The following is a 65,836-nucleotide window of genomic DNA, read 5'->3' as shown; positions in this document are numbered from 1 at the left end:
CGGCTCAGTACAACGATTTTTTAAATATTTTCAAGCCCTGGTTGGTTGACCTATGGAGCAGAATCGCTGGTCACTGAGGGCCAGCTCAGGGCGTTCCTGCTGAGGCCATCTCCGAAGGTCACCAGGGGCTGGCCAGGTGCGGGGCCGACCGGCCTCCTCTTCCCGCACGCCACTCGGCCCCGCTCCCTGAACTTCTCTCCCCGGGAAACTGCCCCTTGGGTCGACGGCGTCACTCTCCACGTGCGGGCTGCAAACTCCACGCGGCGGGGCGCACGTCGGACCCCGAGGAAGCGGAACTCCCTCCTCGGCGCCAGGCAAACCCACGCCCCGCGGGACCCGCGCCCTCGGGCTCTGCAGGCGCGCGAGGCCCCACCCGCTCCCGCCTCGGCACCGCCCCGGAAGTGCGCTCCAAGGAGAGCCCGCCCCCTGCCCTTTGAACTTCGCCCTTTGCCCTTCCCGCCCTGGGCGCGTGCCAGCAGCTAAGGCCACGCCAGGCCGAGAGCGGCGGAGAAGAGGGGTCATCCTCGGGAGAGGACCGCTGGGACAGAGACAGCCGCCCCAAAGCAGCGGGCCCACGGACCGACAGGCCGCTTCCGGCTATGCAGGAAGCGGAAGAGAAGTCGAGTCCGGGAGTTGGGTTGAAGGACGGGCCACGTCCTCCAATCGACGATCAAAGAAACGCTGTTCCCCGCCCCCCCGGGAAGAGTGGAAACCTGTGGCTGGCCCCGCCCCTCAAGGGGCGTGGCCCAAGTCGAACTGCGCGGCGGGCGTGGTCAGTCCTGGGTCCGCCCCGGGGCGTGGCTATGGGCCGGGAAGCGGTCCCGCGGCGAGGCTGGGGGTGCACTACATCCCTTGGCGCCCGGAAGCGCTACGATGAGCGCTCCCCGCGCTGGCGCACGCCCGTGAACGGGTGCAGCAGCCCACTGTGGGGAAGTTTCCTCCTAGGGTCCTCCAGAAGTTACTCTCCGCGTGGCGGCTCTTACACTGCAGGCGCCGTGGTTCCGTCACGGACGCTAGATGGCGACTTCGGTCGCATTTTCACATTTGCAAATATATCATTGTTTCCTGGGATTAACTCAGCAAAGACTCACGAAGTGGAAGTTATTGCCCTCCGACCATGTCTCCCACGACAAGCACTGTCCGGTAACAACCTTGGATGGCCTTCCAAAGCCGTTCTGTGTCCATAAGCAAAACTGCATTTTTTTCCAGTAAGCATCCGTGAAGCATCTATGTCCCCAACTTCCCTGTGTTGAAGGGATACGGCACAAACTAATCACATAAATCCTCGCACCCCTTCTTAGGTTTCACTAGGGAGGAACAATATTAGAAAATGCCAAAAAAAAAAAAAAAAAAAAAAAAAAGAAAATGCCATTATGTAATAAATGTCCCGATATGGTGGCGTGGGCTATTGGGCCAAGAGACGGGAGGGAGAGCGGAGGGGTTTTGAGTGTCTGTCCTGCTGCTCCCTCCAGTCCTGCCAGCTGTCTGACTCCCAGGGCACCCAGGGAAGGCCCCGCCCCGCCCCCCAGCCTTTTTCAGGTCCAAGGCAGGAGCTCCCTGGTGCACAGGCTACCCAAGGGCTACTAAGGCGAGAAGCTAGGTGTGTGGAACTTGGAAGTGTGAGGTGGGATACACAATCAATTGCACTATTACCGTTTTTTAAATTAACTCTTGGAAAGTCACTGTAAAGGAAAGAAAGCAAAAGAAGAAAACACTTTTAAATGCACACAAGTACAGCCAGCCCTCCCAATGCAAGGACTCAACCAATCTCTGAGAATGTTGAAGAGTTTAGTCTGCGGAGTAGCGGTGCAGCTCAGTGGTGCATAGCATGTGCAAGGCCCTGGGTTCCATCTGCAGCAACACTCACGCACAAACAAAGAGAAATTTTTTTCTAGTCTGCATGGAACAGGTAAGACTGTTCCCTAAACAATTACAGTGTAACCACTATGTTCAATACAGGCATTAACATTGTGCTACCTGCTGTAAGTCATCTAGAGATCATTTTCAGCCTCTCTGAGGATGTGCCCAGGTTCTGTGCATTTTATATCAGGGACTTGAGCTTCTGGGGAGTTTACTCTCTCAGGGGGTCCTGTAACCAGTCCCCCATGGATAGGGAAGGATAATGATAAGCGTATCCAGAATATATAAATAATTATTTTGATAGAGGAAAACCACCACAAGAGGGCCCCTCTTTACTCCGACACATCCCGGTTTGCTATTGCTCCCCCACATTTCAGGGCAGAGGGTCACAGAATGCAATGTACTTGAGCCAAGGAGGGGTGATATGTATAATCTATAGGAAATGAGGATAAAGCTAACAGGGCAAAAAGATAGCACCCGGAAGCCAGGTGCGGGGTGCACTCGGGAGCTATTCCTCCAACTTCTGCGTCTGAAATTATATCCAAAAAGTCAGCCAAGCCGGCGGGGCGGGGGTGGGGTGGAGGACACCTGGCGGTCCAGCTACTAGCAGGCCCAGGCGGGAGGGTGCAAGTTCAAGGTCAGCCTGGGCATGAGCGAGGCCCGTCTCAAGCCAGGAGGGCTGGAGGCGCGGCTCGGTGGGAGGGCTCCTTGGGTTCAACCCCCAGAACCAGGGCGGGGGCTACCCCCCAAATAGTCTCCCTGTTTGGAGAGTGAGTCGGTGCCAGGCGATCGCGGGAGGTTGAGCTGTAGCCTCGCCCGCTCCCTTCCTGAAGTCCTGGGGGCTTGTGCCGGAAGGTGAGTCCTGTTGGGGACCTTAGGATGCTTCGCTCGTGGTTGACACGTTACGGTGGGGACGGGGCAGAGCAAAGGGCTCGCATCCAGTGCCAGGAACAGAATGGCCCCTCCCAGCCCTGGCGACTTCTTCCTCCTTCCTCTTCTTCGGGATGGAACCCAGGGGTGCTCTACCGCTGAGCCAGTCCCCAGCCCTTTTTATTCATCTTGAGACAGGGTCTCACTGCGTCGCTTAAGGCCTATGCTAAGTTGCCCAGGCTGGCCTCGAACTTAGAATCCTCCTGCCTCAGCCTCCTAGACTCTGGGATTGAGGTGTGTGCACTCTGCCTGGCCCCATGAACTGTTTTACGTATCTTTGTCCAAAGTCTTCAAAACCCCGTGCGCACCACACATTCCATCCTGCTCAGTTTGGACACTTAATTTTCAACTCAAATGCTTGCTCTGTATGTAGATTTCATAACATTTGCCTTTAAAAAATTCAATTTCTGAGTTCAAATTGTTCCCAACATATCTACACAGGTCCCTAAACATTTATGGTAACCAGCTCATGCCTGGTCACCAAGCACCGTCCTGGTTCTAGCCCTGAACGTCCTTCCAGAAAACCAGGATGGTGGGTCAGTCTAATTGAATGTCTGTTTTTAATTTAAATTTTAATTAACTAAATTAAACATCCATTTCTTTGGTCCTCCTAGCCACACTTCAATTGCCACGTGGACAGCAGAGTTCGGAAAGAACAATATTTGCTGAGTCAGATAATACAAATGACCATCGTTCATCTGAATAAATTCACAGACAACTGTATTAAGAAAGGAAGGGCAGGAGCAGGGGCTGTGGCTCAGCGGCCCTGGGTTCCATCCTCAGCACCAATGAAAATGAGTAAGTAAATAAAGGTATCGTGTCCAACTGCAACTTTACAAAAAAAGAGAGGGGGGGGTGGCGAGCCCTCCCCTGGTCTAAGAGCCAAATCCTGACACCTCTGCAGGGAATCCATAACGTCCACCCTTACGAAGCCAAAACCCAAGCCGACTGCAGTACTGAACAGTAGCCCCAGAACATCAGCATCGGGGTCACCTGTTCTCAGGCCGGCCACAGACCTGCACTAGAGGTCCACCCGCTCAGTCAGCAAACCCCAGGGGCCCCAGCACAGAAAGAGATGGAGGAGGAGAGAGATGGACAAAAAGAACACTTTGGGGATGACATAATTGTTCCAAAGTTGGATTCTGGAGATGGTATACAGCTGAATTCCTTTACTGAAATTCACTGCAGCAAAGGCTTAAAATGGGTGACCTCATCTGGCGTAAATTAATTCAGCGAAGCTGCAATAAGCATCCTGCCTGCAGAGGGAGCCAGAGACCACAGGTTGTGCTCAGAGTGCGGGTGGGGGTCAGCGGTGACCCTCCATTTCCCGCCTTCCAGAGGCAATGACCTGGAGGCCAGGGCGGCCTAATATGGTCCTTCCAAGCCTGGGAGCTCCTGGTGCAAAGCCAGCCCCCTTCATTTAGATGCTGGCCAACCCCGTTTGCCTTGGACAGCCTCGACCCAGCCCCTGGCCATGTGACCAGGTGCCTTGGCCTGACCATCAGAAGACCCTCCCCCTTTTCCATAACTCAAAGACAAACACAGACACAGATGGGTCCTCCCCTTCCCTGACCACCTCAGCACTGGTGGGCCAGCCCAATGCAGACAAGTGTCCAGAGGGAATGCAGGGACCTCAGGGCAAAACCACCTTCACCCCCCAGTTGAGGCATGCAGAGAAGTACGCACCAAACACGTGTGCAGAGTGGACAGCCATGCATCCCCCAATCCTCCAGACAGCCAGCGCCAACCAGGAAAGCAGTCCATGAGAAAACACCACGGGGTGTCCACTACGATTAGGAACACGGGAGAAAAAAAAACATTTACAAAAAAATGTTTGCCTGGCCAGTGGCACATGCCCATAATCCCAGTGACTCAAGAGTCTGAGGCAGGAGGATTGCAAGGTGGAGGCCAGCCTCAGCAATTTAGGGAGGTCTAAACAACTTAGTGAGACCCTGCCTCAAAATCAAAGGTAAAACCAGCTGTGGATGTGGCTTAGTGATTAAGCAACTTGGGTTCAATCACAAATACCAATAAATAAAATAAGAGAAGCCAGGCGTGGTGGCTAACCCTGCAACTCCAGCTACTCCGGAGGCTGAGGCAGGAGAATCGCGAGTTCCAGGTCCGCCTGGGCGAAATGCAAAATAAAAAGGGCTGGAGAGGTATTTCCGTGATGGTGATGGAGCCCTTGGCTCACACCCACAGGCCCTCATCCCATCTCCAGCACTGAAAAATAAATAAGCGAATAAATACATGGAGGGAGAAAAATGGAAGAAAAAAAGAAAGGAATTCAGCAGACAGTGACGAGGCAGAAGAGTCCTCGCTGAGAAGAGATTTTCCTTTTATTTTTTGGTGCTGGGAATTGGACCCAGGGTGCTACCCCTGAGCCACACCCCAGCCCTGTTTTATTCATATATATGTATGTAAATTTAGAGAGAGGCTCTTGCTAAGTTGCTGAGGCTGGCTTTGAACTTGCGATCCTCCTGCCTTGGCCTCCTGAGCTGCTGGGATCATAGGCGTGCGCCACGGCGCCCCACTGTTGAGAAGTGATTTTTTAAACTGAGGCCTGATGGTGGAAGGAATTTGAGGAAGGGGAGAAGAGAGACTCACAGGTGGACAAGGTTGGAGCAAAGCTGTCTCCGTAGTCCTGACCTCAGAAATTATGTGAGATGATAAATGTTGACTGGGTCAAGCTGCCAAGGTTCGGCCAGTTTGTTTTGCAGCCATCGCTGGCTGGTGCATTGGGGTTTCTCCTGAAGGGAGAGCCAGGTCTGAGAGCCAAAACCCACTTATAGAAGGAGCACAGCCTTCTCCACGCTTGGGTCACAGGGAGAGCCCATCCAATGCCACTATGTGGGCACTCCCAGGTGGGCACCTGGGTCTGGTATTACACGGTATGGGTTATGGTGACAGATGGCTGGGATTCAGGCCTCAGTGACTGTGGCTGAGTGTGCCCCCAAAGCTCACATGTTGGAAACTTGGTCCCCAGAGATGTGTTGGTGGTGTTGGAGATGGGGCCTTGGGGCGGTGGTCAGGGCCAGGGAGGTGGTCAGGGCCAGGCGAGGTGGTGGGGGCCAGGCGAGGTGGGAGGGGCCAGGCGAGATGGGAGGGGCCAGGAGAGGTGGGAGGGGCCAGGCGATGTGGGGGGGGCCAGGCCAGGTGGGAGGGGCCAGGCCAGGGTGGGTGGCGTGGGTGGCTCCTTAAGACTTAGCTGGCATCTGTCCTTCTCAGTCAGGAATTCCTGTGTTTCCTCCAGGACTGCTCACCGGGTGTCACACAGACCTGGCCAGCTAGCCAGCAGAGCAGGTCTCTGAGTAACCACGCTCTCTTTCTGGTCCTGAGGTTGAACCCGACGGGGCTTCACCACTGAGCCACCTCCCAGCTCTTTTATCTTTTATTTTTTGAGACAGGGTCTCACTGAGTTGCTGCCCCTCACCAGACCTTGGGGGAGGCTGGATGCCCCCTGAAGCCTGTGGAGGGACCCCGGGGGGCCTTCCTGGTGCCCCCCCCGCCCAGCTGGTATGGCAGCCGGGACACCAAGGCAGGTGTCCCTCAGCACCCCTGCAGGGCCTCTGTCCTGCTCCCTGTGGCCACTTGTGCACAGAGGACAGCAGGTGCCGGACCCCCACTCTTCCCACCAAGCCCTGCTCTGGGGCGGGGGAGAGGACTGACCCCCCTGCTGCACCAGGGTTCTGAAGGGGTCACTCCACAGCCCTCCACCCCTTGGCCTGGGGACCCTGTCCCTAGGGAGGTGGGGTCTGAGGCCTCCCAGGGAAGACCCAGGCATCTCTTCCCAGCCGGGCCTGGTGCTGATGTCCTCACCCTGGGCTGGGCCTCCGTGTTGGTGCCACTGGGGTGGACGCGGCCTCACTGGCGCTAGCCTGGCGCTGTGACCCTGAGCTCAGAGTCTATTTATTTATTTTAAGCAAAAATTCTGAAGCTTTTAGAATGTGAATGGCTCTTTCAAACTGTCCTACGGACCTTGAGCAAACCTTAGCTTGGAGCCGCCAGCAAGGGGACACTCTTGCCTCCCCTCTCCCATCTCCTCCCCAGGGCCAAGTGAGGCCACTCAGAGTGGCCGGAGGACAGACAAGAAGGTACCTGCTGTCATCCCAGCCCTGACAGGGTTTCAAATAGGACAGCAGAGTGGCCATTTAAAATGCTTCCGTCTCCCACAGGACACAGGAACTCCACTAAGAACCCCGGATCCATGTCCAGTGCTTTGATCCTTTGTGATGGAATGTTCTAGATTTTTTTTTAAATATTTCTTTAGTTGTAGATGGACACAACACCTTTATTTCTTTATGTGGTGCTGAGGGTCGAGCCCAGTGCCTCACACTTGCTAGGCCAGCGCTCTGCCCCTGAGCCCAGCCCGGCCCTGATGTTCTAGATCTTTGCTGTCAGGAGAGCCCCTGACACAGTGGCTGTTGGGCATTGGATTGCCGCTGGAGCACCTGGGATCCGGGATCTTACATCGTATTTATCCATGGAGGTGCTGGGGATGCAGCCCAGGGGCTGAGCCAGGCTCTAGCCCTGAGCCGCACCCCAGCCCTTGTAACTTTTGATTTTGAGACAGGGCCTCACTAAGACTGAGACTGTCCTCCGACTTGCCATCCTCATGCCTCAGCCTCCAGAGTCACTGAGATGACAGGCATGCACCACCGAGCCTGGCACATTTTAATTTTAATTCGCTTAAATTGAACCAGCCACTGCTTAGTGGACACCACAGGAAACAACACATAAACAGATGTGTCCAAGACAGGATGTCCAGAGCCAGGGACCCCAGGGAAGAGCAAGGCAGAGAGGGAGCCACGAGCAGGCTGGACCCTAAACAAAATGGGCCTGTTGTAGAACAGTGGGCGGAGCCTTCCGTGGCCACACCTCCTCCTCCCAAGCCGGGCAAAGCAAGTCATCCTGTGCTTACACCAGAGCCTGGGGGTGGGGGGCTGGGCCCCCAGCTCCACGCACAGACAGCAGAGCTGCCGACACAGCCTCTCACCCCAGAACTCTGCACAGAGCACTTCATGTTTGGAATTGGAGCCACAACACGACTCTTGGATCCTCCCACCACAGGATCCCATCCACAGTCAGACAGACACACACACACACACCCAGCCTCCCTCCTTTCTCTCTGAAGTCATGGCAGGCCTCTCTCTGGCCCCACGCAGTGCCCTCCTGGCCTCCCTACTTCTCTAGCAAGCTCCCCTGCTCAGGAGGTTCACACACTACCCACTCTGCTCTTGAACTTGGCTGTTGCGCACCAGCCTCAGGCCCTGGGCTGTTCCAGCCGTGCGTACGTGGGCACTGGATCCTTGCGCACGGGGAGGGCAGCAAGGAATCTCCTGGGGCTGGGGGAGGCTTGGTTCTCTCTGGGAAGGGGACGTGAAGGCCATTTATCACACGTTATTCAGTACTGACAGAACTTAACGGGCTTGATCTAAGGACTGGGGTAAAATGCTAAAGATCCTACCCTCCCGGTCCCCAACTGATGTCACTCTTGGACAAAGCTAAGAATATCAGACCAGTCACGCTGCAGTGTTGTCACCCAGCCCCTGTCCAAGCGCCACGCTCGGATCCTCACACCCTACGCCCCCCTAAAAGCCGGTGCTCCGGGACCCCTCACTGCCTGCAGCGCCCCGCTCGCCGCCCTTCCGGCCAGCGGGACCGCGAGGGTTAAGCCGAGCCGGCGGTTCGCTGAGTGACAGCCCGGTCCACGGCCCCGAGCGGAGCGGCCAATCGGCGACGGAGCGCGCAGCCCACGTGGGCAAGCGGCCTCGTGATTGGCCAGCGCCTCGGGGCGCCGCGGGCTGAGCCTGAGCCCACGTGCAGCTGCGGCTGCTCCCCGCGGAGGGGCGGGGCGGGGGCGCGGGGTCAAAAGGCGCGGCGCGGGAGGCGGCGCTTCCTGGGCCTGAACTTGGCTGACCCCCGCAGCTTCCGCTCTGCCCGCTGCCCTCCGCACCCCCCGGGAGGTGCGTGGGCAGCCGCTTCCGGAGGAGGCTGGGGTTCCCGCGCGGGGAGGGCTGGAGGGGCGCTGGGGGACGCCACTGCCGCTGAAGCGGTGGGAGCCTGGACGTCCCTGTCCCCAGCTGATGAAGTCCGCCAGATGCACCTGGCGGACTCCTACTCAGCCTTCAAAACCCTTTCCGGGACCTTCTCTTGCGCTTTAGAAAGTTGTTTCCAAGCCTTGGCTGGGTTCGGCCACCTCCCTGGGCTCCCCCATCCCTGACAGTCCGCCTTGTCTCCCGCACTGGGGGGAGGTCACCCTTAATCAGGGGAGCTGGAGGCACTGGAAGGCGCGGGGCAGGAGGCCAGGGGGAGAGCTGGGGGCCTCGCTCGGGTGGCTCTGACCTGTCCCGACTCTGCCTTCTGCCCTCAGGACCTGGCTTCTTCTCGCTACTTCTAGAATCTCTGGCTAAATTCCTGGGAGCCACAGCTTGAAGATGACCTCTCCGGGCCAGCCCGAGCCCAAGGGCACCCTCGGAGGAGCTGCGGTGAGAAGGGCTGGTGGCAGGGGCCCAGGCTCTGGTCCTTTTCCCTTTGGGATCCCCTGTGCTGGGGCTGGCTCGGGCCAGGCTTCGCAGCTGCAGGCAATGACCTCCCGCTCCCTACCCAGGGCAGGTGTGGAGGGGCTGCCGGCCCTGGAGGCTGCAGCCAGCTTTCAATCACAGGCGGTGAATCGGGAGCTGGCGAAGCCCCCAGCCGGCCACTTCCAGAGCCCGCTGGGCTGGGGGTGCGGTGGGGTTCAAGTCCTAGCACTGCAGAAGGGGAAAAGTCTGATTCGTAAATTAGGCGCAGTAAGAGGTTCATGGTGGCAGGGAACACCAAGATAGAACCACAGCTACACGGTGACAAAAACCACGGGAACGTGGTCTCTTACCCGTGGCACAGTATGGGGGTAGAGGTGGAATCTGTCCTTGCAAAATGAGGAGCCTTAGGTTTTAGGCCCGGCCCAGGGGACTTCAGGGGGCTGGAGCCCTGGCTGAGGGCGACCTTGGGTGTCTGGGAGGGGCTGCTGCTTTTATTCACCCCTCCTTGGATTTTTCCAGCCTGGCCCGGGAATTTCTGACCCTGAGAGCCCGCCCACCCTAAGTGGTGCCCAAACCCTGGGCCAGCTCAAGGACCAGCTCCCCAGGTGAGGGTCACTCGGAGGGAGTCGTCCACCGTCTGCCCCCCAACCCCTGCCCTGTGGCCCTGTTGAGTGGTCTAGTAGTCCTTGGCCTCAACGTCAGGGCCAGCCCGGGGCGTTAGTAACCACTGGCCTTCATTAGAAATGTGCATTTTTCTGACTTTTTTTTTTTTTTTGATACCAGGGCTTGAGCCCAGGGCTGCTCTGCCCCTGAGCCACCTCCCCAGCCCTTTTTTTATTTTGAGATAGGGTCTCACTAAGTTGAGGCTGGCCTTGTATTTATGACCCTCGGCCCAATTGCTGGGTTTTGGGCAGTACTGCGTGGACCTCTCGCGGGAGGCAGGGTGGGCCGTGGCCCGGCAGGCAGCAGAGTTCTGTGGACAGGGCCTCTCACTGCAGCTTGGGGTTGGGCCGAGGAGGGGTCTGGGTGTGTCCAGCAGTGCCCCTCCCCCCAGGCTGCAGCTTCGAGTGAGCACACAGCTGGAGAGCGTCTTCCACCTGGTGAGCAGAGCTGCCCCGGCCCACCTGCCTCCTCCTGGACCGGCCACACCCAGCTCAGCTGCCTGGCTTGGGGACACTGGGGGGGGCCCTTGCTCACTTGGGCCGTGCTGGACATGCGGGATACCTGGCTGTTAATGTCGGGCTCCAGCCCCAGTGGGTGGGTCAGGATGCAGAAAGTACCACAGAGCCCTCCCCTGCTCAGGGGTGCTGCTGCTAGAGCTTCCGGAATGTTCTGCATCCCCAGCCCCCGCCAGCCACTAAGCCCTTAAATGCAGCTGGTGCATCTGGGAGCAGAATCTTCCTTTCAGTTTGACTTAGCCTCTGTGGCCACACTGGACCAGTGGCTGTCCCCCGTGGACGAGGGGCCATAGAGGAGGTGACACACCGTGGGGCGGTCCAGCTGCCCAGGGAATCTGCAGAGGGTCCTTCTGAGGCCAGGTGGTCAGGAAGGGCTCCTGCAGGGGCCACGCCCTCCACCCAGCTGCTGTGGAGGCTGAGGCAGGAGGATGGCAAGTTCGAGACCAGCTTGGGCAATTTAGCAGACTCTGTCCCAGAAGAGCCAGGGATGGAGCTCAATAGTAGAGCCCCCCTGAATTCAACCCCACAAAAGACTGTCATTCTGGAGTGTAGAGGGAAGGGTGTCCTACAAAGGCCCTGGGGCTCCCACACCTGGCTGAGCAGGCAGAGAGAAGACGGTGGGCCCGAGGAGCAGGCCTGGGCTGTAGGGAGGAGGTGATCTTCAGGTCGTTGGGAATGAAATCCAGAATTCCTCCATTAGCCATCACTGTGGTAGATGGTGTGCCATTTAAGGGTAAGAACCAGAGAGGTAGAGCAGGTTGCCCGGGTCACACAGCATTCAAACCCAAGTCTCGCCTGCTCCCATGCGCCCTCTCCCAGTGTGGTTCCTGCTCTTTGCAGCTCACTGAAGTCCAGCAGGATCTTCAAGAACACCACAGGCAGGTGAGCGGGACTCGGGAATTCGGGTGTCACTGCCCCGCTTTGAAAGGGCAGGAGTGGGAGCAGGACAGGGTGGGCTGGGGTGGGCTGGACAGGGCCTGTGGACCTCGGCGAGGGCCTGAGCTTGGCCCTGGGGCGGTGGGAGCTGTGGAGGGCTGGGGGCAGGGGAGGTGCAGCCTGACTTGGGTCACATAGTCCCCTTGAGACTAGGGGGTTCCCACATCTGGAGACCCCCAGGTCCCACCCCACCTGAGCTGCTTCCAGGACATGGGCTGGCCGGTCCTTCGTGGCCTGCTCCCGGGTCCCCGTGCAGCCCTGGCCACCTGGGCAGGCCAGACCCCAGGTTGGGTCTCCCGTGTGTCTGGGGGCTGCCCGAGGCGCCTGCCCCCCACCCCGCCAGCTTGGGGTGCCTGGCCAGCCAGTGCAGGGCCTCCATCGGCCTGTCCGGCCACCTGGCCCCTTCCTCCTGGGTGCTGGCAGGTCTCTGCTGGTGCCAGAGGTGCCTGGCAGTGGACCAGGGCTGGGCACGTGGGGGGCACAGGAAGCCGCAGAAAGTGGTCATTCAACAGACGTCATCCATCCCCCGCTCCCAGATACTGATCAGGCACCAGGAGGGGCATCACTGCCGGTCAGGGGAGGCCGGGCGGGGCGCAGGGGCCGGGGCAGCAGCTGGGGGTGCAGGACGGGCCTGGGCTGCGCTCCAGGGTGACGGGGAGGCAGGCTGCCTGGGAAGGTGCTCCAGGCAGAGCGCAGCCCCGGAGCCTGGCAGGTGGGCACAGCACGTGGGAGTGGGGGGTGGGAGCCAAGGAGGGCTGTGGGGGAGGAAGGAGGCCGGCCCTGCTGGCGGGCACCCTCTGGCTGCTGCGGGAGGCCAGGCTGGGGCCAGGGGGCCAGGGCAGAAGCTGGGGTGGCCGGACATGGATGTCGAGGGGTTTAGTAGGATGTGGGTGCCTGGGGGAGGCCCTGCAGCAGCTGCCTGGCCTCCTGTGGAGTGGGGGCTGGGCTCGGGCAGCCCCCGGTCCTGCGAGCGCATTAACTAGCGGGTGAGCTGCAGAGGGCTCCCCAGGGCTCTGCGGAGGCCCAGCCAGGGAATCCATCTCCGCGGCCCGGGGCAGCTGCCAGGCGAGGGCCTGGTGCAGGGTCCCAGCCTCCCGCCGCCCGTCGCTTTCTCCTGACTGGGGATAGCCCCAGCCTCCTGACCTCAGCTCTCCTGTGGGCCACATGCGAGTGGCAGGGGGACCTGCACATGGGGCCAGAGGTGGCCCAGCCCCTGGGCACTGGCCTTCCTTCAGGACAGGCCATCCCAGGTCCACGGGGAGTGGGCCACACCATTCTCGGGCACTCGGGCCCCGGAAAAGTGGCCCAGGAAAAGTGGCCCAGGACTGTGCACACGGCCCAGGCGTGGGCCTCTCGCGGCCTCACTGCATGGCTGTGGGGTGCCTGTCACCTTGGAGTTGGGGACAAGGGGCCATGTGCTCGGGATGACGTCAGGCTCTTCTGTCCTGGGGGTCTCACCCCCAGGTCTGACCCCGCCTGGCCTTGAGGACAGCTGGGTCACAGATGTCCAAAGCCTGCTTGACTCCAGGCCCCGCTCCTGGTCCCCCAGCCTGCCTCTCGAGGGTCACGCTCCGGTCCCACGGGGGTGCTGGCTGCCGGGTGCAGGGTCCTGTCGTCCCTCCCGCAGGTGGAAGCCTTCCTCCAGGTGGTGGAGGCCAGCAGCCCCGCCCCGGACGGCCAGCCCGCGGAGGTGGGTCTCAGGTCCTCAGGAGGGAGGGACGGCTTGGGCTCAGGGGTGGCCCTGTCTCACACCCCCATACGTGTGGCCCCAGGTGGGCCGACTCTCCCCTGGGAAACGCCCTGGCCGGGGCCACCAGGAGGCCCTGGGCCCCAGCTCCCCCCAGCTCCCAGAGGGCGGGAGCCCACAGGAGTCGGACTTCGAAGACGTGGTCACCAGAAGGCAGTCCGACTGGCTGCGGCCGCCCCAGTCCAGCTGGGACGAGGGCGAGATGCCACCGTGCTGGGACCCGGAGCCCCCGTTCTGGCAGGACGTCCTCACCACGCAGCTTTGGCAGATCTTTGCCGATGTCCAGGAGAAGGCGGCTCAGCCCTGCCGCCGAGGTGAGTGTCCTGGGGGCGGCTGGCCGGTGTCCAGGGCCGGCAGAGCCCGCAGCCATCTCTCTGTCTTCCCCTTTCGTTGTCATAGTGACCGAGCAGGCTCGGGGCCTGGTGAGTAAACGCACGTGGTGGGGACAGCGGCCTGGCTCTGGTCCTGACGAGGCCGAGGCCGCGGGGCCCTGCAGGGTCAGTCCACTTCCTCTCCCACCCTGCCAGGGACCCCGGAGGGACCAGAGGGTGGTGTCGGAGCCACTGGGTGTCTGCAGCCGTGCACCTCTGGGATGGCCACCCCGGCCGTGGACGGGCCTCTGCGAGGGGCCTGGGCATCCCTGGGGCTCGGCTCAGCTCTCCCATGTCCCACGGGCAGGACAGCAAGGGCCTAGAGTCACCTGACACGGAAACGGCAGCCAGCACTGACCCCATGGGCAGCGGGCAGGAGGCGCTGGCTGGGGTGCAGGGCGCCTGCCCCTCCAGGTGCGCCAGGTGCGCCGTGCCCTCTCTCTGGCTGGCTCCCGCCCGGGCCAGGTCCCCTCTCAGCTCCCTGGAGGACTGCGGGGAAGAGGCTGCGCTGGCCGGGCTGGCCCAGGTGAGCACCAGGCCGGCTGCCCCTGCCCACCCAGGCTGTGGGAGGGCAGGGGACAGTGAGCTCTCGTCCCCCGCAGGAGCCTGCTGCAGGAGCCTATGCCCTTCTGAAGCTCATGTAAGTGCCGCGCTGCGGGAACAGGTGGGGCGCTAGTCCCTCCCGCCGTCCCCAGCGGAAGGGGGCCGGGGGGCCACGGGGCTGTGCTCTCTGCTCTGGGGGGGGGGGACGTGCGCGGCGTCTGCACAGGCGTCACTGCCTGTTCCCGGTGTGGCCGGGGAGTCCTGGGCAGGGCGGGCTGTTCGGCCTGGGTGTAGGTGACCCAGTCCTGGGCGGCCCGCAGGCAGGGGCACGCGACTTGGGGCCTGAGGATGAACAGGAGCCCCACGTCAGGCCGGGCGCTGCGGGCAGCAGTGGGCAGTTGGGACGATGGGACGCGCTCGCAGGGCTGTGGGCAGGGGGTCGGGACATAGAGCTGGGGAGTGAGACCCGGTTGCCACCTGGGGCGGAGCTGCCGTGGGCAGGCAGGTCACCCAAGGCTCCTCCCAAGATCCTGGGACCCCGCGGACTCTGGAGACTCCTGGAGGCGGCCGGACGCCCCGTCCCGGCAGTGCCGGCGCTTCGCGCTCCCACACACGCTGCAGAGGATGCGCCTGCTGCGCCACGGGGAGCCCGTGCTGGCCCTGGCGGTCAGCAGCTTCACGAGGCACGCGTTCACCTGCAGCAGGGGCGGCATCAAGGTGTGGAGCCTGGTCGGCCAGGTGGCCGAGGACAGGTTCCCCGACAGCCACCTGCCCGTGCACAAGCAGGTGAGGGCCGCCTGGGTGCGCTGGGTGCAGGACGGCTGCCTGCAGGGGCTGACGGCTCTGACTGTCCCCAGGCCCCGGACGCCTACCTGTGCACCTGCCTGCTGTCCTCCAACAGCAGGACGCTGCTCACCGGAGGCCACAACCTGGGCAGCGTCTGTGTGTGGGACCTGGCCGCGCCCTCCCTGCACGTGAAGGGGGAGCTGCCCTGTCGAGAGGCCGCCTGCCAGGCCCTGGCCGCCAGAGCGGATGAGAGCTTGGTCTTCGCAGGCTTCACGGATGGCTGTGTCAGGATCTGGGACCTGCGGGCCCCGCACGTGGTCAGGTGTGGCCCCAGGGTGGGAAGGGGCCTGCACCCGGCCTCCTGGCCTCCCAGCCTCCCACGGAGTGCCTCCGCCAAGCCCCCCATCTCCGCCAAGCCCCAGCCCCCCGTCCCAGCCCCGTCTCTTCCTCCTTGAGCTCAGATCTGAGCCAGCCCCACGGCCCTGTTTTTCCCTTTTCCCACTGGGACCAGGTGTGACAGTCCAGACTCAAAGGATCCTTTTTTGTGCTGGGGACTGAACCCAGAGGAGCTCTACCACTGAGCCACACCCCAAATTCTTATTTTTTGAGACATCATCTCTCTAAGTTACTTAGGGTCTCACCAAGTTGCTGAGGCTGGCCTCCTATAGCAATCCTCCTGCCTCAGCCTCCCTCCCGAGTTGCTAGGATCCCAGGTTGCGCCCAGCCCTGACTGCAGATAGTCCTAAAGGGTGAAATCAAACAGTGAGCTGACAGTCCTGTGTCACCGGGGTCGTTCCAAGAAACGCTTCCTCAGCAGCGTGGTGGTGGCTTGTGCCAGCCTGGGTGGACCAGGTGCTGCACCAGCCTGGGGCGCGGCCTCCGTGGAGCCTCTCACAGCGGCCCACAGGGCGGGCCCACCTGCCTGCGGCCTCTGGGCCAGCACTCACGGCGGCTCCGTGAGGGGTGCCCGCAGCCCGTCAGAACCAGGGTGCACAGACAGGGCAGGGACCACTGTGTCCTGTGTCCCTTCTTCAGCTGCAGTGTGAAGGGGCACTCGGGGGGTGGCACTGCCCGTCAGTGCCCAGAGCCTATTAGATGAGTGACTGAGAAAGGCTGGTAGCATTTCCTGGGACAGGAGCCCGAGTCCCGGCCCCGGCCCCGACCCCAGCCCGACCCTTCCCACCAGGGACGTTTTGGGCCAGCTGAACGGAGCCAAGAGCATCGTGGTCAAAGACAACGACATCTGGACGGGGGGTCTGGACGGCCAGCTGTGCAGGTGGGACCTGAGGATACTGCGGGACCCCACGGTGATCCTGTTCAAGTCCCAGGTATGTGGCTCCGTGTGGCTCCTGGCAGCGCAGCTGTCCTTGGCTTAGAATGTGGTGGACGCTGGCGGCGGGGGAGGGGGTGCCGTGGTTTAGTTGTGGATGGACCCAGCTCCTTTGTTTTACTCACTTATACGTGGTGCTGAGACTCGATCCCAGGGCAAGCGCCCTGCCACTCAGCTCCCGCCCCCGCCCCACCCCCGCCCGGGGAGGGTTCCTGTCCAAGTGATTCCAAGTGCCACGCCAGGACTCAGGTGGTCAGGAATGTTGTCCAGGTGGGGGACAATCACTCAGGAGGCTGAGGCAGGAGGACAGCACGTTCAAGGCCAGCCTGGGCAACTCAGTCTCAAAAAGGGCCAGGGGCGCAGCTCTGCGGAGTGCCCACCTCTCAGTGCCCAGGCTGGGCCCGATCCCCAGCACCGCGGGAGGAGGGTGTCCGGCACATGCCCAGCACATGCCCAGCACATGCCCAGCACTCGTGCTCCATGCTGGCCTGCCCTGCCTCGGAGCCCTGGAGCAGGGCACTGGGTCTGGGGACCCACCCGCAACCTGGGCAGCTGTGGGGGCTGGGGCCAGGCTGGACTGACAGGGCTGCCTCCTGCCACCCCCAGATCATGAGCCTGTCCCTCAGACCCCAGGAGGACTGGCTGCTGCTGGGCCTGGCCAACGGCCAGCACTGGCTACAGCACTGCACCCGCAGCCAGGTGCGCAGGGTGGGCGGCAACGACAGCGCCGTCCTCGGACTCAAGTTCTCCCCCTACGGTGAGCAGCCAGCGAGGCGGAGGCCGGCCCCGGCCTCCCCTGACACAGGCCCCCAGCCAGCCGTTCTGGCAGAGCCTCCCCGGGTCCCGCCTCCCCCCTCCCCCCCGGGTCCCGCCTCCCCCATTGCTGTCCCACCATGACCCAAGCCCCACACCCCTGCTTCCTCCCAGGCCAGTGGTGGGTGAGCGTGGGGATGGACAACCTGGTCAGTGTCCACAGCATGCCCACGGGGGCCCTGGTGTTCCAGGTACGCGGTGAGGGGGGGGGGTCCACTGGGCACCTGGGGGATCCAAGAGGGACGGAGATGACCTACCAGGCAGGGCCTGGGGCAGTGGGCCCAGCACTCAGCTGGCCGCCCCCCAGGTGCCCGAGCCCTCCTCTGTCCTGTGCTGTGACGTGTCTGCTGACAACCGGCTGGTCGTGGTGGGGTCTGGGACCCAGGCCTCGGTGTACCTCGTCACCTACTGAGGGCCTCGCCGTCCCCGGCGCGGGCTCCTGTTCCCATTTCTGTTCCCGTTTCTGTTCCCCGTGGTGGTGGTGGGGGTGGGGCCGGGCCTGGGGCTCGCAGACTCAGGTCCTCACTGCACAGAATAAAGCAGCTGGAAAGACGTTCACGTCCTGTCCCCGGGGAGCGAGGGCTCCCACCCTGTGCCCACAGCGTCACCGAGACCTGGGGGATGTGCGCAGCCCTGTCCAGGCACCGTGGGGGCAGGACTCTGGTCCCTCCTGCGCTGAGCCAGCCCGGCCTCCCAGCCCCAGGATGGTTTCCAGCTCCTCTGGCAGGTCCCAGGACATGTCCCAGGAGATGAGGCTCTCAAACAGGGCCATCTGCCCCAGGGGATACTAATGTCTCCCTGGGGAGTGTGCCTGCCCCGGCCCCAGGGACGGCTGGCCCTGGTGGCACTAGTGCACAAGGGTCCTCCCCGGGCTGGGAGGGGCCTGTCTGGGGTCTGCTCCCTCAGCCCGTGACGTCCCCGTGCCCCGCGAGGTCTCCAGCAGCCCCCAGAGTGCTCCAGTGCCATCTGCTCCGACCTGTCACCCCTGCTGTCACCTGATGGGCGCCCAGGATCCTGGGACTTTGGGAGGCATAGGCACCCCCAAGCAGTCCCTGTGTGGCTTGTGTCACTGGGGCTTGGCCCCGATGTGGCACTGTGGGGGGTGGAGCCCTGAGGAGGGGTGCCCACGGGGAAACAGGTCACCGGAGGCTGGGGTGGGGGTCGGAGTGGCTCCCTTTGGACCTCTGAATTGTTCTCTGGCTCGCCATCCCGCACGTAATGCCACCCTCAGGTGTGTGTCCGCCATGGCCGCCTGTGGTGAGGCGATACAGCCAAGAGGGCCTCAGAGCCAGCACGCTCCACCTGGACTCCCATCTCCAAAACGGCCAAAGAAACCTCCTTTCTTTATAAATGACCCAACCCCAGCCATTTTGTTGTTGTAAGAGAAATGAACTTGCTCTACATGGGCCTTTGTGGGACACTCAAGATCCAACGTGTGAAAAGCCTGGTCCCAAGCTGGCCACTGTCGAGAGGTGGTACAGCCTGGCTGGGGCACTGGCCAGCCCTGGAATCCCAGCAACTGGGGAGGCTGAGACAGAAGGATTGCAAGTTTGAGGCCCGCCTGGACAACTTAGCTAGGCACTGTCTCAAAATTAAAGGGCTAAGGGTATAGTGGGCGATGACCCAAGTTTCATCTTCAGCCCCAGGAAAAAAGGTGGGGCGTCACGGGCCTCTTAGGTCATTGGGTGCGTGCCCTTGAAGGGAACATTAGGACCCCAGGCTCCTCCTCTTTGCTTTGTGGTCATCACGAGCTGAGAGGCTTCAACATGTTCCCGCCACCATGATGTGCTGCCCCCACCAAAGGCCATGGGGCCAGCTGACCACAGACTGGAATGTGCAGAACATGAGCCAGAGTAAACCTTTCCTCTCTGAGTTGATGTCTCTGGTTCTTTGTCGTGGTAAGTCGGGGCTGGTGACACAGGACGGCTGCGCCGTGTTGCTGTGGGCAGGGCCTGGGGTGGTGACACGACCTCCGGCCACAGCTCTGAAGGCCCGGGCAGCTCCTCCCTCTACCTGCGGCGGTGCTGGGGTCCTGACATCCCCCGGGACAGGGACCGGGGAGCAGAACCACGACAGGAGCTCCTTCCTCAGCCTCCCAGCTCCAACCTCTCCGGTCCTCCTGCCACGGCCTCCGCCCACCTGCATGACAGAGCCCGGGGCCGGCAGTGGGCTCCCCGAAGCCCCAGGGAGGAAAGCAGACGAGGCCGAGGGATGAGAACCTTTATTTCCCTGGAGCCCACCCCCACGTCCCCAGCGGGGAAGAAGGTGGCCTGCAGCCAGCGGAGGGGCCCCCAGGTCCTCAGTAGACCACCTCGTACACGGTGGCCTTCTTGTCCCCCGAGCCGGTCACGATGTACTTGTTGTTCCTGGAGATGTCACAGCTCAGCACGGAGGACGACTCCTTGGACTGGAGACGGGAGAAGGGAGAGTGAGGTGGCCCCCGGGGCACCGAGGTCACCCAGGTCACCTGGGGCCAGCAGGCCGGGACATCCTGGCTGGGAAGGGGACAGCAGGCTTTCTAGAGAGGTGTGGCCCCCGGCCAAGGATGGCTGGCTCATCGGACGGGCCCCATGCAGCCACCCTGGTCTTCACCCCAATACCGCCACGGGGCTTTGCACGCGGCCTGAGGGAGCCTGGTGTCTGAGGGTGCCTCCAGCCTGGCGGTGCCGTGACTAGCCTGGGGCTCTGCCCTGATGCAGCCCAAGGGGAGAAGCTGCATGCTTTGGGGCTGAGCCCTGCTGGACAGGCATGTGCCCTTGGGAAGGGCAGGGCACAGCCTCTGTGCTCTTCTCAGGAGAAGAGAAACTGCAGCGCTGCCCTCTCCTGGGAAGCTCAGAGAGGGTGTGCAGGAGCATGCACACAGCTCAGCAGAGGACCCAGGCTCCCAGCACAGTGACCAAGTCCAAGGGTCAGCAAACTGCCAGGGCCCTGCGGGGAAATACTCTTTAGGCTTTGCCTAAAGTCCAAGTAAGTCTCCGGCAGAATCTCCTATCATTTTTTTATGATCCTTTAAAAATGTAAAAGTCACTCCCCAGCCACCGGGATGAGCATAAGAGACAAGGGTCGGGGTGGTGGGGACTCTGGGGCAGCCTCAGGGTGGACACAGGGAGGCCCGCACACACGCGGGAACATCTCCAAGGAGGGCTCCCACACCTCTGCCTGCGCATGGACATGAGGACACTGCAGGTCGCCCGACAGACAGACGGACATGCTGCAGGGTCACCCCCCAGGAGGTTCCTGGCGTCCAGAAGCCTCAGCTGGGGACCAGAGCCGTGGGGGTGGGGTGGGGACAGTGCCAGCTGGTGCCCGCCCCTGACCGCCGCTGGGCTGGAGTCAGGCTGAGGTCTGGGCACCGCTGAAACTCCAGGGCCGGGCGCCCCGCCCAGCGCCCCGCCCAGCGCCCCGCCCAGCGCCCCGCCCAGCGCCCCGCCCCGCGCCCCGCCCAGCGCCCCGCCATGCCTGGAAGATGCTGGCTCCGTAGGGCGTCCTCCAGGCGTTGAGCAGGTTGTCCTTCCCGGTGCTCACGAACCAGCGCCCTGCGGAGGAGGGCAGAGAGCTGAGCGGAGGCCCGAGAGGGCGGAGCCCCAGGGCTGGAGCAGGGCGTAGGCCTGAGCCCCTCGACTGGGATTGGCAGAGGTCGGGGTGCCGCGATTGAACCCCGGGGCTCCTCACCACCGACATCTCCAGCCACCCCCACTTTTTAAATATTGAGACCAGATCTCCCTAGATGGCCCGAGCTGGCGACCCTCCTGCCTGGCCTGGGGACGCCCTGTGGGGGGCGCACCGCAGGAGGCGAACTTGAGCGACAGCACGCAGCTCTCGTGCAGGTGCAGCTGGTACTTCTCGGGCTTGCGCACGTGCAGGACCTCCACGCCGCTGCTCTCCATGCCCACGGCCAGCCAGTCCTGGTTGGGGCAGTGGCCCAGGGAGAAGATCTGGGGGAGGAGGGAAGAGAGGGACCTCGGGCCTTAGAGGCCAGCGAGCCCCAGGTCCCTGTTAGCCCTGCGGAGAGGAGGAGAGGCAGGGGGCCCCCCGCAGACCAGGCGGGCCGAGGGGACAGAATCACCCAGACGGCGGAGCACATCCACAGTCTACACCCGGCTCACGACAGGTCTCGGGGCGCCCGGTGGGGGTGGCAGGGGAGGAAGCCAGCCCAGGAGCCTCCCCTTGAGCAGCTCCCCGTGAGCAGAGGCAAGGAGGCTCAAGGTCAGACCAAGCCTGGGAGCCAGGGCTCCTGAGAATCAGCGTGGCCTCTGCCCCCCGCCCCGAGGCGCGCTCCTTGTTTTGACCTGAAAGGACGAGTTCCCACTGCTCTGCACCGAGCCGGTCCTGGGCACCAGGAGCCACGGGGCCAGCTCCACCCCAGCCTCCTGCGGCCTTCCAGCAGGAGGGACCCGGGAATTACAAGAGAAGACCGAGGGTTTCAGATGCCCGCCTGGCCACACGGTGCCTGAAGACACATTCCTGACTCTTGGCTCATCCCGAGACACCTATGTCCTCCTGCTCCCCCTCTCTGCCACCCTTCTGCCTTGACTCCCACAGCACCCTGCACAGGGACCTCTCCAAGCCCAGCCTCTGTCCCACATCAGCCTCCACCTGTCCCCTCAGGTCAGTGGCTCCCAGGATGAGTCCTCAGTGGAGAGGGGAGCTGTCAGGAGCCCTCTGGGGAGTCCAGAGGTTGAAAGCTGGGAAGAGAAACCAGCTCTACAGAAAGAGATAAGAAGATGGGAATGGATGGACAAGAACACGTGGGAAGACGATCTGAGGATCTCAGTGGCCCCATAGCTTAATATGAATCAGGCCTTTTGTGTTACCCTGTGTTTGAGAATTAAAGGTGATGGCCTGTGGATTGGTCTGGAGGACAAGAAAGTAGGACTCAGATAATCCCAGCCTGAGCCTGGAATTGGGCCACCCACTGAGGACAGGAGGCAAGATTCCTGCAACTCCCACCCCTGCCCCAGACCTCAGCCAGCCCACCTGGGAGCTGAAGTCGTGCTGCTGCAGCTGTCGCCCCTCCCGCAAGTCCCAGCAGCGCACCGTGTTGTCCAGGCCGCCAGTCCACAGCCGAGTGCCGTAGTCAGAGATGTCGATGCAGCTGGCACCATCGGTGTGGCCCTGGAACTGCCTGGAGGGAGCATGGCCCAGGTGTCTGTCCGGGAGCCTGGGTGTCTCCAGCCCACCCACCTGGTGCACAGGGAGGGAAGGCACCCACCTGACCATGGTCTGGTTCTGCAGATCCCACACCACGATGTTGCCGTCGCTGCAGCAGGAGAAGCAGACCTTGGCGTCGGGGCTGACCGCCAGGGCGTAGCAGGCAGGGGCGGAGGAGGTCAGCTCGGCCTTGATGCGGGGGGTGGGCGCCGCCAGGTCCCAAATGGACAAAGTGCTGGCTTCGCCACCCACGATTAGACTCCGGCCGTCAGGCAGCAGCTTGCAGGAACGAATGTAGTTGTCCCGGTTCTGGGGCCAGCAAGGAGGGGAGCGAGAGCTGGTCACCAGCCCGGGCCACACCCCCGGACTCCCTAGCCTCGGGTCAGCCCCGCCCATTGGCCCGCAAGCCCGCCCCTCGGCGCTGCAAGTCCCTCCCTGGTTGGCTTTGAGGTTGCCTCAGGCCCCGCCCCCCGGCTCAGGCCCCGCCCCCGGCCGGGGCCGCCCTCACCAGGCAGTCGAGCTGGGCCACCGGCGTCTTGGCGCCCGGCTGGCCCACGTCCCACACCTTCACGCAGCCCTTGCCGCCCGTGTACACGTGCTGCGTGGAGCCGCTGATGGTGACTGCGCACACCACCTCGCCGTGCGCCAGCGTGTGCAGCTGCCGCGCGTGCCGCGGGATGCCCGTGCCCACCAGGGCGTCCGAGGGGAAGGGCACGGGCTGCATCTGCCCGTCCGCAGACACGTGGAAGGAGTAGGCCCTGCGTGGGAGGTGGCCGTGACCACCAGGGACAGGCCCTGTGCTCCTCACTGCCCAGGGAGTCACCTTCTGCCTGGTACCCGCTGATGCATTAGAGAAAGGGGAGGACAGGGTCCTCGTGATGGGGGGATGGCCAGGACAGAAAGGACCTGGCCCGGCCTGCACAGCAAGCCCGCGTGGCTAAACCGGGATCCATGGAGAGGACCGAGCTACCTGGGGCCAGTTAGGCTCAGATGAACCCAACTTGGTCCCTCGGGGGTGCCCCACCACTGAGCTACCACCCCAGCCCTTGTATCTTTTGAGACAGGGTCTTGCTAGTTGGCTGAGTCTGGCCTCTCACTCGCCATCCTCCTGCCTCGGCCTCCGCACTGGCTGGGATGACAGGCGTGGCGTGATTTCAGGGACTCAGAAACCACGTGACCACCCCGTGCCAGGCGCTCCCTTTGCCCCAGCCTTGACAACCACAGATGTCCCCTGGTGTGGCCAAGGGTCCCCTGGGGCAGAACCCCCCTGTAGACCATCACTACTGGGCTGAGCACCTTCCTCCAGGAGCCCTGCTGGGAACTGGTCATCTTCAAGAGACCCCCACAAGGGCACAGGGGACCCCACCCCGGGGACCCCGCCCCGGTACTCACGGCTTTCCCCCAGGGATGCTGGGCAGGGAGGAAGAGATGGACGACCCTCGGAGATGGGGGTGGGACTCAAATGCCATCTGTCAGAGGCCAGAGAAGGTCCCCCAGGGCCAGCGTCTCTGCCCCGGTCTGCCCTCTGCCATGCCCTGTTTATCCACGGACCCTGCATCTGGCTTCAGCCCCGACCCAAGGGCAGAAGTGCCTGCTCCTCCAGAGGCGGGGACCTCAGGTGTTTACTTGAGGGGCCCCCAGTCTATCCAGGTACCCTAAAGCCAGGGCTGGAGGGTCCTCAAGTCACCCACCCGCTGCGCAGAGCTGCTGTGGCGCAGGGGTCCGCAGACCCTGCAGGGCCACCGAGGCCTGTTCTTGGGAACCCTGCGGGGCCAGGGCAGCCTCTGAGCGAGTTTGACCCCAGCTGCTGCTCCCCACAGCCTCGGCTCTGAGCTGGGTTGGGCCTGCGGCTCCTCAGACCCTCAGGTCACCCACACCTGCCCAGCCCGGGCCCAGCCCTCTGCCGTGCCTGCCTCTCCTTGAGTAGCTGTGCTGGCCCCGGCCCGGGCCCTGTGCTGCCCACAGACTCACCATGGGGGAGCGTCCGTACACCACGGAGCTGCTGACCTGGGGGGACAGGTGGAGGCTGACGTAGGAGCTGGGCATGGAGAGGTCCCCGTTGAGGGTGCTGTGGGAGCCCAGGCTGAAGGACGTGGTGAAGGGGCTGGACAGGGCCAGGGGGCTCCTCAGGGCTGGGCGAGAAGGACAGGTCTTCAACACCCGCCCGTCCCTCCCCTCCGGCCCTTGGGGTGTCAGGCCCCGGATGCCCGCTGGCCACACCCGGGGACAGCTGCCAACCCCGGCTGCGGCTCTCTGGGTGGCGGGCCCGTGCCTGTCCTTGTGCTGGTGGACGCCTGCTCGTCCTCCGAAACCCAGATGCAGGGCCCAGCCACCCCCACCCTCAGTCCTTGTCCCTCCTGTCCTGAGCCCCTCCTCCTACCCTGGCCCTGGCCATTCAGGGCTGGGATCTGGGTTCCGGGTCATCTCCCGCGGCACCCGGAGGCCCTGAGGGCGGGACCCAGGAGCCCCAGAAGCAGCCTGGCACTGCCACTCCTCACATCACTGGTAACAAACCGGCTCAGAGAGGTTGGTCGCTTGTCCAAGGTCACAGAGCTGGTAACTGCCACCCGGGCCTGGACCCCAGCCTGACTCAAACACTCGTCTTTTGTGCACTAGGCTGGGCCCAGGGCCACTCGGCTCGCTGGGCCTGGGTTTCCCACGTGCCCAGCTGAGGGGGAAGGTGGGACCCAGGCCCCCGACTCTCCCGTCCCTGGAAACCCCCAGCAGGAGGCCCCGCCGGGCAGGCCCGCGGTGGCACTCACCGAGGCTGTCTGTGGACGGCGCGGGCTTGGCGGCCAGTGGGCAGAGGTGACTGGCGGAGCTGGGCCCTGGGGTGGGTGCGTCCTGGGGCGGGGAGGAGTCGCAGGACTTGGAGGCAGGGGTGCCCGCCGGCAGGTCGTTCTGCGGAGAGGAGCAGGGCTGAGTGGCCACTGGCAGCGTGGCCCAGGGATCCCGGCGGGAACGGGACAGGAGGGCACAGGGCCACCAGGGCTGAGGACTGTCTGCACATGTCCCCAAGGCCCAGCACTGGCTGGGCGGTGGGCGCCCGGGGTCGGCCACAGCACACGTGCCTGTCCGCCGAGGCCACCTGCACCTCCATTCTGGGAGCTGGGCGCGAGGGACGGCGTGAGCGGAGCTAGTGAGGGACACGGGTGGATGGGGTGGCGCGGGCAGGGCCACAGCAGGGCACCCGGAGCAGCGGGCGGCCCCAGGGGACAGTTGGGCAGCACCCAGAGGCTGGCGCTTGCCGCGGCCTCCTCTTGCTCGCGAGGGCGTCCCCCGCAGCCAGGCCCGGAGGGCTCCGGGGTCTCCTGGGCCTTTGGAGGCTATGGTCTAGCGAAGCGTCCGGCGGCCTTCCCGGCCAGGCCCCGCGCCTGGGACAGGGTGGGGCCCAGGGACGTGCTGGGGTTGGGAGGACTGTGGGGCGTCCCTGCGGAGCTGAGCTCTGCCGCATCCCCAGAGGTCTCCCTGCAGGGAGGGAGAGGGCACTCAACGTGGACAGGCCCCGACCTCTGGCAGTAGCCATGGCAACCCGCTGGGAGGGAGGCCTAGAAACCCACATCTCCCTGGGCAAGTGCAGGCCAGGGGTCTGGGAGGACGTGGGGCGGGGGTGGGCCTTGGACGGCCGCGCAGTCCGCCTGGGAGCCCTGTGGGACAGCTGTTCCGTAGGGTTCTCTCCTCAGGGACGCCTCGGGTTGGGGCTGGTGGGCTCTAAAGGCCTCGGAGGACCCTGGCGCTCTGACCAGCCCAGCTAGCCGCCCGTCGTTCGCGGGCCCTTTCCCTGCACCTACCTCTGCGGGAGGGACTGTTTATTGAGGGACACCTGGTTTCCAGGTAAGGTGCAGAGTTGTTCTTGATATTTATTTTCCAAGCTTAGTTACAAAGCTGCTTTTTTTTTAAAACATTTACTGAGGCTCAACAAAGTGAATCTTTGCAGGAAAAATTGGGAGATAAAAGAATCATGAGGAAGCGGTTGGTATCAGCCCAGCTCATTTCTCATTGTACCATGTCTGTTTCCAGGCCCCCCGGGACAAATAAAGTGAGTTTCAAGGCCCCCCCCCCTTTACCAAGACAAGCTCCTTGGGTCTAGGGAGCGGTGAGCCAAGACTAGAGGCCAAGGAGGCCGGACTGTCCACGAGATCCCGACGGGCAGGGACACAGATGGGTGCCTTTCCACAGGGGGTGGTAGCTGGACTGGGGGGCTCTGAGGGCTGGTCCTGGGTTGGGGAGAAGCTGAGGTGAAGTGGGAGCCCCCTACTGCTCTGGGTCCACATGCACCTCGCGAAGCCACCTGTGCCTCGGTGTCACCGAGGTGGGTTGCCACCTGCCTTTCCCACAGACAGAAGGGGCCAGGGAGGTGGCGTCCCTTCCCAAACCACAGGAGCCCGAGCTTGAGGCCACGTGGCTGCCACCCGAGAGCTCTGTCCCCTGCTCCCGGCCTGCGTCCTTCTTTTCCTGCCCAGGCTGTCCGCATCCCACAGAGGGGACCAGGACCCATGCCCTGCGGCCCCTGTCCTGAAGACCCACCTCGTCCACCACCAGGTTGTAGTCACTCCTGTCCTCGTCGCTCTCCTGGGGGAGGGGGAGTCATTCTGGTCATGCCCCTGCCTCCACGCCCCTGCTCTCTCCCAAGATGGCGCGCCAGCTGCGATGGCCCTGTCTAGGCCACCCGGCCCACGTGCCGGGGCAGAGGGAAGGTGGCAGTGCCGGGAGGGGTCCCGGGGGAGAGAAGCAGAGTGACGGTACCAGCCTCTCGGCCTCAGCGCTCTGGTGACGGAGAGGCAGAGTCCCGAGGCCCGAGCCCCCTTCCCGGCTCTCTCCAGGCAGGCCGTGTGGCCAGCTGTGTCACCCTCCTGACCCCGGCCCTGCCCACCCCAGGCTGCCCACATCTCGGCCCCGCTGCTGACGCAGAAGCCCCGTCCTGGACACTGGGGCGGGCGGCTCAGACACCCGGGGCTGCCGCTGGGCAACTTGTGGACACCCAGGAGGACCCCAGGTGCAGCCTGTGGCCTGGAGGCCAGATCTGCTGGCAGCTGGGCCTCCTCTGACCTCCTCCCGTGCCCAGGGCCACCGCGGGCCAGGCGTCACCCTGTGACTGAGTCACTCCCATGGCTGCCTCCTTCTTTAAATCAAGGAGCCGTAACAGGGACGGGGACATGGGGAGGGGACGTGGGGGAGCAGACCGCGCCCTGCAGAGGGAGGAGGCCGCGGCCCTGGCAGGGAGCTGGAGGCCACAGGTCTGGTCAAGCTCACAGCAGGGTCCCAGGTCCCAGGAGGGCCGCGGAGGACCCTAGGAGACCTGAGGTCCGCAGGGGACAGTGGTTTCCCAAAGGCGGGGAGGGGACTCTAGGGAGCAGGCGCAGGTGCCAGGGGCAGGGACGCGGCTGCACGGTCCAGAGGCTACGGAGGTAGAGCCACTGGTCAGGGCTGGCAGCATGGGGGCTGTCCTGACTGGCCCTGTCCGGTGACCATCAGGGAGCTGTGGAGGGCTGTGGAGTGAGGGCAGTGGGCAGAGCTGGGCACCCGGGGGCCTGGCCAGGCACCATCTGGGCAGTGCTGCCCACCCCAGTCCTCTGCCTGCCCCCACTCACATAAGGTCCCGACAGGTCCTTCTCCTCGGTTCTCTGCTTCCCGCTGCCGCCAGGGCCACTGGGTCGCTCCTCCTCCACCAGACTCTCGGGGGGCGAGGGGGACGCCGTCTGTGGGGAGCAGAGAGGGTCAGGGCCTCTCCCGCGTCTCCTGCTACGGCCGGGGGCCAGCCGTGCTGCTCAAGCTTCCGTCGGAAAGTGGGGCCTCCAGGGCTGAGCTCGTGGGGCGGGCACGGCGTGGGGACGGGGACCCTGGCAGGCCGTGTGTGCCACTGGGGTCACGCTGGGTGGCCCCCAGCAGCTCTCACATCCCGGGGCCTCCTCATGCACAAGAGCACAGGCGGGGTGGCCTCCGACATCTGCAGCGCGGCCCGTGCCCCGCGAGGGCCTGGCAGGGCCGCCCCGCGAGGGCTGGGCACGGCCGCGCTCTGCCGAAGGTGGCAGCCTGCGAGGGCCTGGACGTGGCTCTGCAGTGGAGCCCCAGCCGCGCAACGCAGACAGACCCAGCAGACACCACGGGACAGAAGGGTGGACACGGGGGTCACTGAAGCGGAAGATGCAGGACGCCATGTCGTGGGCAGCGGGCCCGCGTGGGCCGGGGCCGGTGGCGCCTCGCCAGCCGCGTGACGGTGGCCAAGCCACTGAACCTCCTGAGCCTGTTTCCTCGTCATAGATGGCTTCCCAGGCTTGCTGGGAGGGTGAGGGACGTCACACTGAGGAGCAGGGGACAGCACTGCCGTGAGCCCTCTCGGCTCCCTGGAGACGGCCGCACTGCCCAGCACACGCTCGCCGACGGCCCTCGGCACCGCGGACATCGCCCGGCCTGGCCTCTGGGGTGGTCCTGGGCCCCGCGGGAGCTGAGCGGCAGCCCTGGCCTCTACCCCCTCCCGGCCAGGAGCTCCCCCAGTGGTGACTCCACACACGTCCCCAGACGTGGCCCAGGGTCCCCTGGAGCTGGATCACAGGTGAAGACCCGTGGCTTCCTCAGCCTTCGCCCCCAGGGCCACCCTGTCCCTGGCTCCCCCAGGTGACTGTGTGAGCACAGGGTAGACAGGTCCACAGCGGCCGGCACCGACTCCAGGGTTAGCTCCGAGGTCCTCATGGCTGGACAGTGGCCACCAAGTTTCCTGTGCAGTGGGACCTCAGCGCGTCCACGCGGGGAAACAAGGCGTTGGCCACGGAGGGCATCGGTCAAGAGGCGCTCACGCTGGATCAGGGTGGGAAGAGTCCCTGCCTGATGTCCCTACAAGGCCACATGGGGACTGGGGCTGGGCTCAGGGGCGGAGCTCCTGCCTCGCACAGGTGAGGCCCTGGGTTCGATGCTCAGCGCCACGTGAATAAAGCTGCTGTGTCCACCCACAGCCAAGACCAACAAGGCCGCGTGGTGGGCCCGGGGTGGCCACGGCCGTCATCCCAGCTACCCAGGAGGCTGGGGCAGGACATCAAGTTCAAGGCTGGCCTGGGCAACTCGGCGAGACCCTGTCTCAACATAAAACAAAGAGGGAGGCCCTGGGCCCCCAGCTCCTCAGAGCTCCCAGCGTCCGGCCAGGAAGGCTTCCCAGGGACATGCCCTGGGGACCCGCGATGGCCCTGTGAAGACGTCCCCTGTGGCAGCGGGTCAAGGGCCTCCTGAGAGCTCTCCAGGTCCACAGGTGCATGAGTGAGGGGTCAGCCTGCTCCCGCGGACATTGTGCCAAGGACACAAACCAGGAGCAGAACTGCAAGGGGGTCTCTCCAGCCCCCGTCTCGGGGCTCTGGGTGTTTCCAGGCTCCCTGCTGTGTCCAGCACACCTCAGGCTGCCAGGTGCCACGGGCCAGGCCTGCCCACGGCTGCCCACGCCCTGCCCACGGCCTGCCCAGGGCACTGGGGAGCAGAGCCCCAGGAGCCAGGAGGCCTCACAGAGGGAAGAAACCCAAAGGTGGGCATCGAAGCTCCCTTGAAGACAGGTTGAGAGACCACCGTCGGGATTCGTCGTGTTAAATAAAATATACGGTGGACGTCCACGTCACCTGTTAACGTCGCCTGTTTAACTCTTTAAGGTGCCCACTGGGAGACTAGAGTGGGTGCAAGACCTGGGCACCGTGTCACGTTCCCTGGATCCGACACTCGCCACTTGCACGAGACCGTCCAGGGGACGGTGTGGAGCAGGGAGTCCCCACCCCTCGCAGCCCCATGCTCTGGAACCTCAGAGACCTTTTCCTTTGGTCTGGGGATGGCCCGGGGCTGCGCCACCCCCCGGCCACACCCCAGCCCCTTCTATTTGGCTTTGAGACAGAAGCTTGCTAAGGTTCCCCGGGCCAGCCATGGACATGCCCTCCTCCCGCCTCAGCCTCCCGAGTCGGTGGGGTGACAGTGTGGAGGGCTGGCTCACACCGTCTCCATCAGGAGGGGACGGAACAGGACCACGGGCGAGCACTCATCCCTCAGTGACCCTCAGGGTTGCAGAAGCTGGACAGACAGAGGCTGGGGGAGGTGTGCAGTGGGGAGGGGTCTCCTGAGGCCCACAGGCTCAGAGCCCCCCACCTGGGCCTGTGCACACGGCCCGCACCTGTGCCCTGACTTACCCGGCTCAGGGCTCTCTCCACTGGCAGGAGGCAGGAGGCAGAGAGAGAGAGAGAGAGAGGAGAGAGAGGGGGGAGGGGGGGGAGAGAGGGAGAAGGAGAGATGGGGAGAGGGAGGGGAGAGGGGAGAGGGGGAGGGGGAGAGAAAGAGAGGGAGAGAGGGAGGGAGAGAGGGTGGGGGACAGAGAGAGGAGAGGGAGAGAGGGAGGGGGAGAGAGGGGGGGGGAGAGAGAGGGAGGGGGAGAGAGAGAGGGGAAAGAGGAGAGAGGGAGGGACAGAGGGAGGGGGCATGTCACTGAGGGCTGCTGGACACAGCGCCTTCTCCCAGCCGCAGGCCCTGCAGGAGCGGCTGCCCCTTCCCGGCCCCTTCACAAAGGTGCCCCGAGGAGGGCAGAGGTTGCCCAGGACGTGGCTGGGGACAAGGCCGAACCTCAGCCCGGCCCCTCTCCCCCCGCCCGCCCCCAGGGGCCAGCCTGGGCTGCCCACTCACCTCTGGGCCCCTCGGCCTCTGCGCCGGCTCGATCCTCCTTGGCGGCAGCTGCCAGCTGAGCCTGGGCGGCCAGCGCTCCGGACAGGGCGAGCAGCCCGGTGGCACTGCTGCCCACCAGCCCAGCCGGGCGAGGGGTGAGGGGCACAGGGGGGGCGTGGTGGGACGGCGGCTGGAGCTGCTGCTAGGGGGGACGAAGGATGGGCCAGGGCGGGCAGGGCGGGCACCCAGCAGCACCCCGGGGCCCGGGGGACAGCGGGGGCCGGGCTTGAGCAGAGGGGCCACACCGCCTGGGGCTCTGGGCTGGCCAGAGCTAGGGCCAGCTGCCTGCCCCTCCCTCCCAGGGGCAGGGGCAGGGACAGGGCCTGGGGTCCGCGTCCCCAGGGCAACCCGGGCAGGCAGCACTCACCCCGATGAGGCTGTTCAGCTCCCCCACCGTCACCTGCTTGGCCCGCTCCACCGCCTGGAGAACCTGCTGCTGGTGCTGGACACGACAGGACACAGGCACCTGAGCCAGCCCTGCCCCCGGCCACTCTTGTCCCTTCTCGCTCGACCCTCCCTCTCTTCTTAAAATGATGAAATAAACACAGAAAAGGACCCCGCGGTCACCCGCTCCGGCTGGACCCTTCTCGGGGTGGGTCCTGGACTGCAGGGTGCTGAGCAGTGTCCCTGGCCTCCACCCGCCCCAGGCCAGCAGCACCCACTGTGTCAGCCATGCACGTCCCCAGTAGAGAACACTGCTAGGTCAGCTCCAGGTGCCACCCACCAGGCCCAAGGACACACACCTCCAGGGAGCACCTGAGGAGCCCGGCCCGAGCTGCCTGCCCGAGCAGCTAGGACCCCCACTCGACCTCCTCTGTGGCCCTCTGCTCTCCTGCCTCTGGCCTCTTTAACTCAATATTCCTTTTTTTCCAGTGCTGGGGACGGAGCCCAGGGCCTCGTGCCTGCTGGGCAAGCGTGCCTCCCGGAGCTGTGTCCACGGAGGCTCACCCAGCACGCACGAGGCCCTGGGCTGCGTCCCCAGCACGCACGAGGCCCTGGGCTGCGTCCCCAGCACCACAGAAAAACAAGACATTGATGTAATGAACCGCGTGGCACACATGGCTGGAGGCCTCTCCGCGGGATGCGCAGTGTGGCCCTTGGCCAAACACAGCTGTCCACTGTGCTCCTGAGGACGGCAGAGGGGCCAGTGAGCACGTTGCTAGGACCACCTCAGAGGGCACACGGTGTGGGTGTGTCCAGGGCCGCCTCTTCTCGAAGGGGCCAGAGAGTCGACATTTTCTGGCTTTGCAGGCTCTGGGCCTCAGTCACACCTCCTCAGCTCACCACTGCGGTGGGGAAGCTGCTGTGGACACCGTGGACGCCGACAGGTGTGGTGGGTGACAATAAAGCTTTATTCACACAAGCAGACAGAGGGCCGGGTGTGCAGGCGGGTTGCAGCCTGCCAACTCCCTGCCTGGGGGCAGAGTGCTGGGCAGACACCTGTGCCTGTCGCTGCTCCTTCCCAAAGTGCTTTCACCCAAACTTCTTAACGTTCCTTCCCTTCTCACTCAGGGCCCCGTCCCCACCACTTCCTGTCCTGAGCTCCCAGAAACCTCAGGCTCAGAGGAGTTGGGGTCCTACCTGAGTTGAGCCTCCCCCCTCTGTTTGATCCCCACGGCGACAAGGGCCCTCCCAGTGTACCCACTCTGAGGTAGAAACTCTCCTCATCACAAAATGCTTCCCCAGAACTAGGAACAGCCTGTGCAAAGGCCCTGGGCCCAGGGGCTGGCGCCCTCACAGGCTGGCTTTGGTGTTAGTCCCAGTGAAGTGCTGGCCCCACCCTACACGTCTGTGCTCCTTCCATCTTCTTAAAATTACTACGTTAAAATACACAAGGAAACCCACCAGTAACCACTTAAGTGCCCAGCCAGGAGCAGGCTGCGCAGCAATCCCTGCCCCGCCCCTGCAGCCCCAGAACTGTCCGCTCTGCACATGAGGCTCCGCCCACTCCACCCCAGCTCCCATCCAGCCCTGCTCCCCATGCCGCCTCCTGGCCTGGGATCTGCCAACTCCAGGGACCTGCCGTGGGGGGACCCTGCAGCAAGTCCCTTTGTGGGGCTCTCACTGCGCACCACGGAAGTGTCACCCCTTACTAGGCGCTGACTAGGCTCCCGCCTGCACCCACTGTGCCTGCACCCACGCTTCGTGACCACACGAGGAGCAAACAAGCACAGAGAGGCACCTGTCTTGCCTAAGGCCACACAGCCAGGATTGGGACTGAGGTGGCCTGGCTGCAGGGCCTGAGGGGTCAGCTCCACACCTGTCACCTCCATCCTCACCCTCAGCCAACAGCTTCCTCCATTCCTGCAGCCCCTGCCCACAGTGGCCGCCTTGACCAGTGCACACAGCAGGACCCGCGGAGGTGCCCTCGATGCCCACCGGGTGCCTCCCCGTCCCCCTCCCAGGCCCACTCACCTCCTGGGTCAGGAAGGGAATGATCTGGGCACAGATGCCGCTGAGCCGCTTCACAATCTCTGCCTGGCAGGAAATGACAAGACCGGCTTGGCCAGCTCCCGAGTGACCAGCACTTGCCAACACAGAGCAGGAGTTGCGTGCCAGCTGCACTGGGACACCGAGGCCGGCCAGGCAGGGCCAAGGGGACTCAGCCTGCGGGTCCTGGCTGAGGCCCAGGGTGGCCTGGAGTCCAGCAACAGTGCATCCCCCAGACACCCACCGACTGCAGGGGCCACCCGGCCGCATGTCAGTCAGGCGCTCAGAGGTGTGGGGCTGACCACGGGAGCCCCGGGCCGGGCTCCAGCCTGGTGAGCCTGCGCTGCCCCTGGGCACAGCCCCGCTCTGGGTGTCATGGGCACCGTGCTGCGAGCCCCAGTCTCCGCACCCCACACGCAAAGTCAGGGCTCTGCTGCCGTTAGGGTGTGGGCAGGGGCCCAGCCGAGCTGAGGACAGAGGTGGGCTTCGCCTCTGCAGGAGTCACAGGTGCAGTGTCTCTGACGGGTGCCAGTCCCACACCTGCAGGGCGCAGGCCAAGCCCCCGGGGCCTGGCACAACACCATTCCTTCTCCCAGTGAGGGGCCTACTACATGCACCTGTGGATGGCACCAGGCTACCCCACAACAGAACTGGGGTCCAGACATGCCCAGGAAGGCATGCCAGGGCGGGCACCCCAGCACCCCACACTCCCCACCAGGAAGCCCTGGCGCGGCTCTGCCCTGGACTCTGACATTCTGAGGGACAGAATCTAAGCATCTGTCTGCTCAGAGCCCCAGAACCCCTCCCATCCCTCTAGAAGCCACTGGTCAGTCTCAGGATCTCATGAGTAACCTTGGGCCACTTCAGAACCTTGACACCCCCCTCAGAACCGTGGGTCACATTCAGAAGCTCAGGAAAGATCTCAGAAGCCCACAGACTTGGGGTGAATCTCAGAGCCGTGAGGACAGCCTGGAAAGGTGGGCTCAGTCCAAGTCAGCGCCTGAGAACAATCTCAGAACCTTCTGGCAATACCACTGGGATGGACTCAGGACTTCCAGAATTCCCACAGTGTCTCAGGGTCCATCTCCAAACCTGAGACGTTGGGCAGGAAGGGACCTCCAAGACCATCAGCCAGGGCCTTTCCCGGGACAGAGGCGTCTCCACAGCCTCCTACCCAGATGTCCACCCTCTGCTCCAGGGGACACCCAGCCCCTGCCCTCTGCCCGCCTCTCTGCTGGCTGGCCCCAGCTGTAGGCTCCTGTCCCCAGAAACTGAAAATCACTTTGCTTCCATGAGACTGTTCCCAAATCAGCCCTCCGGAGCCTCTACAGGATTTCATGATGAGCCTCCCTCCCTGGGTCTGCTTTGCCCCAAACTGCACCCTGGTGTCCCGTGGCTTCCCGACCCCACCCTCCCTCCCGTACACCCACCCCAACCCCGCAGTTACCTGCTTATGCATCTCGATGTTGAGCCCGTAGGACATTTCGTAGTACTGCAAAGGAAAAGCCCACTGGGGACACCTAGGAGCTGGGGGCCGCTGGGGTCTCAAGAGCACCCAGGCTAGGGGTCAGTGTGACATGGAGGATCAGTGTGACATGGAGGCCCCAGCCCCATGGGGGCGTCAGAAGGAGAGTCCAGGGGGGAATCAGGGGGTCTGCCTGGAGGAGTCCCTTTGCCCTCCTAGGAGAGGAGGGGCAGGTGGGGATACCCAGAGACCCTGGCCCACAGGGCTGCGGCGGGGAAGCCCGGAGGCTGTGCACAGGAAGCCCAGATCTCAGGCGGGTAGGACAGGGCTCAGGGTCAACACCAGCGGCCGGCCCCTCTCCGGGGTCCAGGGACCAGCCCCTCACCATCACATAATGCCGCTGCATCTCGGTCTTCTCACTGGCCAGCTTCTCGCATTCCAGCTTGAGGCTGGGGAGGAGAGGACAAGAGGGTCCCCGCGCCCCACGTGGGCCAGTTTCCAAAGTGCGGAGGTGGGTCCCCCCTCACTTCCTCCCACCCTCCCGCGACCCGGGGGTGTAGACTCTCGCCCCTCGGCGCCCCCGCGGTGGCGACCCCCGCCCTGGGCGCCCACCCGCGGCCCTGGGCGCCCACCTGCCCTGGCTGCGGTGCTGGCGCCTCACCTGTGGTACTGCGCCTGCAGGAACTGGAACTCCTCCTTGATGCGGTCGCAGACCTCCAGGATGGAGAACTTGAAGGGCTGGCCGGGCTGCAGCGGGGTCTGGGGGGACGCGCGCGGCTGAGTTCCCGGGCCCGGGGCGGCCGGCGACCCCCCTGCGCCCGGGGCCCCCCGCTCACCGGGTGCCTCCCCTGGGGGTACATCCTGCCGTCCCGAGGCCCGGCGCCGCCCGAGCCGGACAATGTGGGCAGGGGGCGGCGGCGCGGGGCGCGCGGCCGGGCGGGCGGGGCGGGCGCGCTGCGGGACCCGCGGCCCCTGCCGACCCGGCGCGGGCGGCGGGCGGCGGGAAGGTCGGCGGCCGGCTCGGTGGCGGCGCGGGCGGCGGGCCCCGCGCGGAGCCGCCTCCCTCCGGCGGGGCTCGGCCGGGAGCCGCGGGCAGAGCCGCCTTAAGGTGGCGCCGCTGCCCCCGCGCGCCCCGCCCGGCGCCCGCGCCCCCGCGCGCCGCGGCCCAGACCCCCGTCCCCGCGCCCTTGGCCCGCGGGGAAACTGAGGCTGACGGCCAGGCCCAGGGCTCCCGCCCCCGACGAGGAAACGACCGACACCGGCCGCCCCCGCCCCGTGGGGAGGGCGCCGGTCTGGGGTCAGCAATGGCTTTTCCCAGGCAGTGACATTGGGCTCAGATTGAAGGGTCAGGAGGAGGGTCTGGCCAAGGGGAGGCAGGAACACCTGCCAGGGAAGGACAGAGCCAGGCTCCACTGCCCAGCAGGTCAGCCCCTGGCCCGTCTGGGCCTCGCTGCTCCTCTGGAAGGTAGGGGCTCAGCTGGGAGTTGAGCTGCTCTGGCCCCTGTGCCTGGCTGGCAAGGGGAGCCAGCCAGCTCTGCGCAGAGACTCCCCTCCTGGGCCATCCAGGGAGCCCTCACTCGGCTCACCTGCCAGTGGGGAGTCCTTGCTCCCATCTTGTCTATGAGACCCTGAGCCCATTAAGTCAGTCAGCAAACACACCAAGAGCCTACTGTCCTGGGCCGTCCTGGTGCACAGCGCCTCCAGGGACAGGGGGCTAGGCACCGGCACTGTGTAGGGGAGCCCCCTGTTGCTGTTGGACCTCTGGGCAGGTAAGCAGCGGAAGGGCACCGGATCCCCTGCACACAGGCCTCCTCTTTCAGCAGATAGGTATGACATGGTGCCAAGTGCCCTTCCAGACACAGGGACCCAGGGTGAAGAAGGGCAGATCCCAGCCCTGTCGGACTGAGCTCAGAGGAGACCAGCTGCTGACCACAGAATCCAGCCTGGAAATCCTAAAACTGTGTGTGTAAAAGGGAAGAATGGGGCTCGGTATGTCCGGGCGAGGGCTCATTGAAAGGCTGCTATCCAAGACTGTACCCCAAGGACAAAGTCGGCCACGGAAGGGCGAGGAAGAGAGGTCCTGGGTCTACAAAATGAGGGTGTGCTGGAGTGTTCGGTGGCTCCCTGCTGCCATCAAAATCGGATTTTGCACGATGGCACACGCCAGGATGGCAAGTTGGAGACCAGCCTGAGCAACTTACTGAGACCTGTCTCAAAATAAGTGAAAGGGGCTGGGATTGTGGCTCAGTGGTAGAGCACCGTGGGTTCCATCCCCAGTGCCAAGAAGTAAAAGAAATCCACAATCCAGGTCTGGGGGTGCAGCTCAGCGGGAGAGCACTGGCTGGGCATGCATGAGGCCCTGGGTTTGATCCCCAGCACCACAAAGATAAAGAAATAATCAAATTATTGATTATTGGGGCTCAAAATAAGAAAGGGGCTAAAACCCTCAGCCCTTTCTCCCTCCATGACCCCAACCCCTGGTCTGCTCCATACTCCAAGCACCGCCAGCTCCCGGGCCTGTGCACTTGGCTGTTCCTCAGCGGGTCACTCTCCGCTGGCTTCTCGTGGGCATTTTCAGTGCTGGGGATGCAACCCCGGCCTGCAGGCCTGGCAGGCTCTATCCCAGCTGGGCCCGGCCCTGGCCTTGCTGCTCAGAAAGGCCCCTCCTAACCTGCCTGCAGCCTGCGGGCCCCACCACCTGTTCCCTGAGCCCCGCCCCTTGCTGTCTCCCCACCCCAGGCTGTGTGGGGACTGGACACTCCTGGCCCTCAGCGGCCTGGCATGAAGCAAGCTTGAGGCAAGTCCAGAGGCGTGGGCAGGCGGTGGGGAAGGAGTGACCTGTGGGCTGCAGCGCCGCATTGCCCTGCTGCCCTGCCCCACACGCCCCCCGAGCCAAGAGTGCGTGCTTCCAGGCTCCTGGTTCCAAACGGGGACACGTCCTCCTCCCCTGGGACACCAACAGTGCCCTCCGGGACCCTGAGTCCAGATGGTGTCCCCAGCCCTCTTCACCTGCCCCCGCGGCCCCTTGGCTTCTCGGGGCCTCCCTCCCTCAGCCTCTGCCCAAATGCCTCTAGCTGGGGGTGCACCCCCCTTTCCTTTGGCTGTGCTGAGGGGACCCAGGCCTCACGCGGGGCCCTGCTCATTCACTTTGAGGAGGCCTCACTAAGTTGCCCAGGCTGGCCTCGGAGTGCCGCCTGCCCCAGCCTCCCGAGTGGCTGAGACGAGCAGCGGTCCCGGGCCGGGCTCGGGCCTTTCCCTGAGGCTCCTCTGGGTTCTGCTGGGCAGCCTCACCTCTTGCCCCTCACCTGTCCCTGATGCCTCCGGACCTGTGGCCCTCTTTCCTCTCCAGGCACAGGGCGCTTTCCTTCCTTAGTCTGGTCACCTGAAAGTCACCTTGGCCTGTGCCTCAGGGACCCCATTTTCCCCTTGAGGCTTTAGTAACCACCTCCTGAGGATGGCTCTAGATCTGGCTCCACCCCAGATCCGACCCTGGGAGACCCTGGCCTGTGGGCCCAGCCACCAACTGGACATCTCCCCTGGGTGTCCCTAGGCCGGTTCCTGACCCTGTCAGCCCCTCAGCCCACCCCCATACTCTGAGGCCGAGGTCCATCACCTGCCCCGTGACCCCTCCTCCCCACCCCAGCCAGTCCCACCCCTCCCCGCTGCCTGGCTCCTCTGCAGTCCCACCAGCCACCTCCTCCCACCAGCACCTCCCTCTGGGCTGTCAATCTCAGCCTGGCCCCCTCACTCCCACCTCCCACAGCTCCCTATTGCTCCGGGGGACAAATCCCCAGGGCCTTTGGCCACTTAGCCCCGCCCCCTCCACCAGTGCGCACCGCCTGCTCCAGCCACCTGGGCCCGATTGATGGCCTAACTGGCCCCCACTCAGGGTCTTTCCTGGGGCTGTTACCTCTTCCTGGAATTCCCCCTCCTTCCTCTACTGCCTAGAGATGTGCATCCTTCCTAGGCCCCTCAAACGCCTCTCCTCCAGGCAGCACCTCCAAAACCACCCCCAGCCTCCGGTCTCCCCTCCTAGTGTTGGTGTACAAGTGGACATTTATTCTAGAACCACCTCCTCACGCTGCAGGACGCTGGCACCCTAGGGAGGACCCTGCCCCAGGTCTTGCCAGGCAGGAGCTTCCGGGATGGGTGGAGGGAAGGGAACAGAACTGAACACACGCATGGTTCCCAGGCCCGGAGTCGGAGCTAGGAGGAAAGAGCCAGGGCTGAAGGGACCCGGGAGGGCGCAGCTTCCTGAAGCAGGGCTTTGTGCCCACCAGCGCCTGGATCCCTCAGCGGCACACTGCACAGCGGGGGTAAGTACAGGCTTGTGGATTGCCTGGGAGGCACAAGACCACACGCACGCCATCTCTTGGTGTGCATGAGCTGCCAGGAAGGAGGAGCAGTTGCTCTGAGCTGCAGCGTCCCCACCCTGGAGAGCCGCGGATGGGACGTGGGGAGGCTCGGCTGAGCCAAGCCTGTGAGAGGCGTGGGGATTCGGGTGACTGCGAAGTCCCTGAAATGCACATTCGGCCAGACTCGGAAGCAAGAAAAGACTCGCAAGGCAGGGAGTTAACAGCCTGCCCAGTTTCTAGCACAATCTTTCCGCAGCCAACCCTATCCAGGGACTTCAAGCCCCACCTCCTGGGTCTCAGTTTCCCCATCTGCAAAATGAGCGCTGGGAGCTGTGAAATGGAGAAGGGGGTTTGGCTTCCAATGTCTCTCCTCCCGCTATACAGAAAGACTCAGCCCCTGTTTCCTGGCTGAGTTTTTATGATGTGGATGTGGGGTTTTTTTTAAAGGAAAAAGCTGAGAAGCAGCGCTGGGACCCTGGATTGCTCAGACCACCTTAAATCAGCCTCACCGCCCCAGCTACTGTGGAAATTCCTTTCTCCACGGTGGTTGGCTGAGCGCGCCAGCCAATCCATCCGCGGCGCTCCCACATGGGTCCGTGACGTCACAATGGGCGCTGGCCAATGGGCACCTGGATGCCAGCGACCAATGGCAGGAGGCTGTGAGATCGACTGGGCCAATGGGAAGGCGGCTAGGCGCTCCCCGCGGGGTGTGGCGAGTGTAGTTCCCCCTCCCTAGGCGGAGCAGAGACCGTCGTGGACCACCGAGCCCGGCTCGGGTGCAGGGGGGTGTCTGGCTTGACTGACCCCCAAAACGGAGTAGCGAGTTATTCTCTAAGCCTGGCAGGTCTCCCCTTAAAAACAAAGCTCCCTCGCCCAACTTGCTACTTGGGCGAAGCCCGGGCGCCTCCGAGGCAGAGGCGGTGCCTTTCGCCCCATTTCACAGATAGGTAAACCGAGGCAGGGAGCGGCGAAGTCTCGCGAGACGCCCCAGGGACGAGTCCAGACTCTACCCGAGCCTGGAGGTCCCGGGCATCAGCTCGGCTTTATCCCCAGGAGGGCAGCGGCGGGGGGGCCTACAGCTGTAGGCGGGGCGCGGGGTGCCGGCGCGGCCTCCGTTTCCCCCGAGCAGGCCGCGGGGGCCGAGAGCGGGGCTTCTCGGGGAGGACTACGAGCCCCAGAAGCTCGCGCGCGGCGCCGGCCCAGGCTGTCAATCAAAGTAACGTGGGTCCCTTCCCTCCCGCGCCCCCGCCCGCGCCCGCCTCCTGCCAGCTCCCGCTCCCTCCCCGCCGGCTCCGGGCCCGGCGCGGTATAATTACAGCCCATTGATCCGACCCGGGCCGGGAAAGCGGCTCCCTCGGGGAGGCCCAGCCTTTGGCTTCCGACACCGCCAACCTCTGCCTCCCGCGCCCCCCAGCCGAGCTGCCGGGCCACCAGCCAGGCCGGTCCCCTCCCGCTGGCCCCGGGCTCTCGGGTGACCTCTGAGCTTCAGTTCCCCGCCACGCCTGGCCGCAGCCCCCTGGGAAAACCGCACACACGTTTCTCTCGGCTTAGAACACCAGGAGTTCCCGCCCCCAGACTGCAGGCTCTGGGCCTCTCTCTGGGCCTCAGTTTACCCACCTGGACCCGACTCATCCATGAAACGCATTCAGAGGCCGTTCTGAGCTGGAGTAACCAGGGCGAGGCCATACTGGGGACCTGAGGAGGGGTCCCCAAGACTGGGAAGAGGGGGAGTCAACACCACTCTGCCGTCTGCAGTCAGGGCTGGGGTAGAGGGAGGACCAGCACGGGGGGGGGGAGTGGGGGCAGGCAGAGCCAGGAGTGGGGAGATGGGGCAGACTTCCCAGGGGTCGGGTGGGGGGGGGCGTTAAGCTGGGGTTCTGCAGAGTGCATAGGAGTTGTCATTTGGGCCTTTAAACCATCCCAACCTAAAGCTGGCAGAAGAAATCTGAGGACCTTGGCCCTTTCTGGAGACCAGGAAAACTTGAGCTCTGGCCCCTGGCCTGGCTCCTGGGACTCTGAGGGTCCCCAGCTGTGAAACGGGGAAGCAGACACCAGGATGGCAAAGCCCTCTGCCTCCTGTCCCGTGGGCCCTGCATCCAGCCTGGAGTTGGGGAGTGGCAGCCAGCGGCAGGAGGTTCTAGAGTGGCCCAGACTCAGGATCACAGCCTCTCTGGGCGGCTGGAGGGACAGAAGGGACCCTGTGTCGACCCAGGGGCTCCGCACCTAGCAAGTCCCCACTGCCTGGCTCCTCATCTGGAAAGCAAGTGGGCGAAGGTCTCACATAAGGCCCACACTGCCCTTAGAGTGACCCCAGCAAATGACCAGTAAGGGGCAGACCTCCCACTGGGTCCTAGTTCTCTCCCCCTCGTACCAGACCCCGCACCTGGGCTACGCCCCTGCGTTCCTCTCACATCCATGGTCATCCATAAAGGGAGCAGACTGTGGCCTGGCTCAGCGGGAGGGCGTGTGCCCACAGGTGGGAGGCCCTGACTCTCAGCACCGCCTACAAACAGAAGAAAGAAACCGAGGCCCATCAGCCTCTCAGCAAATCACCAGGAGCCAGCCTGGCCTCAGTCCTGCTGAAGGACCTTCCCATCTCCCTGCGGCCCTCAGAGGAGGATCCAAACTGCCCCCCTGTGGCTCTGACCCCCTCAGCTTCCAATTCTCAAGGCCTTGGGGCCCTGCCCTTGCCATCCCCTCCGCCAGGACCAGGCTGGCCCCGCTCCCAATTTCAGGGTGGTATCCGTTCCTGGAGGGGCAGCCCGGCTGCAGCACCCTCCTCCCTGGTCAGCTCCTCCCACCACACCCTCTTCAGAGGCCTGTCCCTCTTGCTACCTATTTGCTTATATGTTTATGGTCCACCCAGGCCTCCATACAGGGCTGGCTGCACTGGGTTTATTGGGAGAATAAATGGGTGAGCACAGAGAGGGTCATGACCTCTGCAGGGTCACCCAGCATGTTGGGTAGGAGGAGGCCAGGCCCCTGGCCTGTGGGCCACCTACAGCTGAGGTCTACGGGTCAGTCTCCTGGGATAACCATGCAGCGCTGAGGGCAGGCCCTGCCCCTGTGTGGTGGGATTCTGACAGTGGGATTCTCCACTGGGTGTCAGGGTTCAGGCTCAGTGGGGGAAGACCTAGTCACTGCCAGTGAGTGGGAGGGGGGCCGCAGGGACACTCAGGTGGGGCTGCAGCTGCCACCCAACAGATGACCCCACAGCCACTGGCCCCCTGTTCCAAGTGGGGCCCTGCCTCCCTTCCCAGCCCCCGGGCACTCTGCTGGACCCCAGCTGCCCCATCCCCCAGGCACGGCACAGAAGAGGGCTGAACACAGCCACCGCCTGGCCCTGGCCCATCCGAGAGCTCCTCCTCCAGCCTCCTCCTCCTCCTCCTCCTCCTCCTCCTCCAGCCTCCTCCTCCAGCCTCCTCCTCCTCCTCCTCCTCCAGCCTCCTCCTCCAGCCTCCTCCTCCTCCAGCCTCCTCCTCAGGCTTCGGGTTTGCCTGCGGCCTTCACTCCCCTCTGGCCTCAGCCTGCTCACTCTGGGGATGGAGGACAACCCCATGTGTCCCAGGGGAGTCCTGGACAATGGCAGCTACGGCCCCACCCTTCCTCAGGAGGACACGCCAGCTGTGGGGCTTATGGGAAGGCACTGGGGACTCGAGGCCGAGGCAGGAGGACTGCAAGTTCCACGCCAGCCTGGGCACTTAGTGAGACTCGGACTGAAAGGTCACCAGGGCTGGGGGTGTGGCTGGGGTAGGCCTGCCTGCCTGGTCCCGCCCTGTGCTGCAGCCTCAGAGGGAGCAGAACAGGCCCGTGCTTCCTGCACCCTGCCCCACGCCTCCCTGCTGCTTGGAAGGTGGGCCTCTGTCCCCACACAGCTCCCCAGGACAGGCTGCTGCCGCCAGGTGACCTCAGAGAGGCCTCCATCTCCCAGGCCCTGGCCGCCCCCTGCCCCTCAGGCGGCTGCTGCAGCATCTGCTCTGAACCCAGTTTCTGTGCAGTGCCCTCTGGGGTCCCCGGGGGGAGCTGTGTGCAGTGCATACAGCAGGTGCCCAGCAGACACTGGCTCAGGAATGAAAGGAAGCCATTCTACCAGAGGAAGCCAGGCCCCGAGTCACCAGGGACCAGCCTGGGGCCACCCCTCCCCACCTCCCAGGCCTGGCCTAGAGCCAGGTCCTCTGCCCACATTCGCCACTGGGCCCAGCTCAGCTGGTGGCACAGGCCCCCCAGGTCCTGCAGGCAGGGACCGCCCTTCTGGGTGGGGGTCTGTGGGATGAGCAGGAGGAGGAGGGAGGAGGGGAGGGCGGAGGAGGCGGGAGGGTCAGGGCGGGCTTCCAGGCCTGGCCAGCAGCCAGCAGGCCTGGGGGTGGGAGCTGTTCCTAGGGGGAGGCCGGCTGAGACTTGGGGGCACAGAGCAGGGACAAGCTGGGAGAGGAGGGGGGACACAGAGAAGGAGGGGAGGGACACAGAGGGAGCCTCACGGGCCAAGGAAGAGGGAAAGGAGCGGGCAGGAGAGACCCTTCCCAGAGCCAGAGCGCAGGCAGCGCCGGGAGCCACCCCGGGAGGGCAGGCGGCCTCCTGGACCCAGCGTGGGCAACTGTCCCGCCACACACCTGCAGGGCCCAGGCTACAGGCGGGGTCCCCCGGGTCAGACACAGCAGCTCTGCTCTCTGCCATCTCGGCCCCAAGTCACCAGGCAGCTGCTGTGTGGGGCACTGCAGGCTGCTGGGGCCGCTGTGAGCCAATCATCAGCCAGCAGCAGGCCCTGGTGGCTCAGCGGTGACCCGGTGGGAACATATTGTCCCTGCACTCAGAGGGGGAAAGCTGAGGGAAAGCCGAGCAGAAATGCTGGGAGACAAAGGGCCAGGATCGGAGGTGGCTGGGCGGGCGAGGGCGGCTGCTGGGAGGAGGTCGTCCAGGCCCAGGGCAAGGCCTTCAGGGATCCTGGGCAGCAGAGAGGTGGAGCAGAGCAGCAGGAATGGAGGCCGAGACCGCCCAGGAGGGAGGGGCGAGGGGCGGGGCCATGGGGGGGCTCCCCGACGTGCCTGGGATCTGCATCCCACACCTTCAATTCCCCCCTCCTGCCCACCCCACGCTGGCCCAGAAACTACTTTTTCTTAAAAACAATGGTCAAGAAGGTGGACCTCCTGCCTTTGGGTCCGGCTTCCTTGGCTTTGTGACTTAAAGCAAGTCACTTGGAGTCTCTGAGCCTTCCTTTCTTCACCTGTAAAATAGTTTCTCAGACCTATTCCGGGATTGCAGAGGTCAAGCGAGGAGGGCAGGCGCCTGGCCCAGCTGGAGCGCCCAGAACTCAGCCGCGCCAGCTCCCCTCCCTCCTGAGCCAGCTCCCCTCCCTCCTGAGCCAGCTCCCCTCCCTCCTGAGGTTCACAGGTTCGCTTCACCCGCTGGGCTGGACGCTCAGCTTGGACCTGGTGTGGCCAAGAGCTCCGCGCCCACCTTTGGGCTGGCAGCTCACAGTGGCTCTTGTGAGCTTGGCTGCGTCTGCCCTGGCCGGGCTCTGCTTCCCATGGCACAGTGGGAGGGAGGGAGGTCCTGGCCAAGGCCCCACCCACTGCTCTGCAGTGTGGCCTTTTCCTCCCCCTCCAAGACTGAGACTGCCCCCCCCCCCAAGCTCCAGGCTGGGGTCTTGCGGGAGAAGGAGGCCACCCAGTGTGTAGGCGGCCCTGGCTGGAATGCTCAAGGCGTACATGCTATTTCTATCTTGTATTTCTGGGTGTTTTCCTCCCTGGCTGGCGACAGTAGTGGGGGTCCATGGGCCTCCAACCCAGAGCTGTAGGCTGGGCTAGCCCTGCGGGGTGAGGTCCCTGAGGCCAGGACTCCGGAGCTGCAGGCTGGCCTTGGAACACTGAGGACTCAGAACCAGTGGGCGGCAGGGTGTGGTGGCACACACCTGTAATCCCAGCTACTGGGGAGGCTGAGGCAGGAGGATAGCAAGTTTAAGGCCAGCCTCAGCAACCTAGAGAGGCCCAAAGTAACTTAGTGAGACCAGACCCTGTTCCATAATAAAAAAGTAATAAGGGCTGGGGATGTGGATCCATAGTTAAACCCCCTGGGCTCAACCCCTGGCACCAAACAAATAAAAATCACGAGCAGATGGGCAATAAGGCAAAGAGAGGGAGGCCTTCCTGGTCCTCCTCCCACCTCCAGGCCCAGGTCCCAGCTTCAGAGCCTGGGAGGGGGAAGGGAAGGAGTGCGGGCAGAGGGGCGGGGCTTCTGCAGAAGGGGCTGGCAGTCTCCTGGGCTCCCTTCGCCGCAGTTCTGGGCACGTAGGCTGGGCGCCCTCTCCTCCCCCTCCCTCCTTCTCCCTCGGGTTCCTACTCCCCTCCGCCCACATCCCTGCTCCCGCTCATCCCTCCTCCTCCCACATCCCTCCTCCTCCCTCATCCCTCCTCCCTCCCCCATCCTCCCTCCCTCCCCCATCCTCCCTCCCACATCCCCCCTCCCCCACCCTCCCTCCCCCATCCCTCTGGCCTCCCCCACCTCCCCACCCTGCTGCTTTCCCAGCTCCCCATTCTCCCTCCCTCCCCCTCCCCTCCCCCTTCCCTCCTCCCCATCCCTCCCCCTGCGTCCTCCGCCTCATTAGGCTGCGGGCCGCGGGCCCATTAGCGGATCAATTAGCCGAGGTCGCGCTGGCGGCCCGCAGCCCTCCCGCCCGCACTGCGGCCGAGACCGTGCGCGCTGCTCCGCCCGCGCGGGGGCTCCGTGGGGTCCTCGGTGGGGCCCCTACCCAGGGAAGGGAGGCGCGCGGCCTCTTCCGGCCTCCTCCGGCTCTGTGGCCCGTTTTAGGGATAAAGAAACCAAGGCCCGGGGCTGGGGTGGGGCCGAGCCAGGGTGACGCCCAGCTGCAGACCCACCCCGGCCCTGGCCCTCGGGGTCCTCAACCCGGTTAGGCGCCTGGCCACTCACTGGAGATCCGTTGAGGAGGCGGCAGATGACCGGCTCCTGCAGCAGCCCCCTCCACAAGAGGGGAACCCGGGAAGCCACCGCGGTCCCTTGTCCTGTGTGCGGGGTTTGCACAGATGGACTCAAGCCGCCCTGTGTCCCCTCCTCAGCCCCTCCTTGTGCGGGGGACATACCCAGGGCTCCCACTCAGCCACATCCCAGACCTTTTGCTTTTGAGACAGGGTCTTGCCCAGTTGCCCAGGTTGCCCCCCAACCCTGGGTCTTCCTGCCTCGGCCTCTGGAGTCCTGGGGGTGACTTAGTGCTCAGTGGCTCCTGGGGGCCGTGCTCTGGGGCTGGGGCTGGTTTCTGTGGGTGCAGCCCTGGTGGGACTGGCTGTCCCAAGGCCTCTGGGCGAAGCCTGGCAGGGGAGCTCCAGTCCATCTTGGGGCGCCAACCAGCACTGCCACCTGAGAAGGCTTCCCCTGGGGTGCTCCCTCTGGGGTGCGTTTGGCAGGGTCACCTCACTTTCCTGGGAGCAGTGAATGCAGGAGGTGAACTGGCACCCAGACCGCAGTTTTTGAGACAGGGCCTTATTAAGTTGTTTACGGCCTCGCAGAGTTTCTGAGGCTGGCTTTGAGCCGGAGATCCTCTGGCCTCAGCCTCCCCAGCTGCTGGGATGACAGGCGTGGCCACCGGGCTGACACTCTGTCCACACTGCAGTTGTCCCAGGTGCTTTGGCTGCAGTGGTTTTGGGTGGAACCATTCTCTCCTTAGGGACAAAGGCTCTCCCCTAAGGTCACCTGTTGCCGAAAAGTGTGCTTCTTGGGCCGTCGGCCCCTTTTCTCTGGTGGCGGCCTGAGGTGCCCTCCCTTGATCCAAGCTCCAGAGGAGCAAAGTTGCAGTGTGGAGGTGGGTGCATGTGGTGGTCCCAGGTGGGGGAGCGGTGGGGTACAGCCTACTTCCTGTGGGACTGAGGTTGGTTAGGGGGTCTGTTTTTTAAGTATCACAGAGTCTCTGGGTTCAGAAACCACCTGTGTGTCACTTACTGGCTCAGAGACCCCTTAGCCATTCTGAGCCCCTTATCCACCTGTCAGAACAGCTCACCAGCACCCTGGTGCACACCTGTGATCAGCGGCTCAGGAGGCTGAGGCAGGAGGATCGCAGTTGGTGGTCAGCCTGGGCAACTTAAAACCCTGTCTCCAAAGAAAAAACAAAAACAGGAATGTGGCCCAACAGTAAGATGCTCCTGGCTCAACCCCCAGGACCAAAACAAACAGAAAACACCCAGGTGGTCCTGGAGGGTCTGGGCCATGCTGTGTAACCCCAAGCCTCCAGCTCACCCTCTCTGGGCTGGGTATCAAAAGGAGGTGGGCACCATGAGCAGCTCCACCTACCTGGGACCCTGGTGCCCTGTCCTGGCACAGGTGACCCAGAGTGGAAGGGAGTGTCCTCCTCCCCAGGCCGGCCCCTTCCCCACAGAGGCAGGAACGCAGGACCGAGTCACAGCTTCATTGGAAAGGCACAGCTAAGCCCACCCTCCAGACAGTGTCGCCCTTCAGGGGACAGGAGTGGCCTGGGGCGGGGGCGTTGTTTTCCTTAGAAACATTTTTCTGTCTTCTTCCCCTCACGTGCCCTTCCCTGGAAGACCAGCTAATGCACTGGGAAAAGAAAACCACACAGCAAAGCCAAGACGACGTAGTACCCTCATCTTTATTTGGGAAGGGTGGAGGGAAGTCCGGGCGCCCCCGCTCGGTCCCCGCTCTGCGCGTCCCGCTAAGCTCTGGGCGCTCGCTCGGGCCCCCCTCGCGGGCGAGGGGAGGGGACCAGGTGGCTGGGGGCGTGAGGAACTGGCGGGGGAGGTGCGTGGGAAGCGAGGAGGAGCAGGTGGGTCCGGGGCCACTCTGGGGTGCCCGGGCGGGAGGTGTCGCATGCAGTGCCGGGGTGGGCTGCGGTGGCCTGTGCGGGAGGGGGTGCAGGGAGGGAGGGGTTTCTCGAGGTCCTGCTCCCCGCGGACCTGGTCCCCCGCTGCCCTCCTCGGCGTGGCCCACCTGGGCAGGGGTCACCTGCTCAGGCTGCGGGGGAGGCAGGGGGCTGGGCGGGAGCGAAGCCCGGGGGCTGCGCGGGCAGGGCCAGGGCCCCGGCCGGCGACCATAAATACCACGGAGCCGGGCCGTCCCGGGCCCCTGGGCCGCGCGGCGTCCCCGCCTCCCCGCCCCGCTCCCGGCCGGCGCGGCTAATCCGACTTCTCCCCGTCGTCGTCCTGGTGCGCGTCCCCGTCGTGGCCGTTCTTGTCCTCCTTGGAGAGGTGCGCCTGCGAGCCCAGCGCCGACAGCGACAGGAGCCCGGAGCCCGCGCTGACCGCCGGCAGCGACGGGGGCTGCAGCCCCACCGGCAGGGGCGTCAGGGGCAGGGCCAGCGCCTGGAGCTGCGACAGCTGGTGCGCCTGGAGCTGCTGCTGCGGGGTGGAGGGAGGGCCTGCGTGAGCCGCGGCCGGACCCGGGCCCCCCGCCCCCGGGCCCCGACCTACTCGGATGATGGAGTTGAGCTCGGGCGCGGTGACCTGCTTGGCCCTCTCGATGGCTCCCAAGACCTGCTGCTGGTGCTGGAAGGGGGTGGGGAGAGGGGTCAGGGGTGTGGCAGGGGAGCGCGCCGGAAAGTCCCCCTCCAGCCACTTCCATGGGGACCAATGGAGAAGAAGCGCAGAATCTCAAAAGGCGTGTGTGTGTGTGTGTGTGTGTGTGTGTGTGTGTGTGTACGTGTACACGCACGCGCAGGCACCTGGGGAATGGCCGGTGGCCAGAGAAACCTGGGCCACTTCCTGTGAGTGAAACCCAGCCAGTAAAAGATGCAACCTGCGCCACTGTCCTGGGACATCCTGATCTGTCTGTGCTGAGAACTGCCCTGGAGCCCCTGCTTCCTGCTGGGCGGGGACAGGAGTGCAGGCTCAGGGTCACTTCCTAATGCAGTTCTGCCTCAGAGTGTCTCTCCTCAAACTGGCATTAGACGCCAGAATCCACCGGCTCCTTTTTGCCTTGGCTACCAGGAAGCCTGTTTGGAGAGGAAAGCCTCAAGCCTGAGGCTGGGAGGCTCCCAGTGCCCTCTCCTCGGGGCTGTCCCTGGGAAGATGAGGTGGGGCCAGGGGGCAATCACAAGCTAGAGGACGCCCAGGGGGCATGAGGCTGGCAAGCCTGGACCCCAGGCCAACGGGGAAGAGCTGGCTGCCCAGGGGACGTGGGTGAGGTGCGCTCCACCCTGCAGCCCTGTCTGCGCCCCTGTGCATGGGTGGCACTCGCCCACGAGCCCATGTGACCGCCCCAGCCCTGCCCACACCCTGGCCTGAGCAGGGGCACCACACTCCCCACCCCCCCTCACTGGAGCGCTGCCTTCAGGGAGGCCCAGAGGGGAGTCCCAGGGCACCCAGCGCAGGCAGCAGGAAGGGCCGGCCCCGGTGCCAGCTCCTGCAGGTCGGGCTCACCTCCTGGGACAAGTAGGGCAGGACCTGGGCACAGATGCCGTTGAGTCTCTTGACGATTTCAGCCTGGAACACAGAGGCGTCAGTCCCCGGGGGGGCAGGGCAGGGTGGCACCAGGCTGGGCAAGGCTCTTTCCAAGCCCAGGGGCCATGGGGCACCCGGAGGCGATGGCCGCGTGGCTGCAGGGGAAGGCTCCCTGGGACGGAGGGGGTCCCCGACACCCCAGGTCAGGGTGGTGGCAGGAGCCCAGCCCAGAGGGCCAGGGGCCTCCTGGGTGACACCCTATGGGCAAATGGTCCCCTCCCCTGATGTCACGAAGGACACGTAGGAGGTGGCAGGGTGGCAGGGTGAGGGAGCTGCTCCTCAGGGCTGGGGACAGCCGGGGACCCAGACACACCTGCTTGTGCATCTCGATGTTCAGGCCGTAGGACATCTCATAGTACTGTGGGGACAGACAGGGTAGGCCGGCCTCAGAGCCGAAGGAAGGTGGCAGCCAGGAGCAGGAGGAGCCACCCACACCCCAGGTCCAGCAGCAGCATCCAGCTCTGCCCGCCCAGCCTGGGAGCGCTTCACCACCCAGCCCACGGGGCTAGGGGCCCGGGTGGAGGTTCTGAGGTCACCCTGCCAGCGCCCACGGGCAGGGAGGGGTTAAGTGCCGGATGCCAGGGCCCAGCAGGTGGAGGGACGCTCCCCCACGACAGTTCCAGTTCCTGGCTGCTGCTTCCACAGCGGTGCCTCCTCCTCCAGTGGCTGCCAAGGACAGCCGGGGACCTGGCAGGCCCGGGCTGCAACCCGGCGGCTTGGCACCTCGGCCACTACCTAGGCAGGCAGCCAGGCCAGCGGGGCGGCTGAATGAGAGCCACCCAAGCCCTCGGGCTCCGGAGCTGGCAGCCGCTGGGGGGCAGGAGGCTTGGGGACCTTACCATCACATAATGGCGCTGCATCTCGGACTTCTCACTGGCCAGCTTGTCACACTCGAGCTTCAGGCTGAGGACGCACAAGGGGGGAGGGAAAGGGCTGGTGCGCAGGTCCCCCGGGGCAGGAAGCAGAGCCCCCCCGCCCGGCACCCCCCAGGGCAAGACCAGTCCCTCGGAGGGTGGAGCACAGCTCTCCTGGGCAGGTGCATCCAGCTGGACTGCGCAGGGGAAGCTGTAAGGCGGATCAGGAGACCAGGCTGCGGTGGCAGAAGAGTCACGAAAATCACAGCCACGACCCGAGCCAGAGTGAGCCCTCTCAGAACACCCATGACGTCAGCTGAACCCTACTCATACTCCTTTTACAGATGCAGTGGATGCCCAGAGAGGGTGAGCAGCTGGCTCAAGGTCACACAGCCAGGAAGCAGCCCAAGGGGAGGAATTCAACCAAGGGGAAGAACTCTCCAGACACAAATCAGGACTGGCGAAGAGGCTGAGGGAGGCCCCAGAGTGCCAGGTACAGCTTCCGACTGGACACCCAGGGATCCTGGCTCAGCTGCGGGCCTGCATTTCCTTGGGGTACACTTTGGGGAGAGGGCTGGGAGAGCTGCCCCCACTGATTCACCTTGTGCTGAGCAAAGACACACCTTGCACATTTGCACACCAGGGTCAGTGCCCAGGTGACTTCTTTCAGGCTGTCCCAGTAAGAATGAGCCGTGGGCACCTCTCCAAGACCCTCCAGGTCACGGGCGTGGGGGGGAGCCAGCAGGGAGGCGCCAGACCCGGAAAAGGACTGGGGGCGCCAAGTAAGTCCTGTCCTCCAGGCGGGTTCAACCCAGGCCCCTGGGCAGGGGGCTCTGCATGCTGCCCCAGCCCCCAGGACAAAGAGCCCCAGCTGGCCTGGCTGCACCTCCCCACGCTGCTGCCCTGGAGGGGCACGTGCCCCTCATGGGCTCCCTGGGACCCTGTCCTCCTCTGTAAGGACCCGCCTCCCAGGCCAGGGTGAGCCCTTCAACAGAACCCAGCATACAGCAAGCACTCAACAAATGCTTCTTGATCTGCGAGCGAGCACTGGAGCCTGGCACCCCGTCCACCACAGCAGGGTCCCTCACAGCAGGGTCCCTCACAGCAGAGTCACTTTGGCCCCACAAGCTTTTCTAGATTCTTTGAAAAGATGCATTTGTTGGTCAGGTGCGGAGGCCGCGCCTGTCACCCTGGAGGCCTGGGAGGCTGAGGCAGGAGGATGGCAAGTCTGATGTCGGCCTGGGCCACTCAGCAAGACGTTTCAAAATAAGAACTGAAAAGGGCAGGGGATGTGGCTCAGTGGTAGAGCCCCCGGGTCAACCCCAAAACAAAATCCCAAACAATCCAAAGGACAAGACGTGAAAATAAGAAAGAAAACGTCACCGTGTTGGGCGGGGGGTGGGGTGATGGCTGGGTGGCAGAGCGTTGCCTGGCATGTGTGGGCGCTGGGTTCCATCCTCAGCACCACAGCAAAGTAAAACTATTGTGTCTGTCTACAACTAAGAAAGTTTTTTACAAATGTCCATCTGTTGCCACCGTTACCAACCCGACAGCAGGGCTGGGCCGGGGCTCGTGCAGCACATGCGAGGCCCTGGGTTCGAGCCTCAGCCCCACATAAAACCAGACAAATAAAATAAGGTGCTGTGCCAACTACAGCTGAAAACCACCACCCAAGGGCAGCTGGGTGGCAGGAGCCCTCGCTCCACCACCCCCCCCCCCGGAGGCCAGTGCCCGCCCACCTTCACCCAGAATCCAGTGTTTCTTGAGGCTCCAGCCACCCCGGGCCATTGTACCTGGGGGTCCCGAGTCTGCCCCCAACACGGCAGGTCCCCTCACGGACGGAGTAACACTCAGAGAGGGGATGGGCTTGGTGGCCACCCTCAGACCCTCAGACACAAAGGACCAGCACCTGGGCTCCGCGTGCAGTGGGGCCACCAGGCACCATGGGACCAGAACCAAGCTCCCGGGCCTGCAGGGAGGCCAGCTCCAGGCCTCCGGCTGCCAGTGCCTCGTGTCCCTCTCCTGGACACGGGCACAAAAATGGGGCAAGAGCTTGAAGCCAGAAAACTGAGGTTCATGCTCAGTTCTGGGAAGCACCCAAAAAAGGCCGCGCAGCGTTAAAACAGCCACAAAGAAAAGTGCCCCTTTCTTCTTGGAGCAACCAGATCTACAAAGGGCCGGAGACCTCATCCAGAAGGTGCCCAGGAAGGAGACCCTGGGGACTGAACCCAGGGGTGCTCTACCCCTGAGCCACACCCCAGCCCATTTTTCTTTATAATTTGAAACTGAGCCTCCCTAAGTTGCTGAGGCTGGCCTCAAACTTTGGATCCTCCTAGCCAAGCCTCCTGCGTTGCTGGGATCCCAGGTGTGACCACCGTGCTGGGCTGCAAGTCCCCTCCTGACAGCCAATTCTTGGGAACTTGCATTCTGGAGCCGGGAAGTCTGGGTGAGAATCTGTTTTGCTGCTTCCTACAGAAAATCTGTAACCTCTGTGGGCTTCAGAACAACCCCAGCTCCTTCCCGAGCCCTTCAGAGATGTGACAATACTACTGGAAGAGCGGCCTGGAGACCTTCCCCCTGAAGTTAGGGAGAGACGGTGACCAGGCTGCAGATTCTTTTTGGGGGGGGGGGGCAGAGCTGGAAGATCAGCCCCTAAATCCAGCTGTGGAAAGCTTTTATCCAATTGGGATTGGAGCTGGGGGGCTCAGAAACCACAGGGGCTGGGTGTCCGGGCAGATTATGACATGTCCACCCCTCAGTTTCTCTCTCTCTCTCCACTGGTACTGGGGATTGAACCCAGGGCCCTTTACCACTGAGCCACATCCCAGCCCGTTTTATTTTTTATTTTGGGACACATCCTTTCTAAGTCGCTAAGGCTGGCCTTGAACTTGCCATCCTTCCTGCCTCCGCCTCCCCAGTCGCTGGGATGACAGGCATGCGCCACCAAGGCTTTATGACTCGGTTTTCTCGGCTGTGAAATGGGCCTTTCTGGACCAGTCACGCGGGGGAAGTGCTTAGAAGAGAGCCTGGCACAGGACAAGCCCCCGGGACTCAGTCTCGCCAGCGCCTGTGCGGGGGGGCCGGCTGCCCTCCGGCCCGTGTCGCCGGCGCAGGGGCCACCTGGGCGCAGCGCGCAGCTCACCTGTGGTACTGGGCCTGCAGGAGCTGGAACTCGTCTTTTATGCGGTCGCAGGAGTCGGAGGTGGTGAACTTGAGCTGCTGGGGTAGGTGCGACGAGCCCTGGGGGAGGGGCGGCGGTCACCGCGGCGCGCGGCCCCTCCCTCGCCCGCGCCGCCGCAGCCCCCCCGCGCCCCACTTCCCGGCCCGCGCGCCCCCCGCCGCCCCCGCTTCCTGCCGCCCCCGCCCCGCGGCCTGGGGCGCGCGGACCGCCGCGGCGGGGGCAGGGCGCGCGGCCGCCGGGCGGGGAGGGGCGCGCGTCCAGCCCGCGGCCCGGCCGCCCTGCGCCCTGGCCGGGGCCCGGGGTCCCGCGAAGGAGACGGCCGACACCGCAGGCCCCGGTCACCGAGCGGCGGCCCCGGTCACCGAGGGGCGGCCCCGGTCACCGAGTGGCGGCCCCGCTTGCCGAGTGGCGGCCCCGCTCACCGAGCGCCGGCCGCGGCCACCAAGCGGCGGCCCCGGCCACCGAGTGGCGGCCCCGCTTGCCGAGTGGCGGCCCCGCTTACCGAGTGGCGGCTTTGCGGAAACATCATGTCAGGCGCGGCGGGGGGCGCGCTGCGCCCGGCTGTGCGCCCGGCTCGGGCCGCTCGGGGCGCCGGGGGCCGCGCCTTTGTCCCGGCGCCGATCGGCAGCTCCCGGGCCGCCGCCTCCCGCGCCCGGCCGCGCCCGCTTCCTGCGCCCCCTCCCGCGCCCGGCCGGCGCGCCCCGGGCCCCGCTTCCTGCGCGCCCGGCGCCTCCCCGCGCGCCCGGCCGCCGCGCTATTGTCTAATGGCGGCGACGCCGGCGGGGCCGCGGCTCGGCTGTGCGGAGGCTCCGGCTCCACCTGCTGCTGCTGCCGCCGCCGCCGCCCGAGCCCCGTGCGCGCCGCCGAGGGGGGGACGCGCGCGCCCGGGGAGGCCTGCGGATCCCCACCCCGGCCGCCTCCCGGGCCGGCCCGCCGCGGTGACCTTGGCCACGCGCGCCCCCGCCCCGGGCCGCGGCCCCCGGGCCCGCCCGCCGCGCCGCCGCGCCTCCGGGCTGGGGGGCCCTGGCGGGCGGCCGGGCCTCGGTTTCCCCATCTGTCAAAGAAAGGGGCCCGGCCGCCCGCCGCCAAGCCGCCGGCTCCGTCATGGCGCGACCTGGACGCGTGCCACGGACGTGCTCGGTGACCTTGACTCTAGCTGGGCGGCTGTCCTCTCTGAGCCTCAGTTTCCTCTTCTGTGGGTATACAGGCGGCGGGTGTACGTCCTGCCTCGCAGGAGCCACGCCTTCAGTACACATTTTTTGAGCGCCTACTGTGTGCCAGGCTGTGCTCCAGGACTCAGGGTAGGGGTGGGGGCGGGGTGCACAGTCCCTGGCTTGGTAGAGGCCGAGACACATCAGAGACAAAGCACAAGAGCCAAATCCCAGGCGGGTCAGCTGTGGTGTGAGCCAGGAGAAAAACAGGAGCCAGGGAGGGCCCGGGAGGCGCTGCTTTAAACAGGGTGCAGGACGGGGGTGTCAGAGAGGGCCTGGCACGGAAGAGGACGCTGTAACGGCAGTGAGGGGCGCCCCCTCCATGCACAGGGTGGAGCTGTGTTAGCAGGGCACTGTCAAGAGGCCCGAGAGGCAAATGCAAAGGCCCTGAGACTGGACCGCCCTGGCGAATAGGCAGCCTGGGGAGAGGTCCAGCGCGGCCTGCTGCCTCCTGCCTGCCCAGGGGCTGCTCCCGGAGGGCCTGGGCTGACGCTGTGCTCTGAGGTTTTAAATTCTTAAGTCAGTTTTGAACAAGGGGCCTCCGGGTTTTATTTCGCACTGGGCCCTGCAAATCAATTCTTTCCTTTCTCTCTCTGATTTCTCCGTGAGTTGGGGTGGGATGGGGGGACTGGACCCAGGGGTGCTCTGACCCTGAGCTGCACCTGCAGCCCTTCTTTATTTTGAGAGAGGGGCTCAGTAGCTAAGGCTGGCCTCACAACCTGCCTCAGCTTGCAGAGTTGCTGGGATGAGAGGCCCAGCCCTGGTGCCTCCCGGGGATGGAACGCAGGACCTCATACAGGATTTAGGCTTATCTCAGATTTTGGTCCTAGGGATTGAACCCAGAGGCACTTTACCACTGAGCCACAGCCCTTTAATTTTTTTTTTTAATTTTGAGACGTGTTTTTGCCAAGTTGCTTAGGGCCTTGCTGACTTGCCCAGGCTGACCTCAAACTTGAAATCCTCCTGCTTCAGCCTCCCCCGTCACTGGGGTGACCGGTGTGCATCACCAAGCCCAGCTAGACGGAGGCTGTCACCTTGAGGGAGGTGAAGTCATGGAGCTGTGGGCCCAGGAGGACCACATTCTGGCTCCAATTTTGAAAGAATAATTTTCCTTGTGCAGAATGGGCCTCAAAGAAGTGATTGAAACAAAGGTGTTACTTTATGGTCCTCCTGGGCAGCACAGCCTGCTCCCTGAAGAATGTAACTTCTTTGGGCCTTCCTGTTCCCTGTGCAGAGCCCTGGTCCCAGCTGAGCAGGCCCGCTGCTGCCGAGCTCATCCAAGCCCGTCCTCAGTGATGAAGGTAGATAACACTGTGAGACAGCACAGCGTGTTTTCCCCGTGCTGGGGATGGAACCCAGGGCCTCTCATAGGCAGGCAAGCTTTTCTGCCACTGAGCTACATTCACCCCTATTTCTAATTCTCTTAATTTATTTTTTAGATTTTGGTGTTTTTAGTTGTAGGCAGACACGATGTCTTTATTTTACTTATTTTTATGTGGTGTTCAGGATCAAACCCAGGGCCTCACACATGCTAGGCAAGTGCTCTACCACTGAGCTACAACCCCAGTCCATATTTTGAGACAGGGTCTCACTAAGCTGCCCAGTCTGGCCTCCAAATGGCGGGGATGACCCGTGAGGCCATCACACCAGGACTTAAATCATTTGGGCTGGCTGGCTGGCTTTCTTTTTTTGCCGGGGTGGGGTGGGGGGACTGAACTCTGGGGCACTCGGCCACTGAGCCACACACCCCAGCCCCAGTTTGTGTTTTACTTAGAGTCAGGTCTCACTGATTGCTGAGCACCTCGCCATTGCTGAGGCTGGCTTTGAATTCTCGATCCTCCGGCCTCAGCCTCCGGAGCCGCTGGGATGACAGGCGTGGCCACCGCCTGGCCCTGGCCTTCTCTCTTGGTCCTGGGAGTTGAACCCAGGAGTGCTACCAAAAAGCTGCACCCCCAGCCCTCGATTGTAGTTTGTCTTTTGAGGCAGGGTCTCTTTTTTCCTGAGTAGTTACACATGACAGCAGAGTGCATTTCGATGCATGGTGCACCAGGGGAGCACAGCCTTCGTTTCTCTGGTTGTGCACATCACAGAGTCGCACCGAGCGCGCGGTCATTCGTGTACCTAGGGCAGTGATGACCGTCTCATCCCACCATTCACCTATCCCCCGTTATGGATCCGCGTCCACTGAACAGACAGAACTTTCGGCCTTGTTCTGGGGACTGGCTCACTTCCCGAGCGTGCTATTCCCCAGCTCCATCCGGTCCCCTGCAGAGGCCACGGACTTATTCTCTTTTCCAACTGAGTTGAGACGGTCTTATTCGGCTGCTGAGGGCCTCGGTGACATTCTGAGGATGGCCTCCGACTTGCAATCCTCCTGCCTCAGTGTCCCGAGTCGCTGGGGTGGTAGGTGTGCGTCACCACATCTGGCTCAAGACAATCACTTCTCCAGCGAGATCTAGAACAAAAAGCCAGGCCCAGGTCTGTGGTCTCAGCCACCGTCAGGCAGAGGTGGGCGAGCAGACGGGCTCAGGAATCCATTTGAGTCCAGTCTGGGCAACGTAATGAGACCCATTAAAAAAAGGGCAGCAGGTGTCAGCATGCTAGATCGGGAACAGGGTCAGTGGGGCAGGCCGGGTCAGCTGGCCACACGGGTCAGGCTGGGCGCAGCCTCGAGGAGCAGAGCGGGCGGCTGACCTCCTCCAGTGTGTTCCCGAGCCGCAGACCCCACAGGTCTCACTGGAGTCCCCATCAGGATGGGCTCCAGAGTTTGGGGACAGAATGAAGATGGGGGCCTCTGCTTAGAGGAGTGCTGCTGGGTGTGGTGCATGGCACAGTCCTGTCACAGCTGCTGAGCAGGAGGACCAGCCCCAGGCTGGACCGGGCAGCTCCGTGAGACCCTGCCTGCCTTTAGAAGGGCGTGGGAGCTGGACTCGGGGGTCCGGGTTCGACCCCCAGCCCCGCCAGAAGAGGAGGAGAGAGATGATCAGGAGCTTCCAGAGGGGCAGGGCCTTGTCTGGCGGGGACTGCATTCTGGGGGGGCCATGCAGCGCCCACCCAGCCCGCTGGGCGCTGGACAGGCCCCTTCTCTTGGGCAGCCACCTGGACTGAAGCTCGGGCATCAGCACACTCGGTGGGAGACAGAGCCGGGCGCCGTGGGCACCGGGGGTCAGCGTGGGCCTCTCTGAGGGCCCGGGCCTGTGGAGCGGAGTCGCTGTGAAACAGAGGTTTTCAAGTCGAAAGGCTTTTTCAGCCAGTGGAGGACCAGGACAGGGACCAGCTGTGGCCAAGAAGCCGACTGAGGGTCTGGGTCTCTTCCTGGCACCGGGCTCCGGCGTAGGCACCAAGGCCAGGTGTCCTGGTGTCTGCTGAGAGATGGCCAGAGAGGTGAGTGGACCTGGCCAGAGTCACACAGCGGAGGTGGCAGGCCAGGGGTCAGGCTGGGCCAGGCGGCTCCTGCCCCCGGGGAGCTCGGGGACACCCGCTGGCCGGCCACACACCTGGCTTCTCCTGGGGGCGCAGGGGGCGTGCCACAGTGCTGACGCTCCTCGGGTCATTGCGTGGGTGCCGGGTGCTGGGGCTGAGGGCGTGGAGCAGAGACCTGACCTCCACACACTGCTCACCACTCCCCAGAGGTGTGACGACCACAGACGTCCCCAGACACTGCACGAATGCCTTGGGGAAAGAGCCACCCCAGCCTAGGTGCGCTGGCTGGTGGCATCCAGGAGTCACCAGATGCCGGTGGCAGAGGCTCTGGTTGTGTGGCGGGGTGAGGCCAGCCGAGGCCCTGCAGGGAGAGTGTTGGGGCAGAAGGGACAATGGGGGGTCACAAACTGCCCCCGTGTGGAGCCACCTGCCCCACGCGCTACTGTCCCCGGCTCCTCAGGCCCCACGGTCCACATCGAGACCTTCCCTGGCCATCGGGTTCTCAGGGCCACACCTAGGGCCATCAGGGGGCCCTGTGTCCCAGCAGCCCAGCGAGAGCGGCCCCCGGGTTACAGATGGGCCGCAGTGAGGGGTGGCTGGGTGGCCGTCACTCGGAGCCCCAGGAAGCAGGTGGCTGCCTTCTGGCCCTGCGGTCAGCTCTGGGTTGGAGCCTCTGGCCGGGCGACCTGGTCAGCACCTCAGGGTCCTCCCCCCATGAGGGTGCCCGGTTCTCGCCGTCCCTCTGTGGCGTCGGCAGGAGGTGGCCAGCTCCCCTGTGTCCTCCCAGCACTGCTCCGTCCACCTCACTGACTTTAGTTTTACTGATTAATCTACCCGCAGGGGGCTGGAGCCCAGGCCCCTGTGCGCACAGCCAAGGCCAGAGCCGTCCGCCGGGCGTGAAGAGCAGCTGTTTAGCAGCTGTTTCTTATTTTGGTATTGAGGTCTGAACCCAGGGACACTCGGCCACTGAGCCACACCCCAGCCCCAGTTTGTATTTTATTCAGAGACAGGGTCTCCCTGAGGTGCTTAGTGCCTCACTGTTGCTGAGGCTGCCTTTGAACTCGAGATCCTCCTGCCTCAGCCTCCCGAGCTGCACTGCACCCGGCCCTTTTTTTTATTTGGAGACCAGGTCTCACTTAGCTCCTGAGGCTGGCCTCAAGCTTAGGATCCTCCTGCCTCAGCCTCCTGAGTCGCTGGGATCACAGGCCATGTGCCCAGCCTGAAAAACAAATTTTAAAAGTTAGAAAAAAATCCTTTTAGGATCTTTTTTTTATATATATATTTATTTTTAGTTCTCGGCGGACACAACATCTTTGTTGTTATGTGGTGCTGAGGATCGAACCCGGGCCGCACGCACGCCAGGCGAGCACTACCACTGGAGCCACGTCCCCAGCCCTCCTTTTAGTTTTTAATTATCTGTTTGACACGGGATTTGTCTGTGCTGCTCAGTCTGGTCTCCAAGTCCTGGGCTGAAGACTGAAGAGTCGTAGGTATTTCAGTCAGGCAGGATGGCTCAGGCCCGCCATCCCAGCTTCTCAGGAGGCTGGGGCAGGAGGCCTCAAGTCCAAGGTCAGCCTGGGCAACTTAGTAAGAACATTTCAAATCTCAAATTCTGCCTCACCCTCCCTGGTTGGCGCCACAGGCACCTGCCTTGCATGACACAATACACTTCTTTAAGTTTCATTGATTGATTGATTTTTGTGATACTGGAGGTTGAACCCAGGGGTGCTCCACCGAGCTACACCCCAGCCCGCCCGAACCATCCATCCATCCATCCCTCCCTCCACCCACCCATCCCTCCACTCATCCATCCATGCCGGGGACTGAACCCAGGGCCTTGTGCATGCGGGATGAGCACTCTACCTACTGAGCTGCATCCCCAGCCCCTATTTATTTTTTGGGTTCTGGGGATTGAACTCAGGGGCCCTCGACCACTGTTTTGTATTTTATTTGGAGACAGAGTCGCACTGAGTGGCTTAGCACCTTGCTGCTGCTGAGGCTGGCTTTGAACTCTCGATCCTCCTGCCTCAGACTCTGAGCCACTGGGATGTGCCCACACCTGGCCCCTGTTTACTTTTTCATGTGTGTGTGTAGACAGAAGCTGTGGATGGACCTTCAGGTTACTTATTTATTCATTCACACCTGGTGCTGGGAATCACACCCAGGGCCTCACGCAGGCGAGGCAAGTGCTTTGCCACCGAGCTACAGCCTCAGCCTCTTCAATTATTATTTTTTTTAACTTGAAATGGTTTCATCAAATTGCCCAGGCTGACCTTGAACTTGAGACCCTCCTGTCTCAGCCTCCTGAGTAGCTGGGATGACTGAAATGATATCATTTTAAACACCCACAGGATCTGCCTGCCCTAACCCAGCTCACAGGGCCTCCCAGCCCTTGGCCCCATGCACGGAGCCCTGGCCACCTGTGAGGTGCTGTTCCGTTGGCTGTTGAAGGTGAGCTGCGGGAGGGAGGTCTCCCGGACCCCAGAGCTTCAGAATGCAAGTTACTAAGAGCTCCGTGAGTCCCTACTGGACGTCCCAGCGGCTGGGGAGGCTGAGGCAGGAGGATGGCATGTTCAAGGCCAGCAACTTAGTGAGACCCTGTTTCAAATTAAGAAAGGAGCAGGGCTGGGCGTGGCTTGGTGGCAGAGCTCCCCCGGTTCTGTCCCATCGCCTTCCTCCCCGTCTGGGACAGGGACGATGGGACAGGGTGGGGAACAGGCGACTTGAGGCTGTCTTGGCCTCTGGTTTTCACCCAGTCGCTGAGGCATCAGGCCCTGGAACATGGGCTCCCCAGGGACACACAGCGGCCACGGTTCCAGTCGGGAAACCAAGCAAAGAGACCGAGTCGGCCTCTCCTGGGCTGAGGCTCAGCCGGGGAGGAGGACGCCCAGGCTGCATCCCACTGCGGAGCCGGGGTCTGCCGGGTGACTTACCTGCAGCACAAAGCCACGTACAGGCTCCGTGTGCCCAGTGGACAGCGCTCGCCTGGCAGCGTGAGGCCCCGGTCCCCTCCCATCAAGCCCTGCCCCTTCTCAGAGGGACCCGCGCATCTGCGACCTGGGAGCCCATCCCTGGGAGGACACCCAGACGCCCTGTTCCAAGGGGGAAGCCGGGAGGCGGCGTCGGAGCCTGCCTGCCTTCTTTCCCAGAGCTCGGGCACGACAGGTATTTATTGAGCAGCTACTGTGTGCCAGCCCCTCATCACTGCCCGTTACGTGGTGACACTCAGTCACCACGCCGCGGTTCCAGCTTCATGCATGTGCTCAGAATCTAGTCCTGTCCCTCCAACTGTAAGGCGACCAGCCTGGCACAGGTCCTTACCGTCCTGCTCAGCGCAGTGGTCTCTCACCTCCTTTAGAATCTGGAGGATGCGAGGGACGACAATAAAGACAACAAAAAGGGGGGGGAACTGGTTTTAGTGCATGGAACTTAACATCGAGGAGGTCAAGCTAACTTCAGGCATGGCTGGATCCAGGGACTCCTGCTGCTCCTGGGGCTTGGCGGGGCGGGCTTCGTTCCTGCACAGCTGCCGCCCAGGGGCACGCGCCGTCCCAGCAGCTTCAGGCTCCCTCTCCAGCTCAGCACACCACCAATTCCGTCGGCTTAATTACAGCCTGTCTCTGAGCTCACGCTCATTGGCCAGTCTTAGGTCACGTGACACCCAGGAGGCAATCTGGATAGCCTGGGTACAAGGCTCTGATTGGCCAGTCATGGGTCACATGACTCCGTCATTTGCATCTTCGTGCCCCGTAAGGAAAGGCTGTGGGTGGCCTGGTGTGCGTCAGGTGACGTCATTGAGGCTGCTGCTCTGGCTGGAGGTTGAGGGGGAGGACGAGGAGGGGGGAGGCCGAGGGGAAGGAGGGGGAGAGGAGCCAGGGGAGGACATAGGAGGGGACAGAATGGGGGAGGGGCGAGGGGGAGGGAGAGGACGGGCTAGGGGAGAAGGTAGGAGGGGGAGGGGTCAGATGAGGGAGGGTGCTAGGGGGGAAAAAGGGGAGGGGGAGGAGCCAGGGGAGGACGGGGGAGGAGATAGGACAGGGGAGGGGACTGGGGGAGGGGGTAAAGGCCAGGGGAGATGGGGAGGGGCCAGGGGAAGGAGAGGAGGGGCCAGAGAGGAGGGGGGGAGGTGACAGGATGGGGGAGGGTGCGAGGGGGAAGGGGAGGGGCTGGAGCCAGGGGAGGACGGGGGAGGGGATAGGACAGAGGAGGGAGGAGGGCCAGGGGAAGGGGGGAGGGGGTAGGCCAGGGGGAGGGGCCGGGGAGGGTGGGGGAGGGGGAGAGGGAGGAGGGGGCACAGGGGAGAGGTGCTGGTGGAGGGAGCCCAGTCCGGTGCGAGGCCCTCCCTGCCCACTCCCTTGGCCGCGGTTTTCTCCGGGTGGGTCTCAGCCAGATGCCCACATGCCTCCCCTGTGTGGCTGTGGACAACCTCAGGGACCTCCCAGTGTCCCCTCTATGAACTGGGGGAAGTGGGCCTGTGCCCCCAAGTTGCATTGATTGGAGGAGCTAATAGGACCAAGGCCTTTGTCGGCTCAGAGAGGTCCGAGCCGCTGTGGTCCTTGCAGCCTGGCTGGGAGGAGAGCTCCCACACAAAACACGAACAACAAAACCAAACCGATGATATGGCAGTTGGCGGCCTGCTGTGGCACCCCCCCACCCCACCCCTGCCCCCGCCTGTCAGGACGTGGCCCTCACCAGGCACCTGCTTAAGGACTTCCAGCCTCCACCACTGTGAGCTAAATAAACCTCAGTTCTTAATAAGTCGCCTGGTGTCTGGTGTTCAGTTGCAGCAACAGAAGACAGACCAGCCCAGCGGCTGCTGCCTGGGCGCTCTGCCCACCTGCTGCAGCTGAACTGACCTTGGGATTGGTACGTTGGGGCCCTGGCCCCAGAGGGCTGGCATTTGGAGGCAGGGGTCTTTGGAAGGGGAGTTAGTCAGTTTCCTGGTACTAAATCAACACTCTTGAGACAATTCACTTAAATTAAGAGAAAAGGTTTATGCCAGGCTGGGCCCAGTGGCACACACCTGTCATCTTAGCAACTTGGGAGGCCAAGGCAGGAGGATCACAAGCTGGAGGCCAGCCTAGGGAACATAGTGAGACCAGAAGGAGAATTAAAAGGGGCTGGGGATGTGGCTCAGCGGCAGCGCACCCCTGGGTCCAGTCCCCAGCACTGAAAAAAAACACAGTAAAATGGAAACAAGTCTCACAGCCGTAAACCCACGGGAGTGGATCCCAGGCTCCATCCCACCCGTGACTGCACCCCGCCCCCGGCGCTGCCCACCCAACCCTTTCCCTCGGGGCCAGAGCTCTCCCGGTGCTTCCCAGCTCCTGAGACCCTTAACTCAGCCGGGCTCCCTGCCTCCCAGGGTCTCCAGCCTGAGCCTCTTCCCCTGACAAGCCCTGGCTCCTGTTGTGCTGGCTAACACAGGTCCCCTTGCTGGCCGGGCTCGGAGGTGAGAGCACTTGGGCAGCTGCCCTCTCTGACCCTCAGTGTCTTCTTCTGCAAGATGGCGCAGTGCCTGAGTGCAGTATCTTCGCCCACGGGAGGAACGTGCTCAGAGACGGTTGGCACTGCCAGGCATGGGTGTGTATCCATTCAGGAGAGCAGGGACGAGTGCTCACACGCTCACCCACCGGGGACACAACACTGGACGCCCTGGGGTGTACTGTGGGCACGGTGCGTGCCAGCCCTGCTCCTGCCACCAGGAGAGGCACGTGGCTGTTTGCACTTAGGTGAATGGAAGTGAAAGGAGATTCAGCATTTGGTTCTTGGGTGGCCTCATCTCATTTCGAGCACCCGGGCGCCGCGGGTGGCCAGCAGCCGCCATGTGGTCAGCCAGGACAAGGCCCGTGCCCACCACCACGTGCCAGTGCTCTGGAGGGCGCGGGCCTGAGCTTCCTGGACATGGGGACATTTGTTGTCACAACTGGCCTGGAGGGGGGGCAAGCTCAGGACACCACCCCGGGGCAGGTCCAGCCGCGTCCCCGGTGAGGGGCAACACGACCCTGTTTATCGGATACGTGGGCAGCCAGGACAGGACGGCTCCGCCTGACCGCCCCTCCCCTGCCTGGCTCCAGGGCTCCGGGTGGCAGCACCCAGGACCTCTGGGGACAGGACCGCAGGAGACGCCGGGGCAGGTCTGGGGACACCTGTGTTTGTCACCACACCCTGGGTTCTTGTGCTGAACTCGGTGAAAACGGAAAGCCTGCCCTGGCCAGGCTTCCAGGACCCGCAGGCACAGCGGCCGCCGCGTGGGGTGGCACCCAGTGAAGACTTGCCACCCTGGCAGAAATTGCGGGCGGCCTGCTGGGGTCTGGGGACAGCAGCCCTGACCCTGCCCTCTGGGAGCTACGACTGCAGGGCCACTTGCGTCCACCAGGGGGCAGCCCCTCCCCAGGATCGCCCGCGTCTGGAGCGCAGGTGGCGCTGTCCCCTCCCCGTGCACAGGTCCCGGGCAGCTGCCCCCGTGGGCTGCACGCTGTGCCTGTCAGCCCCCCTGAGCTGGGGTAGGCCAGCATCCTCCTGGCACTGTCCACCTTTGGGGCTGGACCTTCCTGAGAGGGCATCGTGGGCCCTGCTGGGTGCTGAGCAGTGTCCCCGCCGTCTACCCCATCCAGGCCAGGACACCCCGGCCAAGACCGTTTCCCTGGGGAGAGGCTGAGGAAGGAGGATAGCAGTTGGAGGCCAGCCGTGACAGCAAGACCCTGTCTCCAAAGAAAGTGGTGGGGGCTGGGGTGGAGCTCAGTGGCCGAGTGCCCCTGGGTCCTGCCCAGTGCTGACCCTGAGGTCCCTGGCTACCCTCCTGGAGTTCACCTTCAACGCCCTCCTGCATTTTATCTGCCGGGCCGGGCGGGGGGCCGGGGCCACCAGACCCACACTGCCACGGCGGCTGCGGAGGCCAAGTCCTCCCCTGGGTCTTTCCCCAGGAGGCCCCAGGAGTCAAAAAACAGCCCCATTCCTGCAGCTGTCCCGGGGTCGCAGGGCGCAGGGCGCCGGCGCCGCTGTCCACGTGGCCTCCCAGCCGGGCCCGGCCGCCACCGCCACCACTTTACTGCGGACTTCGGATAAAGGGTGACAGAGGGTGACAAGATGGGAAGCCTCTCGCGCAGCCCCAGCCTTGAGTGTGGGAGCCGCCCCAGGACGGCAGGCTCAGGGCCCGTCAGAGGCGGGAGACTTGTTTCCTAAGTTGTTGGGGGGCCGGGCGGTGGCCAGCAGAGCTCACGCAGCGTGGGCGGGACCCGGGGTCCATCCTCAGCCCCCCGCAGAGTGACAAGTGAAGTAGAGGTGCTGTCCCCACGGCCGACACATGATACTGCCAGAGTCACCAGAGAGGACGACACTGGGGGGTGGGTGCCCGCCTGGTACGCGGCTCCGCTCCCTCCCAGCGCCAGGCGAGGGAAACGGAAGGTCGCCCGCCGACGGGGGTGGGGGGCACAGAATGGCAGCGCCTTTGGCCAACGGGCTGCAGGGGGGGAGGTGGCGCCCCAGCTGGTCAGGGCCGGTCACCGCGGGGCCTCTGGGGAATCCCACTGACCAGGACATCCAGAAGTGACCCGGGAAGCGTCCTGAGCGTCGGTCTTGGAGTCACAATGTTTTTCCCCTCGCGGTGAGG

At 63.9% G+C, this 65,836-nt stretch overlaps 3 protein-coding genes and 1 long non-coding RNA gene across 11 annotated transcripts; 1 reads left to right on the top strand and 3 right to left on the bottom strand.

The window, feature by feature from the left end:
• The first annotated feature begins 8,664 nt into the window (after nucleotides 1-8,664).
• Nucleotides 8,665-18,890, top strand: Tle6 (TLE family member 6, subcortical maternal complex member). 7 transcript variants are annotated; one of them, XM_046444152.2, is made up of 15 exons: nucleotides 8,794-9,278; nucleotides 9,834-9,919; nucleotides 10,369-10,414; nucleotides 11,333-11,374; nucleotides 13,056-13,118; nucleotides 13,201-13,489; nucleotides 13,575-13,597; nucleotides 13,854-14,072; nucleotides 14,149-14,186; nucleotides 14,617-14,875; nucleotides 14,947-15,197; nucleotides 16,062-16,203; nucleotides 16,812-16,962; nucleotides 17,133-17,209; nucleotides 17,326-18,890. In XM_046444152.2, the coding sequence occupies exons 1-15, from the start codon at nucleotides 9,228-9,230 to the stop codon at nucleotides 17,428-17,430; spliced, it is 1,842 nt and encodes a 613-aa protein (XP_046300108.1). In that variant the 5' UTR covers nucleotides 8,794-9,227; the 3' UTR covers nucleotides 17,431-18,890. The 7 variants fall into 7 exon arrangements, with proteins under 7 accessions (XP_046300106.1, XP_046300105.1, XP_046300104.1 ...); XM_046444151.2 differs by having other exon boundaries at nucleotides 11,312-11,374; XM_046444150.2 differs by lacking the exon at nucleotides 10,369-10,414 and adding an exon at nucleotides 8,665-8,756 and having other exon boundaries at nucleotides 9,164-9,278; nucleotides 13,201-13,597.
• A 331-nt stretch (nucleotides 18,891-19,221) lies between these two features.
• Nucleotides 19,222-35,702, bottom strand: Tle2 (TLE family member 2, transcriptional corepressor). Its single transcript, XM_046444187.2, has 20 exons — nucleotides 35,580-35,702; nucleotides 35,405-35,502; nucleotides 35,129-35,192; nucleotides 34,726-34,770; nucleotides 33,264-33,326; nucleotides 31,216-31,290; nucleotides 30,810-30,990; nucleotides 30,323-30,342; nucleotides 27,761-27,868; nucleotides 26,697-26,741; nucleotides 26,237-26,386; nucleotides 24,932-25,070; nucleotides 24,141-24,301; nucleotides 23,562-23,638; nucleotides 22,678-22,927; nucleotides 22,231-22,478; nucleotides 21,996-22,143; nucleotides 20,803-20,953; nucleotides 20,478-20,554; nucleotides 19,222-19,425 (listed from the first exon to the last, which is right to left on the bottom strand). The coding sequence occupies exons 1-20, from the start codon at nucleotides 35,601-35,603 to the stop codon at nucleotides 19,318-19,320; spliced, it is 2,232 nt and encodes a 743-aa protein (XP_046300143.1). The 5' UTR covers nucleotides 35,604-35,702; the 3' UTR covers nucleotides 19,222-19,317.
• A 5,223-nt stretch (nucleotides 35,703-40,925) lies between these two features.
• On the bottom strand, nucleotides 40,926-45,412 carry LOC124092504 (uncharacterized). The gene is made up of 3 exons (XR_006851629.2): nucleotides 43,709-45,412; nucleotides 41,482-41,601; nucleotides 40,926-41,351 (listed from the first exon to the last, which is right to left on the bottom strand). It is a non-coding gene; the product is annotated as an uncharacterized LOC124092504 (long non-coding RNA).
• A 2,279-nt stretch (nucleotides 45,413-47,691) lies between these two features.
• Nucleotides 47,692-54,230, bottom strand: Tle5 (TLE family member 5, transcriptional modulator). Of its 2 annotated transcripts, none has more exons than XM_046444183.2 (7): nucleotides 54,093-54,230; nucleotides 53,552-53,649; nucleotides 50,395-50,458; nucleotides 49,869-49,913; nucleotides 49,475-49,537; nucleotides 48,527-48,601; nucleotides 47,692-48,454 (listed from the first exon to the last, which is right to left on the bottom strand). In XM_046444183.2, exons 1-7 carry the CDS (start codon nucleotides 54,117-54,119, stop codon nucleotides 48,233-48,235), a joined length of 594 nt encoding a protein of 197 aa, XP_046300139.1. In that variant the 5' UTR covers nucleotides 54,120-54,230; the 3' UTR covers nucleotides 47,692-48,232. The 2 variants fall into 2 exon arrangements, with proteins under 2 accessions (XP_046300139.1, XP_046300140.1); XM_046444184.2 differs by having other exon boundaries at nucleotides 47,692-48,451.
• Nucleotides 54,231-65,836: the final 11,606 nt, after the last annotated feature.

This window comes from Marmota monax, unplaced genomic scaffold (genome assembly GCF_021218885.2).
Source record: "Marmota monax isolate L192 unplaced genomic scaffold, Marmota_monax_Labrador192_F-V1.1 WCK01_AAM20220418_F8-fsc00102, whole genome shotgun sequence".
NCBI classification, from domain to species: Eukaryota; Metazoa; Chordata; class Mammalia; order Rodentia; family Sciuridae; genus Marmota; species Marmota monax.
Note: the sequence above shows the minus strand (reverse complement) of the source record. Positions and strands in the feature narration are given on the sequence as shown.

Bases quoted from the DNA above. Each gene is read 5' to 3' on its own strand.
- Tle6 (XM_046444150.2), top strand. From the start codon at position 9,228: ATGACCTCTCCGGGCCAGCCCGAGCCCAAGGGCACCCTCGGAGGAGCT. The intron at 9,920-11,332 runs GTGAGGGTCACT...TGCTCTTTGCAG, and splicing joins CTCAAGGACCAGCTCCCCAG to CTCACTGAAGTCCAGCAGGA. The intron at 14,187-14,616 runs GTAAGTGCCGCG...GCTCCTCCCAAG, and splicing joins TATGCCCTTCTGAAGCTCAT to ATCCTGGGACCCCGCGGACT.
- Tle2 (XM_046444187.2), bottom strand. From the start codon at position 35,603: ATGTACCCCCAGGGGAGGCACCCG. The intron at 34,771-35,128 runs GTGAGGGGCTGG...TTTCCTTTGCAG, and splicing joins TGCAGCGGCATTATGTGATG to TACTACGAAATGTCCTACGG. The intron at 24,302-24,931 runs GTGAGTGCCACC...CTTCTCGCCCAG, and splicing joins GCCGTCCACAGACAGCCTCG to CCCTGAGGAGCCCCCTGGCC.
- Tle5 (XM_046444183.2), bottom strand. From the start codon at position 54,119: ATGATGTTTCCGCAAAGCCGCCACTCG. The intron at 49,538-49,868 runs GTGTGTCTGGGT...TCTGTGTTCCAG, and splicing joins ACATCGAGATGCACAAGCAG to GCTGAAATCGTCAAGAGACT. The intron at 48,602-49,474 runs GTGAGCCCGACC...ACCCCCTTCCAG, and splicing joins TGCCCTACTTGTCCCAGGAG to CACCAGCAGCAGGTCTTGGG.